Below are 71,807 nucleotides of genomic sequence, written 5' to 3'. Positions count from 1 at the left end.
CTCCTCCCGGGGGCCCCTCGAGGTTCCTCTCCCCCCTGGCCGGGGGATGGGGCATGGCACTGTCATGCGGGGTGGCGGGGGGCAGGGGCTGATGGCTGCAGTGCTGTGAGGGCCATGGCCCTGGTGTCCTTGGGGCTATGGCCATGTGAGCATGTGGGGGGCCCTGGACACATATCTCTTACCCCCGCCCCTCAAGCCCAGGGGTGTCCACCAGAGGGGGGTACCTACCTGTCGGTCCGCTCCCACCATCCGGAGATCCCCGGGGGGCGGAGGCCCTGCTGCTGCTCCGGGATGGCAGGAGGAGGATCTGCAGGCTGGATTCTGTGGAGGAGGAGCCCCCCTCCTCCTCCTCCTGCCGCGATGTCCCGGGGGTGGCCTCCGGGGGGGGCCCCCGGGGTGCGGGACTTGCCTCCGGGGCAGACTCCGGCTGCAGGGCCTGCTGGGGCTCATCAGCCGAGGTGTCAAGGGTGGCCGGAGGGGAAGAGGTGTGCCGGGAGCCCAGGATGTCCCTGAGCTCCCTGTAAAAGGGGCAAGTGACGGGGGCGGCCCCAGATCGGTGGCCGCATCCCAGGCCCGGGAGTAACCCTGCCGCAGCTCCTTCACCTTACTCCTGACATGGTCAGGAGTGCGGGCAGGGTGACCCCGGGCAGCCAGGCTGTCGGCCAGCTGAGCGAACCCATCTGCGTTCCGCCTCTTGCTCCCCATTACCTGGAGCACCTCCTCCTCGCTCCAGAGCCCCAGCAGGTCCCGCAGCTTGGCCTCCGTCCAGGAGGGGCCCCGCTGCCGCTTGCCAGCCTGGCTGCCCTGGCTCCCCTTGGGGGGGGTCCCCTGGGGGCGCTGGGGGGGCTGCCAGGCAGCCATCGCAGCTCTGTGGGGCTGAGGGTGGTGCAGGCTGGCCACGTGTGCAGGCTGCAGCCTGCACGTTCCCTCAGCTTCCTGCAGAGGAAGGGAGGGGGAGGGGACCTTTAACGGGCTGCTTCACGCGGCCGCCAGTGAGCTGAGGGCTGGAGAGAGCGTCTCTCAACCCCCCAGCTGATGGCCGCCATGGAGGACCCTGCAATTTCGACTTTGCGGGACGCGGATCGTCTACACAGTCCCTACTTCGACGTTGAACGTCGAAGTAGGGCGCTATTCCGATCCCCTCATGAGGTTAGGGACTTCGACGTCTTGCCGCCTAACGTTGAAGTTAACTTTGAAATAGCGCCCGACGCGTGTAGCCGCGACGGGCGCTATTTCAAAGTTAGTGCCGCTACTTCGAAGTAGCGTGCACGTGTAGACACAGCTTAGATTTTACAAATCTCCCCATCGCCCTGCCCCTGATCCTCTCCAGCTTAGCGGGAAGTAGAAGACACAAAGTGGGAAGTTTTATTAGATTTCATTTCCTCTCTGGCCAGAGTGGCAAGCAGATGTGACGATCACTTCTCTGCTGCACACCTAGCACACCTTGTAGCCTTCACTTCCCAGGAGTGCAAAAGGGCCCCAGCATGGAGCCACCAGGTAATCTTAAATCTCATTTCAGTGTGGTGCAAAGAAGCCATTGTCATCCAGCCCAAATCCAGCAAAAGGAATGTTCATATTTATGCAAAAATATTGAGAGGCATGATCAAGAAAGGTTATGACAGGGATGCTCAGCTGTGCTGCGGGAAGATCAAGGCGCTGTGTCATAAGTACCAGAAATGCAAGACAGACAAAGGTTGGTCTGGGGCATCTCCCCAGCAATGCCAATACTGTGGTGAGATGCATGCCATTTTGGTGACAAACGTAACCTCTTCTCCCATAAGTGGTATTGACACCTGTGTTTGTGGAAACAATGCTGAGGTGAGCGCTGCTGAGGAAATGGGAGCTGACAGCGGGGTGCAGTCCAGGTTAGAATTAGACCCTGAGAGGCAGGAGCTTTTTACTGAGCTGGAGCCAGTAGATCCATTCCCCATAACCTTAACTCAGGAGGTGGTTTCAGAGTCCAATCAGGATCCTGGAGAGGACACTTCTGGTAAGTAAGCTTTTTTTTTTTTTCTACTGATAGTAGTAGGTTGCAATCGTGTTGTGGAAGGTCTGTGCCCCTTATAACAGCTTGTTAGTGTGCCTGGGGATGGAGTATAGACCCTGATTGGACAAAAAGCTGAAGCTCTTATAAGGCATTTCTGGATGTTCATCACAAGATTTTTGAGGAGACCTGAGATATGCCTGCTTCCATGGCAAGACACCTTACTACACCAAGCCACCAGTAAGTGATGTGGTGTCATGGCACCATAGAGCATTCTCGCAAATTTTCCAGTGTAGCAGCAGGGTAGAATGAGCAATCTTTCCTTTTCCCTTTTCCTTCATGTAATTATGCTGATGTCCCATTTGGCCACCTAGAATGAATGAAACGTTTCATGAGTCACTAATGATTTTTTTGCCTGGCATCCTACCCCCTGCAGAGCAAACTCACGCATCACCTGGTGCATCCTCTTTAAAATCCAGAGTGGGTGTGTGATTGCATGTGCAGCAGCCCCCTCCCCTTTCAGGGCTGGCAGATGATTGGACCCTCACCTGGTTCATGTACGCGCCTCCAGTGATGTTTATGATTTTTTAACTCGTACAGCAGCAGCTTTGGAATTGAAAATCTAGGTGCTTCTTTAAGCAGCATACACTTGCTTCCCCATTGTCCAGCATCCCTGGGATACCTTGAGCCATCCCTACATGCTGTACCACTCCTATTACTCCCCCACTCCACCCCACCCCACCTCAGCAGTGCTTTAAGAGTTGAATTTCTTAGCTGGTCAGGATGCTTGACTTTGACTTTGTAAAATCTGGTGTTAAAAATTGACTGTAACAAAGTAGACTTTATTCCCAAGTGTAGACATAATCTTGGATGGTTATTTCAAAAGAAGAGCTGTTATTTTGAAATAATTTGCTGTGTAGACCAACCCCCACAGAGTGTAACAGTCTGCCTTTTAAGGGTCAGTAACCTGGAGTCAGTCGTCCTGCCCTGGTTAGTTATCAGTTCCAGAGAGAAAGAGAGTAAGTGATTATAAATACCAGCAAATAGCCTGGCTGACTGGACCGGCAACAGAGTATAGAGAAAGACAGAATTTCTTGCAGGGGTTAGGAAAGAAGAAACTGACTGATTCACTCCAGTTGGTAAGTCCTGAAAGTTGTGGCTAATTAGAAAACCCCACATAGAAGATTTGGGTTTCCCTTTGTTAGTGGCTGGACAATAAATTGAGCCCAGAACCAATGTGATGTACTCGATAGTTCCAAAGACTTATGAAGAAGTCAGCCTTATTCCATAAGTGATGTTTGAGAGATCTTAAAGTACTTTAAAAAAATTCTGAAACATCAAGGTATTTACCGGTTCAAAGAAATTTACTTTGTTTATGGTACTGTTTTGCGCAACATATGGTAGAGTTCAGCCAAGCCCATTTCAAATGGCAAAGAGTGAAAATCAAGCATCTGAGTGAAAGAAGTACCTATGATAAAACATTTATTGCTTCAGAACCTAAAGAAAAGCATAGAAGACACTTCAAAGATTGGGTCATGAAAGTTTTGGATTACCACTATCTAGCAGCTTTTCCCTACCTATCAGGCTGAAAGTAACAATGTGTGTGTGTGTAAATGATTTTGACAAGATTTTCAAGGAAAGTCAAAAGAAAATGTAATTGTGCCTACAGTAATTCACCCACAAACAGCTGGTGAAATACAACAATCAGTAGTATGTAAATAAGAGTGTTGAGAAGATCTGTTGCCATACATGAAAAAAATGACTGCTTTCTGGGCAGCTATTTTCAGAAAGACTAGCCCTTCACACACAGGAACAGGCCACATACTTTTCATCCTGGAAGAGATGTAGACTCTCAACGCTGTGTGTGCACTTGTGCATGGGGGGCTGTGGGGGTTCATATCAAAGTTGTCAGTCTCTCAGCAATGCCTATGACAACTCTCTTTGGTTGGACATATGCACTTTGTACAGTAGGTTTGCAGGTCAAGTCATCCATATAATCTAATAAAACTGTGTCTGTTTCCTAGAGTGTCTGGAATCCATTTTCAAAGTAGGTGATACTACAGTTTGGTCTGAAAACTGCTTGATGGACATTCTGGATATCATCAATGGCAAGGACAGTTCTTCGAAAAGTAAAACTTTTAACAAATGTGTACGCACAGCTTAGCAGAGAGATGGGGTGTTAAATTGCTGGACCTTGATAGTCTTTCTCAGGTTGCAGAAAGCCATTATTTTTACTCAGTACCAGATGTTAGACATTTTATTCCCGCGGATGTCTAATCTATCCTGGGAGGCTGTCTTGGTTATGACAATCTTGTGGCCCAGTGAGATGAAGGATGGCCACTCATGAGGACAACTTATTAGTCTAGGTTCCCACTCAGTGTACTAGCCACTTTTAAAAATTCCAGAGTCCTGTGTTTACAGAATTCTAAGAGAAACCTCTCATAGATCTTGTGTAGAATTCCATCATGAAACATAATCTTGTACACACCTACTTCCCCTTCCTTGAGATCTAGAAAAAAGAGGAGTCATACTTGAGTCAAGCATGATAGAATTTTCTCCTGTTGCAGTTAAGATAATCTGTTGGATAATGATTCTTGAAAGCAGAATGGTGCGTACAATTTAGAGCCAGATTGTCAGATGTCATAAACTGTTAAACTGGTTCTACACTTCAGAGTTCTGTCAACAGAAGCGCCTCTGTCGACAAACTCTTTTGACGAAAAACATAGTGTAGATGCTCTAGGGAGGCCTCTGTTGACAAAGAGGGCTTTCGTTTCACTGGGCTGCTCTGCTTTCAGAGTATTCAGTTGGCTGTTCTGTCAACAGAGGGCTAGGCAGTCTGGCCACTCTCTGTCAACAGAGGGCATTGACAGAGGAGCCTGTATTAGGTGTGGATGTGTTCTGTAGACAGAGGTTCTTTTGGGAAATAGCTGTCCACAGTGACTTCCATTGACAGAACTCAGTAGTGTAGACACAGCTTTACAGTTCAGTTTTCCTGATCACGTTGCCATTTTATGTGTGTAGGAAAATAGCGAGCATGTTGCAGGTGCTTCTTTAGTTTAATTGAATAAAAATAATTAATAATTAAATAATAATTAAGCTTGTTTAGCTTTCTCTGGGATAGCCATGAAGTCAATAAGGCTATAAATTGGATCCCATTTGTGTGCAGCTCAAGAAAGTTATTAGCAACTTGTAGATTACGTCTGTAGCAAACACGGTTCTGAAATGGGGGAACTTTAAAATAAGAAATGTTAAAATAACTATTACAATAAGAAACTTTTTCCAGCAAGTTTAGTTTGGGGATTTTTCCTGTGACCCATTTTATTTTTCAGTTTATAATACTGTGTGCTGGTAATGCCACTAACACCACAAATCTCCTTTCACTTATATCCAGGGTTGGAACTTGAGCCGTGTTCTTTGAGGTGAAAGGTCAGAGGAGTTAGTCACTAAGCCACCCAACTCCTTGTTTTAGATGGCTTTGAGTAACAGTGTTTCTTTGTAACAGAGGACAGTCACGAGGAATTATGCTCTGCGTCTGGGGTGGGATAAGTGAAATAAAGAGAGTGATAGTAACTGTACATGTACTGCAGCATGACAGATTTTGTCTTTCACAATGGCATACAGGCAAGGACAAATGTAAAATAGTCAGTCATCCCCCCCAAAAAAAAACAAAAAAACAAAGCCATTGCAAGAAGACAATGAACAACTACAGAAACAGCAACTAAGACAAATGGAGTAAGTGCTAAAATAGTCAGAATCCAAACAAGCTCCTCATTGGTTATAGGCAAGAGGCAGCTGGTCAAATAGGTAGACAGAGTTACAAGGAAGAGGAGAATTTCAAATTCAGATACTCAGATAAGAGATGGCAATAAATTGGGGACTTGAATAGACATAGCTAAAAACTACTGTTTGCTTTCTAAACATAGTTCTGACATCCCAGTTTTATTAACCAGCTTGTTGCCACTTTACTGTTCCCTCTTACTTTTGTAATATTTACACTGGGCAAGAGGGAAAGGGGAAATCAAGGTCCCAACATATCTTTTGCTGTTGATCTCAAAGTTTACATATATAATTGATCTGTAACAGATTTTCACTAATTATAAGGGATCAGAAAGATCAGAAAGATGATAAAATTGAAAAACAAGGAAAGTATCACCTAATGCCACATTAGAACTGAAGGGAACAAAACAGGAAATACGTTTAACCGCCAAACCATATGGTACCGCATCTGAAACAACCATATAAATGTTGTCATTATAGTTTTACGCTGTTTTGTGTGACATGCTGAATCTGACAAAGGATTTTCTTGTATTAGTAGCTGTCTATTTACAGCAGTATAGTTTTTTGTGACATCTGAGACTCACTTCTATCTTTCTTCCTCAACTGGTAGTAAATGACTATAGTAGGATCCAAAAACAGAGGTATTTCACCAGCTGCCTGTATCCATCCTTTTTCTTTTAGTTTGTACTAGACTGTAAATTATGGGTTGGTGTAGGGGGCGATGACATATTTTTGTTCTTTATTCTGGGGCTTTGTACACAGTAGAATATGTTACACTAAATAATAATACATATTAATGGAAGTAGAACAATATACCCTATTTTTCCTGTACTGACACTAGTAATGGGTCAGAATATATAAAAATCACTAATAATATTTAACATTTATAATATTAGTGGGTATTATCTTGTATAGTTGGCCACTCTAGACCCTGGCTAAGTCGTATCTGGTAAAAACCAGTGTCCGTGATATTGTGTTCCACAACCATATTGCAAGCTGTTTGAGGGATCCTTGGAGCAAAAGAATCTATGAAAAGCAGCATGCAAATGAGTTAGCCCTCCCATTTCTGCAGTTGTTGAGGCTGAGTAAACAAATGATTTTTCTTCTGCAGTAGGTTGAACCTTTTCTGATTTGATAAAATGGACCAATCATTTACACCTTTTTGTATGACTACCAATATGTACTTTTTTACATCTTGCCACATCAACCATTATGAAGAATCTCAGAGCATGAGTGGGCTCAGTCTTTGGTTCCCCTCCCCTCTAGGATCATGTAGCAATTTTTTTATAACAGAAGGGGTTATAGTACAATGAAATTTGAGAAGCCATGCTTTATACAATTTATAAAGTCTTGAGCATAGAGTCTTTCCATATCTCACACTCTGTGCTGTTGCTGAATTGAAATTGTCCCATGGTCCTTGGGGAGTAGAACGAACATTCTAAGTTAAACATACCATTTAGGTTATCATACAGCCTTTGTACTTTGTTTTATTGCTAGTGTCCATTTAAAATACTTACGTTCCTCTTTCTTTCTTGTTGCTTATACATATTTATACAGAGTTCCCTTCTTACGTGTGATTTCCTTAGGGGAAAATAAAAATCTCCTGCAAATATGACTTCTGAGGCAAAATTAGTGTTGATACACTACTGGATTGTTAACTTTCTTTGTCTATGCTCTTTTTTTGTTTGGCTTTATAGTATTCCAAAAGCATATTTATTAATATTGCACAAATTGGAGACATAAATACCCTCACACCGCAAGAGATCACTGAATATATGTGACAAAAAAGATTTTGCAACGTCACTGTATTGTGAACTTGGAATTAATTCATTATCCAGTTATCCTAGATCTTTCTTTGACTCCTCTCAAATAATAGCTCCCTTGCTTCTATTAGTTTTATGAGCCACTCTCTGTAAGATAGATTAAGTTGTATCCTGTCTGTATTAAACCCAAAGGTTCCTAGCTTTCAAAGCATTGTAGATCAAAGCACACTAGGAGACTTTTAGTCTACAATACCAGGATTCATATGAGCTGCGTCTACACGTGCACGCTACTTCGAAGTAGCGGCACCAACTTCGACGTTAGGCGGCGAGTCGTCGAAGTCGCTAACCTCATGAGGAGATAGGAATAGCGCCCTACTTCGACGTTCAACGTCGAAGTAGGGACCGTGTAGACGATCCGTGTCCCGCAACATCGAAATTGCTGGGTCCTCCATGGCGGCCATCAGCTGGGGGGTTGAGAGATGCTCTCTCTCCAGCCCCTGCGGGGCTCTATGGTCACCGTGGGCAGCAGCCCTTAGCCCAGGGCTTCTGGCTGCTTCTGTGGCAGCTGGGGATCTATGCTGCAGGCACAGGGTCTGCAACCAGTTGTCAGCTCTGTGTATCTTGTGTTGTTTAGTGCAAGTGTGTCTGGGAGGGGCCCTTTAAGGGAGCAGCTGGCTGTTGAGTCCGCCCTGTGACCCTGTCTGCAGCTGTGCCTGGCATCCCTATTTCGATGTGTGCTACTTTGGCGTGTAGACATTCCCTCGCTGCGCCTATTTCGATGTTGGGCTGAGCAACGTCGAAGTTGAACATCGACGTTGCCGGCCCTGGAGGACGTGTAGACGTTATTCATCGAAATAGACTATTTCGATGTCGCAACATCGAAATAAGCTATTTCGATGTTGGCTGCACGTGTAGACGTAGCCATGGTGAGTTAGTTTGTGGTACACTAATGTGCTGTAGATATACACCTTAGCTGTTGTGCATTAACTACTTATCTAGAGTTGCCTTTTGATTATGAGGGAACATAAGAAAAGGTGTTTTGCTAGAAGGGAGAGATTCAGAATATGTCAGGATCAGTACAACTGGAGTCAGAGAGACCAAGTTCCCTAAAGTGACTGCTATTGATGGGATAGCAAGGAATGAGGAGAGAGTTAGGCTGGAAGAGAGAAGTGTTCAACATCACTTTATACTAATGAAACACTGACCACTGGAAATAGATCCTAAGCCAGGCTGCCCCATATTCAGGGCATAGTACGTATGTCTGTGGCTGACTTCAGTTTCTCCCTCAGGTCAAGAAAAGCAGAAGAAGAAGGAATTTTTCAGCTGATCAGGCTCTAGACATGAGGGGGCCATTTGGGGTCTTGGGGCAAATAGACCAAAAAAAAAGAGATGGTGCTTGGTCCAGCTGAGAGGGCAGGATACTGGACTTGATAATGTCCGAAGGTCCTTCCCAGTTCTATGAGATGTGTATCTCCATATAACCCACTGTGTGAGGCTGTATGACTGCTGGAACAGAACAAACATTAGGGCTGTGTCTACACTTGCAGTCCTCTTTCAAACGAGGTATGCAAATGAGGGAAGTTGAAAATGAAAATGAAGTGCAGATTTGCATATTGGGCATCTCATTTGCATATTTCTATTTCAAAATAGTTTCTTTTGAAAGAAGAAAACCAGTGTAGACACTGCTTTCGAAAGTAAACCCCATCTTCGAAAGAATCCTTCCCTTTTTTATGGGAAGAAGGATTCTTTCGAAGATGGGGTTTACTTTCAAAAGAGCAATGTCTACACTCATTTGCATTTTTGATTTCCCTCATTTGCATACCTCTTTTGAAAGAGGAATGCAAGTGTAGACACAGCCTAGCTGAAGAGAAGGAAGAGGGCACAGCCAAGTGGAGGAAGTATTATCATTTATTAAACGTGAGGAAAAGAAGTTCCAGGTCCCCCATCCCTCATCTTATGACCATCTGAATTGGTACATTCCAGTCTGAAACCTTTCTTTGTTAAACCTCATTGAATTTAGACTAGGAAGTATCATCCCCCACAATTTTTGCTGTCTTCTGCCATTTAAAGCATGCTTTATTTGACTTCTTGAGATGTCTAGTGAATATTCTGGGTAACACTGGATGCAATCCCAGTCTCTGCAGGACCATGAACCTTCTTCTTTCCATTAGGCAATTAAAGATACATGAGCATAAAAAAAAAAACACTCAAGTGCATGTTTGATTTTAAGTACACAAATAATCACAATGATTTTAGCATTTCCTTTCCTTAAGTCAGTGATTTCCACATCCACTTTTAAATATCCACTGCCCAGATAGTACTTCTCTAATCTTTGAGTTTCCTAGGTGGGAATTTTATTTTCTTTTTTCAGGCCTCTTTAGCTGACTGTTAACAGTGCATTTGTTTTCACTATTTGTCTTTTCTTAAACTGTGAACATGAGACATGGGCTGGTGGAATGCTTTCCGTTTTGGGAGTGCTACTACTGATAAATGTTGAACAACTGGTTACATCTATCTAGCAAAATTACCAGGTGTATGAAGTGTTGTTGCAGCCATGTTGGCCCCAGGGTACTGAGAGACAAGGTGTGTGAGGTTATCTCTTTTATTGGATCCCTTTCTGTTGGTGAAAGAGACAGAGCTCTTCTCTGTATAGCCTGAAAGCCTGACTCTTTTACCAACCAAAGTTGTTCTAACAAAAGATATAGCCTCACCCATCTCACTTCTCACATATTAACTGGTAAGAAAAGAAATTTAATTATCCATTTATTGGCTGTAAACTATTTATTATGACTTCTTTGTCCATCATGATTAACTTCAGCTCCCTGTCTCCTGTGGCTTTGTTTTCATGGGCTTTCCATTGAGAAACACTTATTCCCCCTCTTCTAAGTGGTCCATCAACAACACTGACATTCTCAAGTGTCACCAGTAACATCCATGATGCACTTTGTGATAGGTTATTCACATAGTTTAGCATGTACTTGATGGATAAGTGGAGTGGGAGGGAGGAAATCTGCCAGATTTGTGCAGAGCCAAAGACTTTTCTTCCCTGTTTCTGTTTCTTATCACAATGAATACCGTATCAGTGTGTCTTCAGGTAAACTGCTTTTGGAACATGTTAGCAATAATTAATAAATGTAAATTCTGCATGTAACCTTTATGATTGCTCAAGCTGATTGCAGAAATTTCTTGGAACCATATTACATCAACACTGAACTGCTCTGTGACATATTTCTTCATGGAGAATTTCAAAATTTCTTTGTTTTCCCTTTGATGGAGAATGAAGACAAATTTTGAAATCCTTTGTGAAATGAAATTTACAGCCTTAGCTCACCTCTAGAATTTACTGCTTTTTTTTCTAAATTTTCTTTTTCTTAATCCTCAGTCCTACCTGAACCTTAGAGTGGGCTCAGGGTTACTTTCCATCTTCACAACTTGGTGGAAGACTTTGTCTTTTATAACACTTTCAAATGCCACACCAAGAAATCATGTTTGTTCCCCTCCATATCAATCTCTGACAAACTTTGAAGAGGAGGAGAATGATAAAGGGTAAGTAGGCTTTTGTGGTGTTAAATTATATCCCTGTTTTTCTCAGGATGACAACCCACACTGAGATTGCACTGGCTTTTTGTATAAATTACCTATATATTTCTAGCTAATTCAATACAAAGTGCCAGAAGAAACTCTACCATGCCAGAAAAATCACCACCCACTTGTTAGGAGCTAGTATTCTATTTTGAAGGAACCCTTTCAGATAAAGTTTTGGTTTTGGGTTACTAGCAAACTCAATAGCATTTAAGTTTTGCTTTCCATCAAAAACATTTTCTTTTTCCTTGTAATTATTGCTCTGCTTGCAAATGCACAATTAAGAATCTTAATTACTATGCAGGAGAAAGTCAGCCTCTGTGGCTGCTGGCCAAGTGGAGCTCTACATCCCTCCTTGACTGCAAATGCATAAAAACTATTGTAAATTAGTATTTCCCTCTTAACAATAGCTACACAGTAAGAGTGCAATGTGACATTTCCACAAGGTCCATTCTCCCAGGTTCACTGTTTCATTCTAGAACTAGGTCAGGGAAATAAAATATTGGCTGTAAAGTGGAAATATAATACCCCTCTCCCTGACCAGAAAAAGGGAAGGGACAAAACAAAACAAAACAAAACAAATGAGGGACAATTACCCATTCTCGCCAACACGATCCAGACTGAATGGGCTAGAAGACCTGCCCATCACAATGATAGCAGCTAAAAAGACAATCTCTCCCTACAGCAGATATTTTGGTTTTTACTTGACCTAGATTTGTTTGAGATTTGTGGAGCCATTACTTCAAGTCTAGGGTATTAGGAGTTCCTAAACCCTTTGTGTAGGTGGAAGTTGAAGAAACACAATGAGAAGACAATGTGAAGTTCAGGTTTTTCCCCTGTATCTTTTTCTGTTGAGTTCCCTTCTCCCTGAGGGACTCCCCAGAATGCCTGTCTTGCTTGTTTGACCTTGCCAGCATTTTTCTAACATTGGTTATCTCATTGTCAGAGCAATTATCCTCAGCATCCGGTAGGTCATATGACTGGGAAGAGCATGAACACCTTTGGCATAGTGAGGCCTTGTGAACTGATCTCTTTCTCCACATGCCAAAAGTGTGCTTTATTGAGATGCTGCTAAGCAACCTCCTCGCTCCTCAAATGAAACTTTGTCCTCTTAATAAACTCAAAGTGAGAACTTTATAAAAACTGAAATTAGAACTGGCACAAAGATTGAGAAATCCAAACAAAGTGCTTTTTTCTTTATGTGAGGGGAAATTAGATTTTGCAGAAAAAATCCTTATTAACAGGATGTTTCAGTAGAACACATGGCATATGGTAAAACACTCACTGTTAATGATTATGGTAACACAAAAAGGTCAAAACACATACAAAACACTCATTAGTGCAGACGCAAATAAATATGGCTCCTTTTATGACTTGATGGCAGCTATAAGGAATCATAGACCTAAAAAGATGAGAAGCTGATATTCTTTATAAAGAAAACAAAGAGATGTCAGCCTCATAGTTTAGAAAGTGGCTGTTTATGGTTCTGTGATAATCATGGGACTGAAAGGGACCTCAAGAAGACATCATACATAGTCCCCTGCAACCATCGAACAACTAAGCATCAGCTACCCATGAGCTGCGTCTACACGTGCACGCTACTTCGAAGTAGCGGCAGTAACTTCGAAATAGCGCCCGTCACGTCTACACGTGTTGGGCGCTATTTCAAAGTTGAAATCGACGTTAGGCGGCGAGACGTCGAAGTCGCTAACCCCATGAGGGGATGGGAATAGCGCCCTACTTCGACGTTCAACATCGAAGTAGGGACGTGTAGACGATCCGCGTCCCGCAACATCGAAATAGCGGGGTCCTCCATGGCGGCCATCAGCTGGGGGGTTGAGAGATACTCTCTCTCCAGCCCTTGCAGGGCTCTGTGGTCACCGTGGGCAGCAGCCCTTAGCCCAGGGCTTCTGGCTGCTGCTGCTGCAGCTGGGGGTCCGTGCTGCATATACAGGGTCTGCAACTAGTTGTTGGCTCTGTGTATCTTGCACTGTTTAATGAAAGTGTGTCTGGGAGGGGCCCTTTAAGGGAGCGACTTGCTGTTGAGTCCGCCCCGTGACCCTGTCTGCAGCTGTGCCTGGCTCCCTTATTTCGATGTGTGCTACTTTGGCGTGTAGACGTTCCCTCGCTGTGCCTATTTCGATGTTGGGCTGAGCAACGTCGAAGTTGAACATCGACGTTGCCAGCCCTGGAGGACGTGTAGACGTTATTCATCGAAATAGCCTATTTCGATGTCGCAACATCGAAATAAGCTATTTCGAAGTTGGGTGCACGTGTAGACGTAGCCATGGTGTCCTACCAGGTCTGAAACAATACCCTCTACAGTATAGCAAACTAGCCACATTAGTCTGGAAATATATTTATTATGCAAGCTAACTAGCCATGCTCAACAGATCAAAGAACCACGTGTGGCTAGTGGCCACCGTATTGTACAGCACAGACTCAAGACCGCTCCTGACAGGTGTTTGTCTAACTGAAATTAAAAGAAAACTCCAATGATGGAGATTCTCCAGTAGTCTCATATTTATGGAGTGGGTAGGGGAAGATTCCTATTATTTATCCCTTTATAATAATGAGCTGAATGATGTTAATGGGCCAACTCTGGATAATATATCCAAAAGACTATGCAGTGTTGGCAGCAGTGAGAACAGGGACCAATTTGACCTGGCTCATTGCACTACAAACCATTTGGTCCTGCTGCTTTCTGCAGGTTAAATGTGTTAGATTGATGCTCTTTTGTGTTTGCTCTGAATATCTGAATGCCCACTTGCAAAATCAGGGACTTTTTTTTTAATATTTGGTTTGTTTATTTGGTTGATTGATTGATTTTTGTCTATCTGGTGTTTCCATATCCATTTGGTTACTTATGTACTAAATATATTTTAATGTTAGCTAATTAGGATAAAAATTTAAAACATGATTTTTCAGAGATTAGTGCAATCACCATGCTGGTTGTAAAGGATGTGTAGGTGCTTAGTACCTCAGAAAATAGGCTCTTACTGCACCTCTCAAATCTTCATTGATTTGATTTTATTTGAATGGAAATGAGGTGGTAACTTGCTCTTTAGAGAAGATGGATACAGAGCAGAGGTTCCCAAACTGTTGGGCATGCCGATCTAGGGATGTGCGGAGGAACATTCGAGTGGGGGTATGAAAGTGGGACAGGCAGAAAGTGTCACTCAGCCCTGCTTTGTCCCCAGCTCATCTTTAGCATTGCCCCCAGATGTATCTTCAGCTTCTGCTCCTGGACCCAGCCCCACACTGTGGCCTTGGTCTCTGGCCATGGATCCATGTTCAGTCCTAGACCCACATACAACTGTGGCTCCACCCTTGGCGCCCTTTACCCTGGGCTTTGTGATCAAAGATCACTTCATACCAAGGACCATGAAATATTCAGTTCCAATGGACCAGTCATATATCCTAGGTCCATTAGCCCCTTAGATCTCTCATGAAAGAGAACATTTGTAGCCAATCCTGCAACAAACTAAGTGAAGGCTTATTAACCAGGAAAAAAGAAATGAGTTATTCAGAAGGTTAAAGCAGATAACACACACACACACACATGGATTGATCTTAAATACAAATGATAGAAGCATTTATAATAAGTAAATGTTATATGTCTTTTAAGGCTAACCCATGCTGAATAGTTGGGTACCCCTGCCTTCCTCAAAATCTTTCTCCCTCAGAGTTTAAGCCTCAGGGAGACATCTCCTTTACAAGCAACTAACATTCAAGCTGTGATGAGATAAGGGCTTGGGTGCACACTTTCTTCAGAGCTGGTGGGAGGGGTATGCAATCAATTTGTTCCAGAATGATTCACTGCTATGTCAGTGGCTCTTCCTGACATACAGCAGATAATCCCTTTTGTAGGTCTCCACTATTTTGTATGAAGTGATTCCCCCCTCCCCCAGTTTGGTGAGTCACATAGGTTAAGAACAAACACTTTACAGTCATAGAACACACATTTAAGTATTATCTCATAGCACAGAATATAGAGAGCATAAGTGAGCTGAATGCATGCAGCAACTTACAAGCATTTCAGAAAGTCTACACACTAGAAACTGGGTATTAGTCTGAGACCTATTTTAACAATCCTAATACAGGTGAGCCAGACTGGATTCCAGCTATGCATTTGTCAGTCTTCAGTGAGGCCCCGAGCCTTGGCATGAAGAGTCTGCCAGCTTCAAAATTACTCTGAATTCATGACTAAGTAAGTTAATGTGAGTTGCTTTAGACACTTATCTTCTCAGCAACCATCTTCCTGAAGTGCTCTTTCTCTCTCTCTCTGAATATTCGTAGCCTATATGTAGTGACATTAAATGTCTCCTTAGCATGCCAAGGTAATGTCAGAGCTGAATAATTGCATCTATACTTTAGGTATGTTTCACAAAGAGGTTTTTCTATTAATGCAAATTTAGAATAATAATACTGATGGATTCTGATGCGTTCAGAATACATTGTAGAAAATCAGACATCCACCACTTGTCTCCTCTTTTTTTTTTTTTAAACGAAACACATTCAGTGCAGGCACCCCTCTCTCACCCTTTGCAAAACTCAGCTGGAAATGCACTTATATTATATTTCCACCTCCCTACACAAGTTTTACAGATAAAATTCTTCTGAATTATTTCTGTTCATGGTATAATTGGTTTCAACTGCTGTTGCATTTGGCTCAGTGCAAGTGAACAGGTAGTAAGGACATCGGAAAGAAAGACTACCTGCCCATTACACATGAGATATAGAATAATGTTTTGCATCATGCTGTTTAGGGTGCAGTAACTGGGCAGCCTATTATATTGTTTTTAGATACTGGAATGCCATTTCAGGACATTCATCACATGGTGTTGAACAAACACAGAGAAACAGGCAGAAATACGGAGTCATATGTGATATAGGAATCACTAGAAAACAGGAACCTTCCCAACCAAGGAAAATACATTTTCAAAGCAATATTGATTTTTCTGTCATTATTCCTCAACAGCTGTTTGAAAGTCCAGCTATGCTGGGCCTTAAAATTCTATTTGTCCCATGGGAAAGCAGTGTGCTTCCTTTTTAAAAAATCTTTCCTTATTCATTGGAGATGATGCATCAGTATTATGACGCTGGTCTCCATACACAGAACAACAGCTATCCTTGTCTCTTTGGGGCAGATGGCATCTCAAGCAACTGTAATTGTGCAATAAGGGAAGCCTAGAGAGAGAGAAAACATGTCTTAATGTAATTCTAAACCACTTAATGGCTGTGTCTACACCTGCATTCCACTTTTGAAAGAGGCAAGCAAATGAGGGAAATTGCAATTGCAAATGAGATGCAATTTTACATATCTGGCTCCTCATTTGTATATTCATTCAAAAAAGATTCTTTCGAAAGAAGAAATGCCGTGTGGACTTGGTTTTTTCAAAAATAAACCCCATCCACATAAAAAGGGAAGAAGGGCTCTTTCAAAGATAGGGTTTACTTTTAAAAGAACCACGTCTACACTGCTTTTCTTCTTTTGAAAGAAACTCTTTCAAAAGAATATGCAAATGAGGCACCAGACATGTAAATATGTACCTCATTTGCATTTTTGATTTCCCTCATTTACATACTTCTTTCGAAAGAGAAATCAACTGTAGACACAGCCAATCAGACTCAGTTGTAATAACCAAAATTATGCCTGGAAAAAGAAAAAGAATTAATTTGATGTATATGGACAGTGATGTCCCCCGTCCATATTTCAGTAAAACTAACGAAAATTACTGCCAGCTGGTGATTCCAAAGTTAAATATCAATGCAATCGAATTTTGAAGTAAAGAAAACTTAATTTACGTAAAGCGGTCTCCCTCCCCAATGTAAATGAAACTCATGCAGTATACTGAGAATTAGCCCATTATGAGATGTGTTCCTGTTTCTGTAGAATTCAGTGCAAGTTTCTAAGTCACACCCTGAGTTGGTTTATGCAGAAACAGATTAAGCCCCTAGGTCTGCCCTACCTATACATAGTCCATCTGAAAATGCATATTTGATGTTATTCTGACTCATAAAGTATGTTCCAAACTAACTGTAAATATTTGCCAACTTAAATGATGCAAATAAAATAGGATTGAGCAATTAATGTGAGACCCGTGATTTTTATCCTTGGCAATATCTTCCTCTGTCTCCTCTCGTTCCACCTTTCTTCCCCACATAATCAGTGGATGATCAGCTTAAGTGCTCCCAAATATGAAGAGTTTATTGTTTTTCTCTCAATATACACACATATTCCAATATTGCCATGGGATTTACACAGCTTTATAAAGATGAGAATATAAATCAAAGTAATAGGGACACAGATTTGTGCTCAATTTAATCTGGTTATTTTGATGAAAAAAGTTGTTTTACCTTTGAATATCTGCATGAAATGTGCTCAGGGACCTTTTTGGTGTTCTTGGCATGTTCAGCCACATAACCGTGTTAAATTTTTCTGCTTATTGTTGCGTAAGAAGTTTCTTTTAGCATATGTCTACCCTGCAGTTAGACACCCATGACTGTCATGTGCCAGCTAACCCGACCTCAGGCTGAGGGTCAGCATGGATGTTTGGGCTAGAGCTTCAGCCTGAGGTCTGGGAACTGGCCCCTTGCCCTTGGGCACCAGGGCAAGCCCATGTTTACTTCACAATGAAACAACCTCTGAGCCTCTGCCCCTTATCAGTGGACGTGGCCCAGATGAAGATTTTTACTGAAGCATAGACGTACCTGTAGCTGTAGAAAAGGGAGTATATTTTGTAATAAATGTCACTTCCATATACAGTGAATAAGAACACCTCTAACAGGGGCACCAAGGGTATAAATAAATAGAACAGCTCTAATAACTTTATAGGGGTATTTGCATATAATGGTATAATTTACAACTTATGCTCGATCACAGTCCTTAATCTGTTTAATTAGAAAAATTGCATCTGTTTAATGTTGCTAGTGTTTTGGTGCAAAAGATTTTCTGTATCAATTAATCTAGTAATATCCCTCAGCAAGCTAGAATTGTTGAAGAAGATGGAAATTGGCTGATGAATGTATTGGTCACTTTAGAGGCATGTTCAAATCTATCTTTTTGCTGTCCTAATGAATATGGAAGCCTGCCCAGTGTGTGATTGGATTTTAATGACTACAAGGTCAGGGACTTTGCAAGGTACGAATCTGCTTGCAAGGTCACTAGCAGCAAACAGTGCATGGATCTGAAAATAAACAAGGAGCTGTCAGGGATATTAGCTTTTTGTAGAAAAACCCACGGGATGAAAAGGTTAACAGGTGATTGCATTGTAACTTGTTTTGAAACTCAAAATGAGCCCTGAAGTTACATGTATTATCCTTCATTATACCTTGCATGAGAAAGAGCAGTCATTTAAAATGCAGCCAATGTTTGATTATAATAGTACCCTAGCTTATCAAAGCTTGCATTTTCCACCATGAAATGGGTCCACTGAATCAACATACGCTCCAAAGACCTCTTTGCAGAAACAGGTGAAATTACCTGGCCTAAACTGCTTCTGTCTCCCTTCTTCAGATAACGCAAACTAGGAATTACTAACAAAAATTCAGGTCATGTGCTCAGCAGTGCTACCCTAAATTACTTTGCATTTCAACAGAGATTGTTCTGTTTGTGGGAGAAATTATATGAAATGAGCTTGCAAAATATTAAACTTTACAAATGGTTTGTCAGAGAATTGATATTTGATTTACTATGGAATAGTGCACAAACTGCTTATACATGAGGAAAACATGAGAAGGAGAATTGGCGAGGGGACTAGATGAGGGAGATAGTAAGAAGTAAGAAATGACTCAGAATGGTAACAAAACCTAAAGCAGCCTTTTGTTAGGTTTTTGAGTCCGGGGCAGGTTCAGGCAATGCTATCAAATTTGGCGTTTCAGGGAGGTTGTTTAGCTAAGGGGACTTTGCTCAATCAGGTAAAAGTTGGAATAGCAGTAGAGCATCTACTGCAGAGTTGAATAGTAACAGAGACGAAGCTGTGCTAGTCTATACACTATCAAAACAAAAAGCAGTCAAATAGCAGTTTAAAGACTAGCAAAATAGTTTATTAGGTGAGTTTTTGGTTCTCTGTGCCTTAAATATTGAGTCTGTTCTGGTCTGGCTATGGTCTGAAGAAGTGGGTCTGTCCCACAAAAGCTCACCTAATAAACTATTTTGCTAGTCTTTAAAGTGCTACTTGACTGCTTTTTGTTTTGATACTGCAGAGTTGTGTGGTATAAGAGCAGCTAACTGAGAGTTCTGTAAGGAAAACTTGAGCTGCTTGATAAATTAGGATATGACTCTACTAGGGCTGAAGGGGCAGGGAAAATTTTCCAGTTTGTTGATCAAATTCTGGCCTTGTTGAAATCAGGAAGAGTTTTCCTGGTGGGTCCCAATGGGACAGATTTTAACCTTTTTCTTTTGAACAGGAAACCTGCACCTACTGTTCCCTTTGCTCCAGAAAGGTTCTTATCTCTGGACCCATTTCTCACTGCTGGTCGTATCAGGGTGATTAGGGATGCATATTGGGAAGAAAATTGCAGTCTTAATATTTTGGTCTTACCACTGTGGAACCAATTAAATAATTAATTGGAGTGCTGCAGCTTTGCATGAAACATCCAGGTTTGAGTGCTGGGGTGGGGTGGGGAGACCTGTTCTACTCATAAAGAGAACAAGATATATTAAAGTAGATAGTAGTGGATTTGATATCACTTTCTAGCAGCAGTAAATGGATGCAATGATCTAACTTCAGCACACTGTTCGTTTAATCATCAAAACAGTTGAGTTTTGCATTTCAAACAGGGATTCAGTTTCTTTTATATGTATGAAAAAACATTGTATCTTCTCCAAAACTAAGATGTTCATTTCATCTTTGACTTCTAGAAGATACTAAATAATCCTTCCACTATTATAGGAATGGTTTAGTGGTGATATATTGGTCCAGCTAAATTTAATGGCAAAAATACACTGATTTGAAATAAGCCAGGATTTTACCTTGGGTTTGTACAGATGACATTGTTTTACAGATTATATTCCCATGTGACAGATTTTGGTTGCTGCTTTGTCCCTATTGCATTGATTCCTCTCTTGCTGTTATGTTAATTTGGGGGTGAAGGTGAGTTCCCATTAAATAGCTCAGATACTGAGTTTCTACTTCATATTAATTAAGCATTAGAAAAAAAGAGTGGATCAAATATACTGGACATCAAGTGGCATTTGCAAGAATCTTTTTTTTTCTTGGTGATTGGTACTTGAAACCTAAAGAATTGTACTTCAAATTTTCTCTTCTTTAGGAACACTAAGACATATTGCCACTGGTGCCACTACCTTTTCAGCTTCTCACAGTATTTTGAAGTGAATTAGTGAATTGGAAATAATGGCATGCTGAAGCCATAGTAAAAGGCAATAAAGTCTGCTAATAGCACAAATGTTACCTTGGACTATGTGACTTCTAATGTAGTCATCATTGCAACTGACTGCTTATGCTTAGAATTTTGTATTGACAAACATGTAATAGCAAATATCTGCATAATCTGTAACATCTTAGCAGTATTACGAACTGAACGACCTACTCTTTTGTAACCAGATGCTGCAGACCGAGTAAAGGCCTGTCTGTACCATGATGGTGTCAAAAGGTTTTTATTATGAAATAATTATCACTTTCTACAAAAAGATACAGGTCAAAACCGCAAATGTTTTTAAACCCACCAAAGACTCCCTAAGAGCTCTTGTTGAGATTAAATGGATACCACATCTGAACAACTTTTTACTCTTTCTTTAAAAAAAAATATGACAGACATTTGGCACAATCACATCATTACCTCCTTGGCCAATCTTCAATTTTAACTAGCCTGGTGCTGGAATTATACCACTGCTAGTGATTATACTTTGATTACTATTTTGATAAATCTGTTGTAAATGCATAAAGTAGGACTGAGTTTAATACACCAAGGCTGCATCTACACTAGCAAGTACATTTGAAATTAGGATCGGAAAACTGAGCCCTTTTGAAAGAACCGTGGAGCGTCCACACATGCACCGCGCTCTTTTGAGAGTAACTTCAAAAGAACTCCCGCGTTCTTTTGAAGTCGGTCCTCTGTTCCCAGGATGGGAAAAGCACCCTCCTTCGACAGATAATTTTGAAAGAGAGCAAGTGTAGACGCTCCGTGGCCCACTCTTTCGAAAGAGGGAGTCCTCCATGGCAGCGATCAGCTGGCAGGCAGCGGTGCCGCTCACAACAGAGATGGAGCTCTATGTTTCCAATGTCCGGCCGTGCTTAAGGAGGAAGGCTCCCAGAAACCCTCAGGCAGGAAGCTGAGAGCATGCAGCCAGCAGTGAGGTCACGCTGCTCTCCAGCTCACTAGCCACCGCGACAGCCAACAAGTCCCCCACACCACCCGGACCCATGGCCAGCCACCCAGACATCCACCCACCCCAGGGACCTCCAAAGAAAGGGGAGTCATCCCAGTAGGCAGCCCAGGCCCTGAAGCGTTGAGCCCCCTCCTGGACAGAGGCCGAGATCCAGGACCTCCTTTCCCTCTGAGAGGATGAGGAGGTCCTGCAACAAATGGGGGTCCATCACCGCAATGCACTTAGCTTCGAACGGCTGGCAAAGGTGTTGCTCGGCCACGGCCACTCCACCCACACACCAGACCAGGTCCGGTAAAAGGTGAAAGAACTGCAGCAGGGGTATTGCAGGACCTGGGATGCAGCTGGGAGGTTGTGGGCAGCCCCCACAAACCTCCCCTACTACAAGTAGCTCCACCGCCTCCTGGGGCTGAAGGAAGCTGGAACCCCCCACCATCCTCCTTGTCATATCCGTGGGTGACACCGAGCCAGAGACGGTAACTGCCGGCAAGGAGCACCCGGGACCTTCAGCCAGCTCCAGGCAACCATGGACAGCACGGTGACTCAACCCCATCAGCGATGACGAGGGCTCAAGTGAGGGGGCCCTCATCATTGACCTCCCATCCGAGCCGTCCAGCCAGGCCCCATGCAACCATGCCCCTCCTGTCTTCCTGGAGGGACTCATAGGTAGGTGGCGTGCACACCAGCCTTCATAGTGCCCTGGGAGGGAGTGTCAGGTCCCACCCGGGATGGCCACAGGCTTCCCACATGGCCACCAGCCCAGGTGCATGTGAACCCTGGGCAGCTATGTTCCATGGGTTCTCAGGGGGATGATGAGTGGCACTCAGAACCACACAGATGGGACAGCACCAGGGGCTGGCCAGACTTGGAGGGACAGGGGAACAGCTGGGGGGGGCAGCCTCAGTACCCCTGTGGGGCACCCAGGGACATGGACCCTGGGAGGGGGGAGTGTGAGCAGGACACGGGGACCTGCACTTGGGACTAATGGCCCATTCCCCCCATCCCCTTTTGTCTCCACAGCTCCTGCAGCCAACGTCTGGACCAGCCGCACTGCAGAGGGCAAGAGGGAGCAGGCCAGATACTGAGCAGGAACTGTGCGGGGCCACCGCTGGGCCATCCACCGGCACCACCAGGGAGGCAACGAGGAAGCTGTGGATGCCGCCCGTACTGCAACCCTGCAGGACCTTACTGGCATGCTGTGGGAGTGGCTTGCTGTGGAGTGGCAGGCCTGGGACTGGGTCATGGCGAACATGGACTCCCTGACATGGGCTGTGGTGGGCCACCAAGACCCAGCTGCCACCCCATTGCAAGCCACTCCCACTCCCCCCGCCCGCACCCCATCATCCCTCATCCCCCTGTCACTCAGCTGTGCCCCCACCTCCCCATCTCCTGGTCAGCCTCCCCACCCCCCGACCTCCCCCACCTCCCCAGTCCCCCCGTCAGCCTCCCCACCCCCAACCTCCTTCACCTCTCTAGTTCCCTGGTCAGCGTCCCCACCCCTTGCAGCGAACCCCCCGCACCATGATCCCAACCTCTCTGCCTTTGTGCCAACCTACCTGCCCCCAGATGCCCTGATGCAGCTGGCCCATATGTTGATGGTCAGGGCTGGCCAGTGGGAGGCCATCTCCCCTGCTCCCTAGTCCTCCCATGCCAACTCCAGGGAGCCCACAGGGCCTCCACCCCAGCAGCACCTCTACCTCCCTCTGCCACCCACCCCAGCCCAGCCACAATGGACCACCCAGATCCGGGGTGGGGGGGGAAGGGGCAGACATGGGTGATGGGGATCCCATCCCTCAAACCCCGTAAATGAATAGGGCCTTCCGCCCTTACCCTCGGCCCTCCCAGGGCCCAGAGGGTGACCACCTGAGGCCACAACGCCCCTGTATATAGTTCCCCTCAGTACCTCTTTTTGTGATACCCTCTGTATATAGTTTCCCCCAGCCCCCTTTTCTATGATACCCCTCCCTGTACATAGGCAAACTAGTAATAGAAATTAAGTAAAGTGTTTATTTTGTGGTTCCATCTCGGTCCCCTGTGCATGTGTGGGAGTGGTGGGGTGTATGTTCATGGGGCTGGGGTGGTTACTGCGGTCCCCGCTCACAGGCCTGCTGCAGGGTATCCCGTACCTGCACCCAGTCCCGCTGGTCCTTGTGGCATGGGGCGGCAGGGGGCTGCTCATACCTGTGCCCTGCTTCAACAGCCCACCCTTGCACAAATGGTTTGTGCTTTGACTCCATGAGGTTGTGCAGGGCATTGCAGGCCCCAACCACTGCTGGAGCACTGTCGAGGCCCACCTCCAGCCTCGTGAGGAGGCATCTGAAGCGCCTGCTCAAGCAGCCAAATGCCTGTTCCATCGTGTTTTGGGCTCAGTTCAGCTGCTCATTAAAAATGTCCTGGCTGGGTTGTGTGTGTCCTGTGTATGGCCTCATGAGCCAGGCCTGCAGGGGGGAGGCTGCTTCCACCATGATCTAGGGTGGCATTGTGGCATCCCCAATGGGGAGCTCCTGCTGGGGAATGAAGGTCCCCTCAGCCATGTGGTGGCCCAGCCCTGAGTTCCGGAACAGCCTGGCATCATGGACATAGCTGGACCAGCCCACACAGATGTCCTGGGACCGACAGTTGGCATCAATGAGTGCCTGTAGGATCATGGAGTGGTAGCCCTTATGAGCCATGTCTACACATGCACGCTACTTCAAAGTAGCGGCACTAACTTCAAAATAGTGCCCGTCATGGCTACACGCGTCGGGCGCTATTTCGAAGTTAACTTCGACGTAAGGCGGCGAGACGTCGAAGTCGCTAACCCCATGAGGGGATAGGAATAGCGCCCTACTTCGACGTTCAACGTCGAAGTAGGGACCGTGTAGTCGTTGCGCGTACCGCAACGTCGAAATTGCAGGGTCCTCCATGGCGGCCATCAGCTGAGGGGTTGAGAGACGCTCTCTGCAGCCCCTCAGCTCAATGGTGGCCGCGTGGAGTGGCCCCTTAAAGGTCCCCTCCCTCTTCCTTCCTCTGCAGGAAGCTGAGAGAACGTGCAGGCGGCAGCCCAGACACACAGCCAGCCTGCATGTTCCTCAGCCAGCACAGACAGCCATCCCAGATGCGATGGCTGCCTGGCAGCCCCCCCAGCACCCCCAAGGGACCTCCCCAAGGGGAGCCAGGGCAGCCAGGCTGGCAAGTGGCAGCGGGGCCCCTCATGGACGGAGGCCGAGCTGTGGGACCTGCTGGGGCTCTGGAGCGAGGAGGAGGTGCTCCAGGTAATGGGGAGCAAGGGGCAGAACGCGGATGGGTTCGCTCGGCTGGCTGACGGCCTGGCTGCCCGGTGTCACCCTGCCCACACTCCTGATCACGTCAGGAGTAAGGTGAAGGAGCTGCGGCAGGGTTACTCCTGGGCCCGGGATGCAGCCGGCCGATCTGGGGCCGCCCCCGTCACTTGCCCCTTTTACAGGGAGCTCAGGGACATCCTGGGCCCCCGGCACACCTCCTCCCCTCCGGCCACCCTTGATACTTCGGCCGACGAGCCCCAGCAGGCCATTCAGCCGGAGTCCGCCCCGGAGGTAAGCCCCGCACCCCAGGGGCCCCCCACGGAGCCCACACCCGGGACATCGCAGCGGGGGGGGCGGCACTCCTCCTCCGCAGAATCCGGGCTGCAGATCCTCCTCCTGCCATCCCGGAGCAGCAGCCAGGCCTCTGCCCCCCAGGGATCTCTGGACCGTGGGAGTGGACCGACAGGTATGTACCTCCCTCTGGTGTACACCCCTGGGCTTGATGGGTGGGGGTAATAGATATGTGCCCAGGGCCCCCCACATGCTCACATGGCCATGGCCCCAAGGACAGCAGGGCCATGTCCCTCACAGCAGTGCATCAGCCCCTGCCCCCCCCCACCCCGCACGACAGTGCCATGCCCCATCCCCGGGGCAGGGGGGAGCGGAACCTCGAGGGGCCCCCAGGAGGAGGGGGTGGGACACCCCGCAGCAGTAGCAACAGCAGCAGCAGCAGCATGTGATGGAATGGGGAGAGTGCAAAAGGGAGACTCAGGCTAGATATGAGCAACAAGAGCTGAATAGCTCCCAGGGGCAAAGGATGAGTGTGGGGCTACAGCTGGCAGGTGACACCTCTGCCCTGAACAAAGAGGAGGGAGAAGCCGAGCTGGTTTGGAATTGGGGGGGAGGGCGGGGGCCACAGGTAGAGGCTAGGGGAAGGGAGAGCTGGAAGGCAGCCAGCCTGAGGAGGGGGAAAGCTGCATCCCAGAGGGGCACCCCTTGGGGTCTTCTCCCCACGACGGGTTGGAAGGACTGTCTCTTCCGACAGCTGGTGCTGTCACTCCTGGGAGAAACTGGGCATCTGTAGCCTAAGAAACCCCTGCGGAGTGAAGTGACAGTCACTCCCACCAGGGGACGGAGTGCAGTGCAGGGGGACACCTGAACCCCATCCATCACAGCAGCATCTCCCGGGGACGGGGATGGGGAACCTGCAGCACAGGGCTGGGGGGACAAAGGCCACGGCTCGGGGCCGACTAACTCCTGCCTCCATTCTTCTTCTCCCCCTCCTCTCCTGTGTCCCACACCTGCACCATCGGAAGGACCGGAAGAGAGCGCCGGCGAGGCATCAGTGGTCCCGGAGACCCCTCCGGGGCCATCGCTCCAGGCAAGCCCCTCGGCCAAGGACCGACTGGCCCCATGGCCGGCTAGACGGCGGACCCCACGCCACCACCAGCCGACGGCGACGGACCCCCAGCTGCTGGCCATCCACCGTCAGCAGCTGGAGGTTGTGGAGCAGCACCTGCAGGTGGAGCAACGCCACCTGCACCTGCAGGAGCGGGCGCTGGCCTGGCGCCAAGAGGCATGGGGGGCCTACATGGAGACTTTCAACCGCCTGGTGGACTACCTGGCCCCCCCCGCCGGGCCGGCCGCCACAGCGCCCGATGTGCCTGCTCCACCCGCCGCACCACCAGCTGCTCCGCACGTCGCCGTCCTGTTCGCCGTCGCCCCGCCACCCACCGCCGAGGGCCGGAGCGCCGAGGGACCCCTGGAGCCAGCTGAGACTCGCCGGGCATATCTTCCGGTCCGCCCCGCCCCCAGCCAGCCCCGGACAGGGCTGCAGCTGCGGCGGGGCTCCCGGCCGCCCATTCCCAGTGCCGGACTTTAGGGGCGAGGGGCCTGGGACGTGGCCCCCCCGCTTGTATATAGTTGGGACTTATTATTTTGTGCCCCCCGTTTGCCCCGTCTCCCCCATGTAAATAGTTCTCCCCTTTATCATCCCTGGTTTTCTTTTTATTACTGAACACACTTTGTTATTACTATTGTTTTATTTGTACATATTACTTTGGTTCCACACATGTTGTATATAGTTTGTTCTTGTTTTATTTATAGTTAAAAAAAAAAGTTCTAAAAGAAAAAGCATTTTAAGTTCAGCCACAAGTGCGTGCTGTCATTTGTCCAGGAAAAGTGGGAGGGGGGTGCGGTTGGGTGCTCCATGGTGTGGGCGTTGGGGCAGGAGTGTGGTGGAGGAAGGGGCGGGCAGTGGGGGGCCTGGCAGAGTTCACCCCGCGGCCTCATCATCGAAGTGGGCCCGCAGGGCCTCCTGGACCTGGGTCCCTTCGGGGTCCACCTGCTGACTGGGGGCAGCGGGTGGCTGCACGTCGGCCCTGCCGGCCTCCACAGCCCAGCCCTGGAAAAAGGCTTCCCCCTTGCTCTCCACCAAATTGTGCAGGGCGCAGCACGCGCCCACAATCAGAGGGATGTTGTTGGGGCCCACATCCAGGCGGGTCAGGAGACATCTCCAGCGTCCCCTCAGGCGGCAAAATGAGCTCTCCACCACCTGCCGCGCGTGGTTCAGGCGCTGGTTGAAGCGCTCCTGGCTAGCGGAGAGATGGCCCGTGTACGGGTGCATGAGCCAGGGCCGGAGGGGGTATGCCGCATCTGCGATGACGCAGAGCGGCATGGTGGTGTCCCCCCCGAGGGATCTCGCGCTGGGGGATGTAGGTCCCCGCCTCCAGCCGGCGGCACAGGCCCGAGTTCCGGAAAACCCGGGTGTCGTGGGTGCTGCCAGGCCAGCCCACATAAATGTCCTGGAAATGGCCCCGGCTGTCCACCAAGGCCTGGAGGACCACAGAATGGTAGCCCTTGCGATTCATGTAGCGTCCTCCACTGTGATGCGGGGCGCAGATGGGGATGTGAGTCCCATCCAGAGCCCCGAAGCAATTGGGGAAGCCCAGGGTGGCAAAGGCCGCGATGGTGGCATCTGGGTCCCCCATCCTCACGAGCCTGTGCAGGAGCATGGCATTGATGGCACGCACAGCCTGCAGGGAAAGCACATGGGACAGCCCCAATGAGGGGTGAGCAGGGTGTGCGTGGCCCTGCCCTGCCCTCCCCTCCCGTCCCCTGCCCTGCCCTCCTCTGCCCTCCTCTGCACTGCCCTGCCCTCCCCCGCCCTCCCCTCCCCTCCCCTCCCCTGTTCTGGCCTCCCCTCCCCTCCCCTGCCCTCCTCTGCCCGGGCCCCCCTCCCCTGCCCTGCTCTTCCCCCGTGGGTTCTCTTACCTCCATGAGGACAGCCCCGACGGTGGCCTTGCTGACACCAAACTGCTGCCCCACGGATCGGTAGCTGTCGGGAGCGGCCAGCTTCCATACAGCGATGCCGACCCGTTTCTCCACTGTGAGAGCACGCCGCATGGCGGTGTCCTGGTGCCTGAGTGCGGGGGTGAGCCACTGGCACAGCTCCATCAATGTCTGCCGGCTCATCCTGAAGTTCCTGAGCCAGCGGTCGTCGTCCCACTCCCCAAGCACCAGCCGCTCCCACCAGTCGGTGCTGGTGGGGTAGCTCCACAGCCGCCGGCGTGTGAGGCGGGGGGGCGGGGCGGGGTGCTGCAGGGTTGGGGGTTGAGCCCTGCGGGGAGCTCCTTCTCCGGTGTAGCAAGGAGGTGCTCAGCTGCCTCCCGCATGGCATGGGTCAGGGCAAGCCCTGCTCCTGCCAGGAGGGCTGGGTGGACCTCTGGCTGCTGCTGCTGCTGCTGCTGCTGCTGCTGCTGCTGCTGCTGGGGGTCCATGCCTGCGTCGCCCGGGGTCTGTGTGCCTATGGCTCCTCAGACCGCGTGCTGTGCAGGCTGAGTGTGTCTGGGAGGGGCCCTTTAAGGGAGCAGCTAGCTGTTGCCCTGGAAGAGCTAGTCCGCCCTGTGACCCTGTCTGCAGCTGTGCCTGGCATTCCTATTTTGATGTGTGCTACTTTGGCGTGTAGATGTTCCCTCGCTGCGCCTATTTCGATGTTGTGCTGCGCACCATCGAAGTTGAACATCGACGTTGCCAGCCCTGGAGGACGTGTAGACGTTATTCATCGAAACAGCCTATTTCGATGTTGCTACATTGAAATAAGCTATTTCGATGTAGGCTTCACGTGTAGACGTAGCCATGGTCTGTGAAAGCCCTGCCACTGTGCTTTGTAGATGCGTCCCAAAAGTTTTGTATCTATACTCGTAGTGCTTTTTTAGCTATGATTCTGGGGATACCAAACTCAAGTTGAGTGTTAGCATGTGATAGCTTGATAGAAAGAGAGAGAAAGAGACTTAGAGTTATATATATTACAAACTTTAAGGCTGTGTATATAATACTTTTTTCCTAACCTGGTGACCTGAAGAAAACAGGTTCAGACGTCCAGGAAGGGATCATTTGTGATTAATAAGTGGTGCCCATGTTTGTTATTGAAACTGTCTTCCATAAGCAATGAGATAATGATCTATTAATTTTGTTAGCTCACTAGGAATTATTTGTTGACACAGGTGTTTTCTGTGGTAAGGAATTAGTGACAGATATATTTATTGATTAAAAGGAATTCCATGTATTGATCAGTGATCCTAGATACAATATTTTTAAAGGCAATGTTTCTGGTAGTTCATTAGTGGTGAATCAAGAGTCAAAATCTATGTGTAGCCTATACATACTAAACATATCCTATGTTCTCCATAGAAGTCATACATGCTAGCACAGATATTTTATACATATTCTGTATTGTGATGTGTATTAATCTTCACTACAATCTTTGATTAATAAATTCCAATTTCTATTTGTAACGGCAACGAAGGGTCCTGTGGCACCTTATAGACTAACAGAAAAGTTCTGAGCATGAGCTTTCATGAGCACAGACTCACTTCAACTGATGAAGTGAGTCTGTACTCACGAAAGCTCATGCTCAAAACTTTTCTGTTAGTCTATAAGGTGCCACAGGACCCTTCATTGCTGTTACAGATCCAGACTAACACGGCTACCCCTCCGATGCTTGATTTCTATTTGATCTCTTTTTAAGAACAGAACATCCAAAACCCTATATAAGTACCCGTATTTTCTTAGGTAAGTGTGTTGGATAGAAAGATTAGTATAAAAATAAAAGAGCAATGGAATAATAACTCTAAAAGTATGTCTACACTAAACATAGAAGTTGACCACAGATACTCAATTTTAGCTACTGAAATTATGTAGCTAAACATGATGTAGCTATGCTCAGCTAACTTGTCTGTCTTAACAGGGGGAGATTGATGAGAGTGTGTCTCCCTTTCACCTTCCTTATTCCTTGCATCTTGCAAGGAGTATAGGGATCAACTGCGACTCCTGAGAATTCAATTTTGCAAACGTGCAAAATCAAACCCTGGAAGATTGACCTTGAGTAGGTCAATCTTTTTTGGTAGTGTGGATATAGCCTAAGTAACAATTTAAAGATGTCCAACTTTCTTCACTGTTTTAGAGAAATATGGTACACGTGACTTGAAACAGATATTTAATTTATTCTGTTTACAGCTTCATTGCTATTTTAAAAAGGCAACAGGTGTTGGAAATCTACCCTACCACTTTTTTACAGAAGTGGTCAATATTTATCATGGACTCTTGAATGGTAGCTAACTTTACTGTGGAAGTCATTATATATACATGACATGAAACTGCTGTCTCTAGCAGTAACAATCCTAATTAGAACATGTCTTCTCTTCTGGCTATAGCTACGTCTACACGGGGATGCTACCTCGAAATAGCTTATTTCGAAGTAGCGAAATCGAAATAAGCTATTTCAGTGAATAGCGTCTACACGTCCTCCAGGGCTGGTGCTGTCGACGTTCAACGTTGACGTTGGGCAGCACTACATCGAAGTAGGCGCTGCAGGGGAGCGTCTACACGCCAAAGCGGCCCAAATCGAAATAGGGGTGCCAGGAACAGCTGCAGACAGGGTCACAGGGCGGACTAGCACTTCCGGGGCAACAGCTAGCTGCTCCCTTAAAGGGCCCCTCCCAGACACACTCAGCCTGCAGAGCACGCGGTCTGCAGAGCCATAGGCATGCACACCTTGGCGAAGCAGTTATGGACCCCCAGCAGCAGCAGCAGCAGCAGCAGCCAGAGGTCCACCCAGCCGCCCCTGCAGGAGTAGTGCTCGCCCTGCTCAATGCCATGCAGGAGGCAGCTGACCACCTTTTATTCGTGGAAGAGGAGCTGCCCCCAGGGGAGGAGGAAGCAGCCCCAGACCTTGCTGCCCTCCGCATCCCCCCCCCCGCCGCACACGCCGCCGGCTGTGGAGCTACCCCACGAGCACAGACTGGTGGGAGCGGCTGGTGCTTGGTGAGTGGGACAATGAGCGCTGGCTCCAAAATTTCCGTTAGAGCCAGCAGACATTCCTGGAGCTCTGCCAGTGGCTCACCCCTGCCTTACAGCATCAGGACACCTCCATGCGACGTGCCCTCACAGTCGAGAAACGGGTTGGCATTGCTGTCTGGAAGCTGGCCACTCCAGATAGCTACTGATCCATAGGGCAGCAGTTTGGCATGGGCAAGGCCACCGTCAGGGCTGTCCTAATGGAGGTAAGAGGACCCCAAGGGGGAGCCCTGCAGGGGGAACCCTGGGGTGGAGGGCCAGACGCACCCTGCACAGCCCTCACTGGTGCTCTGTCATGTCCATCCCCTGCAGGTTGTCCGCACAATCAATGCCCTGCTCCTCCACAGGCTCGTGCGACTTGGGGACCTGGATGCTGCCATCGCGGGGTTTGACAGCCTGGGCTTCCCAAATTGCTTTGGGGCTCTGGATGGGACCCATATCCCCATCCATGCCCTGGAGCACAGTGGAGGATGCTTCCTCAACAGGAAGGGCTACCATTCGGTAGTCCTCCAGGCCTTGGTCGACAGCCCGGGCCGCTTCCTGGACATTTATGTTGCTGGCCTGGCAGCACCCACGACGCCCGGGTGTTTAGAAATTCGGGCCTGTGCCGCCGGCAGGAGGCGGGGACCTCCATCCCCCAGTGGGAGATCCCTGTGGGGGACACCACCATGCCCCTCTGTGTTGTCGCAGACACGGCATACCCCCTCAGGCCCTGGCTCATGAACCCTTACATGGGCCATCTCACTGCCAGACAGGAGCGGTTCAATACACGGTTGAACCATGCACGCCAAGTGGTCGAGTGCACTTTCGGCTGCCTCAAAGGGCACTGGAAGTGTCTCCTCACCTGCCTGGATGCAGGCCCCACCAACATCCCCCAGGTTGTGGGTGCATGCAGCGCACTCCACAACCTGGTGGAGAGCTAGGGGGAGACCTTCTTCCGGGGCTGGGCTGTGGAGGCTGGCAGGGCCGACATGCAGCCCCCCGCTGCCCCCAGTTGCCAGGTGGACCCCGAGAGGATCCGGGTCTGGGAGGCCCTGCGGGCCCATTTTGACCAGGCCATGGGGTAAATGCTGGCAGGCCACCCACTGCACCCCCCCATCCTCCACAACACTCCCTGCCCCCATGCCCACACCACAGAGCACCCAAGAGCACACCCCCCCCAACTTTTCTTGCAAATAAATGGACTTGTTGTTTGAAACCAAACAGTGAAATCTCTTATTAATACTATATATATATATATATATATATATATATATATATATATATATATATAATATATATATATATATATAAATAAAAAAAGGAGGGGGAACTATTTTCATGTGGGGGCAGGTTCCAGAACAGAACAGGGGTCCAACACAAACTATATACAAATAATGGGGGATATATACAAAGGAGGAGGGGGTGCCCACATCCTCGGCCCCACACCCCTACTGTCCAGTGCCCGGGGTTGGAGGGCACTACCCTCGCCTCGGCCGGAGCCCTGGCCGAGGCTGGGTGGGGGCTGGGCGAACTGGCAGATACGGACGGCGGGTGTCTGCAGGCCCCAGGTCCCCCTTGGTGGCAGGCCCCAGGGTGGCAGATGGTGGAGGGACAGAGGTCGGAGCAGCGGTCAGAGTGGCAGTCAGAGCGGCGGGAGACGTGGCATGGGGGGGCCGGTGATCTGCGATGCGCTCGAAGGTGCACATGAAGGCCCCCTAAGCCTCCTGGTGCCAGGCCAGTGCTCACTCTTGTAGCTCCAGCCGCCACTCCTCCACCTACAGGCGCTGCTCCGACACCTCCAGCTGACGCCGGAGGGTCGCGAGCAGCTGGGGGTCCATGGCCATCCTGTGGTGGTGGCTCCACCTTCGGCCTCGTCCTGAGGCTGGTCGATGATCCACCGAGGGGCTGGCCTGCTGGGATGGCCCCGGTGGGCTCTCCGGGACCACTGACACCTTGCCAGCACTCTCTGGGCCCTCCAATGGTGCAGCTGCGGAACACAGGGGGGAAGAAGAGTGGCCCTTGTCCCCCCACCCCTCTGCTGCTGGTTCACCATCCCCATCCCCGGGAGATGCTGATGATGATGATGGGTGTCCCACCCCCGCCGGGGGACCCTAGGTTCCACTCCCCCCATCCCCAGGGATGGGGCATGATGCTGTCCTGCTGGGGGGCAGGGGGTGATGAACTCTTCTGAGGGATATGCCACTGCTGTCCTTGGGGCCATGGTCACCTGGGCATGTGGAGGGCCCTGGTCATGTCTGTTACCCCTGCCCCTCAACCCCGGGGGTGTGCACTGGGGGGGGGGGTACATACCTGATGGTCCACTCCCATGGTCGGGGGACACCTGGTGGGCAGACGCCCTGCTGGAGCTCCGGGACGGGATGTGGATCCGGAGCCCTGCGTTGCTGAAGGAGGACTCCCCCTCTTCCTGCTCCTCCGGTGCCCCTGCTGGAGTTCTGGGATGGAGTCCCCCTCCTCCTCCTCTGGCATACCAGGGGTGGGCTCCTGGGGGGTGCCCTGGGGTGCAGGGCTTGCCTCCAGGGTGGACACTGTCTCCAGGGCCTGCTGGGGCTCGTCAGCCTATGTGTCAAGAGTGGCCGGGGTGGAAGGAGGTGTACCAGGGGCCCAGGATGGCCCTGAGGTCCCTGTAAAAGGGGCAAGTGGCGGGGGCGGCCCCAGATCGGCTGGCCACATCCTGGGCCCGGGCGTAACCCTGCCACAGCTCCTTCACCTTACTCCTGACTTGGTCAGGCGTGCAGGCAGGGTGACCGAGGGCAGCCAGGCCCTTGGCCAGCCAAACGAATGCATCCGCATTCTGCCTCTTGCTCCCCATTATCTGTAGCACCTCCTCCTCCCCCCAGAGCCCCAGCAGGTCCCGGATCTCAGCCTCCATCCAGGAGGGGCCCCGCTGCCTCTTCCCAGGCTGGCTGCCAGGCTGGGAGCCCTTGCTCCCCTTGGGGGGGGTCCCCTGGGGGCGCTTGGGGGACTGCCTGGTGGCCATCAGTACAGGGTGGTGGGTTGGGGCTGCTGCGAGGCGTGCAGGCTGGCCGCGTGGCAATGATGCTGCCTGCACGCGCTCTCAGCTTCCTGCACAGGAACACAGGGGCCGGGGAGCTTTAAGGGGCTGCTACACGTGGTGACCATAGAGCTCAGGGGCTGGAGAGAGCGGCTCTCCACCCCTCAGCTGATGGCCGCCATGGCGGACCCCGTTATTTCGACGTTGCGGGACGCGCATCGTCTACACGCTCCCTAATTCAATGTTGAAAGTCGAAGTAGGGCGCTATTCCCATCTCCTGATGGGGATAGCGACTTCGAAGTCTCGCCATCTTACATTGATTTCAACTTCGAAATAACACTCGCCACATGTAGACGTGGCAGGCGCTATTTCGAAGCTGGCGTGGCTACTTCGAAGTAGCCAGCTCTTGTAGACGTGGCTTACATCTGCTTTTTTTCCCTAAATTGCACAAAGTTATGACTGTTATGTATCAGTAGGTAGTGGAGTTATCCTTGGAGATGGTGAAAGATCCTGATTTAAGTGTAACTCAGCAGAGACTGCAAAAGGTGCATGTGAAGGCTTGGGCCCTACTTAGAATTAGAGGCAAGAGTGATGGTTGGGAAAACACAAAAGAGCAGCAACAAAATACTGCCTGCTTTTTATAACATTTCTTTCCTTTTTAGTGGAGACTTTATTGTCAAAATTGTATTGTTTCACTTTCTACAAAAATGACAATTTTTGTGAAAAACACAATCAATCAGGAGAACAAAATAAAACGATCATATGCCATACACCATTTTATGATAGATAATTACAAGGGGATACTATCAAAATGTGAGAATTCAGCTTAATAGATTATTAAATATTTTTAGGAATGGCAGTAAATTAACTCTTGAAGACAGGAGACCACCAAGTTTCCTCCATCAGGCATGGCCAGTTAATCATCTATTCTCCTGGGAAACATAGGCAGCTTCTACACGAGTGATCCTCTAGAAGAGTGGCAACTTCTTCCGGAAGATCACTGAAGTGTCTACACATGCAAGGCGCTCTTCTGGATTCCTTCTGGAAGAAGGCACCACATCTTCCAGAGCCTGTGCTCCACTGCGAAACCAGGAAGAGTGCCTTCTTCTGGAAGATTCTTTTGAAAGAAAGGATGTGTAGATGCTCACGGAGAAGCTCCAGATGGTCCCAGCAGGGCTCTATGGTCCCTGGGTCCTAGCGCCTTTAAATCTGCAAGGACCCAGAGACCCCATGTCAGGAAACTGAGTGCAGAAGCAGGCAGTATATGCAACCACACTCCAGTGAGACCCTGTGGCACAGACTGAGCCCTGAGCCTGAGAGATGGCCAGCACCCCACCCCACAGGCCAGCACCGGCACCTCCTGTCTCCCAAGGCAACCCCAGGAACCCAGACAAGGGCAGCCAAGACCCAGACCAGGCTCCCAAACCAAGGATCCTCTCCTGGATGAAGCCAGAGCTCCAGGACCTTGTGGGGCTCTGGCACGATGAGGAGGTCCTCTGGGACACCAGCAGGCACCACAGAAATGTCCCATTTGTGGGACTTGCCCAGGGCCTGTCTGCCCGAGACCACCCCTCCCGGACCCCTGAGTGGGTGTGATGCAAAGTTAAGGAGCCGTGCCATGGTTACATGTGAGCCTGGGACAGCACCCGCCAGTCCAGCTGGGCCTTAGCCAGCTCTCCCTTCTTCAGAAGCTGCAGAAGCTCCTGGCAGGGTTCAATACCTCACCACCCCAGTTCACCATGGAGATGGCCACACCAGAGTTCCACACTGGTGGGGGAGGAGGGCCCTGCCAGAATGGATATTCCATATGGTGAGGAGTCATCTGATGAGACCCTGGTCATAGAGCTGCCCTCCGCCACCAGCAGCCAGGTCACCTCCAGCTGGGCATCACCTAACATATTGGAGGCCACCTCAGGTAAGTGCGCACCATGGCACATCCCTGGGGTAGTTGGGACACACCCCAGACCCAATGCGATGCCCCTACCCCAGACAGTCCATTCCAGAATGGGGCATGGGAGCATGAACATGCCTGCAGGTGAAGTCTGGCACCCTCCCACCATGGACAGCCCCATGAGTGTGCCTGGGACCCTCACGCAGCACAGCTGCACCCAGCCTATCTGCTCCCCAAGCAGGGACCCCACCCCATGGCTGAGACCCCCATGGCCTGCTAGCCCATTCCTGGGGGGGCACTATGGACAGCACCACTGTCATGTCAGTGTGCCCCAGGGGCCAGCATGTTGGGAGCATAGGAGCCTGCATGGTGGCATCCCTTTGGATACGTCTGTCCCATGGGTCTGCGGTTGAGAGAGCCACCAGGGGGGCAGGGTCATGGCACCCAGGGTCCAGGTTCAGCACTGAGCCCACCTCTTTTTCCCATCCTCTGTCTTACATCAGTGCCATCCAAGGGGCAGGAGAGCAGGATGAGGAGCCCAGAGCCTGCCAGCCCTGTCCAGGTTGAAGGGCCTGGCAGCCAGGCCTGGACCAGCCCCAGGTCCCACAGCACAGTGGCCAGAGGTCCAAAGGGCTCAACATCAGGGCTGTAAGGACAAGGCTGCTGCCTACACAGCTACCATCTGCCACCTGAACGCCCTGATGGAGATGCAGTTGGCCCTCAATGAGGCTGAACTGAACTGGCAGTGGGACATATGGGTGGAGGTGGTGGGGATGGTTCGGCCCTCCACCCGCCCACTGGCCCCCTTCCTCCCTCCCTGGCCAGGGCAGGGCTTACCATTAGTACAGCAGCCTTGACAGTGGACGTGCTGCCCCATGAACTGGTAGTTGTGCATAGTGGAGAGTTTCCATATGGCAATGGGGATGCACTTCTCCATGGAGACAGCCAGCCTCATACAAGATGTCCTGGCAATGGAGCATGGGGACAAGCCAGCCACAGATCTCCAGAAAGGTCTCCTCCTTCATCCAGAGATTCCGCAGCTAGTGGTCATTTTCCCACTCCCCTGTGATAACCCTGTCTCACCAGTCAGTGCTGATGTCACAAGTCCAGACCTGCTGGGCAGTCTGTGGACATGGAGGTGGCAGGGGTGGTGTAGGGTCATGACCCATGTCACCACAGAAGGCCAAGGAGAGCGGCCAGGAGGACAGCCAGCCTGAGTGTCAGGGCAACCCCGCTTGCCTGCAGATGCTGGGGGTCCATTCCTGCTGGTTGGGGCAGTCAGAGCAGGGACCTGGGTCTGCCTTGCTGCTGTTTGGGTGGGGTCCCTTAATGTTCCGCTTCTAAGTTCAATGGAAAGCAATGGAAACTGCAGATGCTTATCTCAGCTGAAAATTCAAGCCTCTGGCACCTCACCTTGACACCCAAAATTGGTAGATGCTCTGGTAAATGTTGTTCTTAATCACTCTCCACTTTCCCTACTGGAAAATGAGGTTAACTATATTTCCTTAATTTGTATGGATAGTTTGTGAGGCACTCAGTATAGTGAATACACTAAAAATGCCGATAGGAGGACTTTTGTGCAAGGTTGGGTGATGCAAAGAACATAAGGAGTGGGACCACACAATGCATGAGCAAATTAAGTGTGTGAAACAGCTCCCTTGTTTCCTGGTCATCATCCATCTTTTCAATGAACAAGACATGGCTACAGCAGAAAATACAGGATCTTGTAGTAAATAAATATATGTATGGAGAACCTAAATTCTGACATTTCTTAATTTTTCACTGTTTGAATTTGGAAACATAATAGCTGGGACTACACGTGAGCACCCTTTCAATAGGGTGTAAATCGACCTTCGGCGGTGTAACACGTCCCGTGACGCCCAGCCCCTTGGTCTAGGGCGGGTGGCAACAAAAGAGGGGGGTTAGGGCACCAGCCCGCACTCAGTTCGGGCAGTCAGCGCCTCACCGCTACCCCCGTACAGGCCCCAGCCCTCAGTCCAGGGCGGGGCAGCAGTTCACAAGAGTTATATAGTTCTGGGCCCAGCCCTCAGTCCAGGGCAGGGCAGCAGTTCACAAGAGTTAAGCACCAGCCCAGCCCTCAGTTTGGGGCGGGGCAGCAACACAAGCATAAACACCGGCCCAGCCCTCAGTTTGGGGCAGGGCAGCACCACAAGGGTAACCACCGGCCCAGCCCTCAGTTTGGGGCAGGGCAGCACCACAAGGGTAACCACCGGCCCAGCCCTCAGTTTGGGGCGGGGCAGCAACACAAGCATAAACACCGGCCCAGCCCTCAGTTTGGGGCAGGGCAGCAACACAAGCATAAACACCGGCCCAGCCCTCAGTTTGGGGCGGGGCAGCAACACAAGGGAAAACACCAGCCCAGCCCTCAGTTTGGGGTGGGGCAGCAACACAAGGGGCTACAGACAGGCTCAGCAGGGGGCTGGCCCTGTCAGGGAGGGGGGTAGGGGGGGTCGCAGGCCCTCCCACTCCACTGCGACCCAGCCCGGGGCCCTGGGGGTCGCTCACATGCAACCCCGGCAGTGGGGATCCAGACCGCAACACACTGCCATTGGTTCGTGAGCGACGTTCCCCGGGCCACTTCCTACCTCACCCTCTGTTGGCGGCAGGTCCCAGTCCATCTGGTCGAGGGGTCCTCCTAGGTCGGTCTCCTCTGGGTCATCCACCTGTGGGGGCTCCGGCGAATCGTCCATGACCACATCGTTAGGGTAGTCAGGCGGTGGCAATACAGGAGATGCAGGGCAGTCCTGGGTCTGAGTGTTGTAGGGGTCCGCCGGGGCTCTGGGGCAGCCTGCTCCCGGGGCCTTTTCCACGGCAGGGGGTCTCCACCGGGGGGAAGGTCCTGGTAGGTCCGGGAAGTCCGGGTAGTCTCCTTGGGGCATACGGACCCGGGGTTGCGTGGAGCCTCTGAGGGCCTGCTCCTCCGGCCTGGCCGGGCAGCCGCAGGCCCTCACCCTTTGGCCCTGGGGAGCTCGTGCAGGCACATCCTGCCTGCCCGGAGGCCCAGCACTGAATGGCTCCCGAGCCCCGCCTTTGGCTCTTCTAGCCCTTGGCCCCGCCCTCTGAGGGGCGGGCCTCTGGTCTCCTGACTCCGGCCCCGCCCACCAGGGCCTCTGCATAGCTTCCCCGGCCTCCGGGTCTGTAGGAGGCCATACTGACCCACTACAGGTGGTCAAAATAGTGGCCATCGAAAGGGAGCGTCTACACAGCTCCAAGCCCTCTTTCAAAAGAAGAGAGGCAGGTAATGCTGATGATGGGGTCCATGGCTGGCAAGCCCTTCTGGGGCTGTAGCAGGCTATTCCCTTAAAGGGCCCACTCCCTCCACCCTCCACTCCCCATAAGCTGAGTGCTGCCCAGCTGTTTCCAGCTCAGCAGAGCTCACTCATGCTCCAAGATGGAGGCACAGCAGCAGCTCCTGCAGGAGGACACCCTCATCATGGACACCCTGCTGGCAGTGCTCTGCACTGTTGCCACAGCAGCAGCTGATCTCACTGGGTGTCTGGGCAGTCCCTCTTGGGGCCATGGGACACCCCCTGCCCAGGGCATTGCTGGGTGCTCCCCTGGGTGCCCTGGTGTCTCTGGACCCACCCCAGAAGCACCAGTGAGAGCAGTGGGGGACTGGGGAGAGGAAAAGTGGCCGAAGAACTTCCATATTTCAAGACAGACCTTGGAGAAGATCTGCCACTGGCTCACCCCTGCACTCTGGCAGCAGGACACCTGCATGCGACCTTCTGTCACCCTGGAGAAAAAGTTTGCTATCGTCATCTGGAAAATGGCCAACCTGGACTCCTACCATTCTGTGGGACAACAGTTTGGGGTTGACAACATCGGGGCTGTACTTACGGAGGTAAGGCAGGGTTGGGTCACCTGTTCCCCCCAGGTGGGGGTGTATGGGGTGAGGTGAACCCACTGCTACAGGGGGCAGGATGGGAGGGGGCAGAGGGTGGGGGGAAGAACAGGGCTGAGGTGGGGGGAAGATGGCCCACCACACCCACACTCGAGCACTTGTCCCCCTCTCCTCCATGCAGGTTGTCAGAGCCATCAACACAATGCTGCTCCACAGGATAGTCCACCTGGGGGATCTGGATGCCACCATTGAGGGCTTCCAGGACCTAGGATTCCAAAACTGCTTTGGTCCTTTGGATGGCACACACATTCATAAGAACATAAGAACGGCCATACTGGGTCAGACCAAAGGTCCATCTAGCTCAGAATCCTCTCTGCCGACAGTAGCCAATGCCAGGTGCCCCAGAGGAGGTGAACTGAGAACAATGATCAAGCAATTTGTCTCCTGCCATCCATCTCCCGCCTTCTACAAAAGGCTAGGCACCATACCTTACCCCTTGCTAATAATGATCTATGGACCTAACCTCCAAACATTTATTGAGCTCTTTTTTAAACTCTGTCAGGCTACGTCTACACGTGCACCCAACTTCGAAATAGGTTATTTCGATGTTGCGAAATCGAAATAGTCTATTTCGATGAATAACGTCTACACGTCCTCCAGGGCTGGCAACGTCGATGTTCAACTTCGACGTTGCTCAGCCCAACATCGAAATAGGCACAGCGAGGGAACGTCTACACGCCAAAGTAGCACACATCGAAATAAGGGAGCCAGGCACAGCTGCAGACAGGGTCACGGGGCGGACTCAACAGCAAGTCGCTCCCTTAAAGGGCCCCTCCCAGACACACTTTCATTAAACAGTGCAAGATACACAGAGCCAACAACTAGTTGCAGACCCTGTATATGCAGCACGGACCCCCAGCTGCAGCAGCAGCAGCCAGAAGCCCTGGGCTAAGGGCTGCTGCCCACGGTGACCACAGAGCCCCGCAAGGGCTGGAGAGAGAGTATCTCTCAACCCCCCAGCTGATGGCCGCCATGGAGGACCCCACTATTTCGATGTTGCGGGACGCGGATCGTCTACACATCCCTATTTCGATGTTGAACGTCGAAGTAGGGCGCTATTCCCATCCGCTCATGGGGTTAGCGACTTCGACGTCTCGCCGCCTAACGTCGATTTCAACTTCGAAATAGCGCCCAACACGTGTAGACGTGACGGGCGCTATTTTGAAGTTACTGCCGCTACTTCGAAGTAGCGTGCACGTGTAGACGCAGCCTCAGAGTCCTGGCCTTAACAGTGTCCTCTGGCAAGGAGTTCCACAGGTTGACTGTGCGGTGTGTGAAGAAAAACTTTCTTTTCTTAGTTTTGAACCTGATACCCACTAATTTCATTTGGTGTCCTCTAGTTCTATGGAACACGTAAATAACTTTTCTGTATTCACTTTCTCCACACCATTCATGATTTTATATACCTCTATCATATCACCCCTCAGTCTCTTCTTTTCTAGACTGAAAAGTCCCAGTCTCTCTAGCCTCTCCTTGCTGCTGTTTGGGTGGGGGTCCCATTCCAAACCCTTAATCATTTTAGTTGCCCTTTTCTGAACCTTTTCTAATGCCAATATATCTTTTTTGAGGTGAGGAGACCACATCTACACACAGTACTCAAGATGTGGGTGTACCATGGTTTTATGTAGAGGAAGTAAGATATTCTTCTTTTTATTTTCTATCCCTTTTTTAATTATTCCTAACATCCTATTTGCTTTACTGACTGCTGCTGCACACTGCGTGGATGTTTTCAGAGAACTATCCACTATAATTCTAAGATCCCTTTCCTGATCTGTTGTAGCTAAATTTGCCCCCAGCATATTGTGTGTATAATTGGGGTTATTTTTCCCAATGTGCATTACCTTACACTTACCCACATGAAATTTAATTTGCCATTTTGCTGCCCAGTCACTCAGTTTGCTGAGATCTTTTTGAAGTCCTTCACAGTCTGCTTTGGTTTTGACTATCCTGAACAGTTTGGTGTCATCTGCAAACTTTGCCACCTCACTGTTTACCCCTTTCTCTAGATCATTGACAAATAAGTTGAACAAGATTGGTCCCAGGACTGACCCTTGGGGAACACCACTACTTTCCCCTTCCATTGTGAAAATTTACCATTTATTCCTACCCTTTGTTTCCTGTCTTTTAACCAGTTCCCAATCCATGAAAGGATCTTTCCTCCTATCCCATGACCACCTAATTTCCATAAGAGCCTTTGGTGAGGGACCATGTCAAAGGCTTTCTGGAAATCTAAGTATACTATGTCTGCTGGATCTCCCCGTCCACATGCTTGTTAACCGCTTCAAAGAACTCTAACAGATTAGTGAGACACGACTTCCTTTACAGAAACCATGTTGACTTTTGCTCAACAAATCCTGTTCTTCTACGTGTCTGACAATTTTATTCTTTACTATTGTTTCTACTAATTTGCCTGGTACTGACGTTAGATTTACCAGTCTGTAATTGCTAGGGTCTCCTTTAGAGCCCTTTTTAAATATTGGTGTTATATTAGCTGTCTTCCAATCATTGGGTACCGAAGCTGATTTAAAGGATAGGTTACAAACCACCGTTAATAGTTCCGCAATTTCACATTTGGGTTCTTTCAGAACCCTTCGGTGAACACCATGTGGTCCTGGAGACTTGTGACTGTTTAGCTTATCAATTAGTTCCAAAACATCCTCTAATGACACTTCATTCTGGGACACTTCCTCAGATTTGTCACGTATAAAGGACGGCTCAGATTTGAGAATCTCTCTAACATCCTCAGCCGTGAGGACAAGCGAAGAAATCATTTAGTTTTTCCACAATGGCATTTTCTTCCTTGATTGCTTCTTTTATGTCTCTATCGTCCAGAGGCCCCACTGCTCTTTTAACAGGCTTTCTGCTTCTAATGTACTTAAAAAACATTTTATGGTTGTTTTTTGAATTTATCTGTGCACTGCCACCCAGCACCGGCCAGTACGTCAACAGGAAGAGCTGCCATTTGGGGGTGCTCCAGGCCCTGGTGGATGTGAGGGGCCAGTTCACAGACATCTATGTGGGCTGAGCCAGCCACACCCATGATGCCCAGGTCTTCTGGAACTCCAGGCTCTGCTGACTCATGGGGGATGGCATGTTCACCCCCCCAGTGGGAGATCCCGGTGGTGGAGGACGTCACCATGCCACTCTGCATGGCGGTAGATGCAGCATACCCCCTGCAGCCATGGCTCATGCAGCCATACACGGGACACCTAGACCCCAACCAGGAAGCATTCAATCAGCCAGGCTCTCCCAGCCCACAGATGGTGTGGCTTTATTTAGAATGGGACAGCATATCAGTAATGTGCCAAAGCTGGAGGCGGGGTTCCAGCCACAGCCCACCCCCCCAAGAGTACCTGATTGGTTCCCCACCCTCCAAGGGGCACCAACCCGCCCCCCACGGGCTGGGCATCCCGTCCAATGGAGGTGAGTCCAGAGGCCTCTCATGTGGGTGGCCCTTCCCGGCCTGTGGTGTGAGGTCCATGAGTGCTGTCCAGCACACAGCACCCACCGCCCCGTGTGCGACTTGTGGTGCTCTCCACTGGGGATGGGTACTGGGCATCGCAGGTGGGCCACCACGGGGTGTCTCATACTATGGTGGGCTGATATGTGTGCGGCCTTAGACCACCAGTCCTGTGTGCAGCTGACTAGATGTTGCATCACCCCCACCCTGAGGCATGGGTGCACGCCTCTCAATGTACGTTCCAGAGGGTCCCTCAATGACGTCTGGGGATGCCCAGCTCCTGGGTGCCCTGCTGGACGAGCAGGAGGGGATGTAGATGGTGAGGTCCCCCTCCTTGCTTGACCACTAAGTGGTGCCCTTACCCTCCTGTGTCCCCAGTCCAGGCTGCTCCTTTGCCTCCGGCTGCAGCTCGTCGGCAGATGTGTCCAGGAGCGCTAGGGGTAGGGAGCTGTCCTGGGTCCCCAGGATGACCTGGAGCTCCCGGAAATAGGGGCAGGTGGCTGGAGCTGGTCTGGAGTGGCCAGACTGGTCCATGGCCCGGGCATAGCCCTGTCACAGGTCCTTCACCTTCGAGCATACTGGTTCAGCGGTGGTCCCTGGTGAGAAGGCCCTGAGCTAGGTGGCTGAAGGCTGCAGCATTGTGCCCCCTCCTCCTTCCACAGACCCATGAGGTACTGCAGCTCCCATTCCATCCAGGAGGGGGCCCTTTTTTCTTCTCACTCCCTAGAACCCTGGGAACCCTGCAGGGCTCAGAGAGGGGGCTGGCTGCTGGCAATGGTTGCGGCACTGGGAGCGTGGGGCTGGAGCATATGTGGGGGACTGCTCCTAGCATGTTCTCAGCTTCTTGCCATGGATTTCCTGTGTGCATACTTCTTTAAAAGCAGCCGGCTGCAAGGATCATAGAGCTCTGCTGCTGCCAGATAGAGCAGCCCTGTGCTCCAGCTGACTGGTGCCATGGCGGACCTGTCTTTTGAAAAAGTGGAATGTGGAGCATCTACACGTGCACTCTTTCGATTTAGATTTTCGAAAAGGGACAATCTTCTTGATATGGGATCAGGGTTCAGATTTTGACATCTGTGCCCCGTTCTTCCATTTTCTTTCAAAAGATGGTGTTACACATGTGGACACTCCTCCTGTTCTTTTGAAAGGGCAGCACTTATTCCGACGTTTTGTTCATATGTAGACACAGCTAATGGGTTTCATATGACCTATGAAGCAAATACATTTGTGACCATAATTTCAGAATCCTGTTGTTGATTTGTACCTTACATATTCATCCCTCTGTTAATTTTTGTAGGCACATAAAGTGTCTGTCCTGCATTAACATTTATAGATGAGCTATGACACACACAAAATCCATACTCACAGGCAAGCAAGGGTAATCATTTTTCCTACTCATCAGACATTATTTGGTATGTGTTGCAAATAATTGCCTTATTCAAATGTTTTATTTATCCAGTCAGAGTTCAGAAATAACAACATATGACACTAACCAAAATTTCCAAACTTTATATTTCAGGGACTTTTATGGTTTTCATAATATGAGTACATAACAATCTTTAACATATTTGTCCTTATAACACCTTGCTGTTACCCTCATTTTACAGGCAGAGAAAGGAAGGCACAGGCAGACTAAGTAACTTTCCCAAAGTTGCTTAAAAAGTTGTGACAGTTTAGGGCACTGAAGGATGGTCTCTGGTTTCTGAGGCAAGCTCTTTCCCCCCCGCCCCCATTGGGCCAGTCATGGTGTCTAAAGGAAAGATAATTTGTAGACGTTCTGAATACCCATAATTAACATAATCAATGGAAGCAGCAGGCACTCTTCACCTTTTTTAAAATCAGGACATATATATGGCAGCTGAAGTAAAGGTACCCATGTTATAAGGCTAGGTAACGCAAAGATTTGCAGTGATCTACTTTTTTCAATTTCTTCAGAAAAAGGTTTTGCAGAACAATAGGAATAATAAGTATGTTTGGGAACAATTTTAATGGTTTGTGGGTAGCATAAATGCACTGAATACCTTTTTCCTTAATGAATATTTTGTTTGGTACTAATATACCTTTTCTTTGAAAACAGTGGTTGGTGAAAATGTGTTTCTGTCCGAATTCAAATGAAGTTTTCAGCATGCAGTGGAACTTGCAATTAGATTTATTAAGCCTGTATTAATCAGTGTGAAATTGTGTTTGGTGTTTTCGATCTCCTTGATGCTTGTCCTTTATCTTGTTTGTGTCAGGCCTCATTGCTTCTGTCTTGTGTGGTTTTAAAATGACGTGGCTGCTCATGAATCCAAATGTTGTGAACCTGTTACAGATGAAACAGTGAAGTATGCTCCTCAGTGTGACAACTAGGAAAAAATAGAATAAATCTTACCCTGTGCTACAAGAGTTTGAGAAGGGGTGGAGAGGAAAGAGAACTTCTCTCCCTTTTCCCCACTTTCTTATCCTGCATATTTCATGTTCTGGGAATATCAAGCAGACAGGTTGAGAACATAGCAAAATATGTTCAACATCGTCTGTCAGACATCTTAGTTAGGCCTTCTGCACTGTCCCTCCCCACACATTATATATTATAGTATAGAGGCATCTGTGTTTGTCCTTGATCTTTGAGGAAATACAGGGCCTGCTGCTTTGATCTGGAGAAAGTAGAAGCAAAGAACTTCCTTCTCCCTTGTAGTGTGCATGGCTGGGACAAAATATGGACTGGTTTGTTAATCATCACAGCACTGCTTTGCAAACACTGTGTCCAGTTAAAATTTCCATGAGTGACCTGAGTAAATTATAATAGTCATAGTTGTCTCACTCCATGGAGCTGCAACAATTTATGCCTACACAAAACTTCATCATTCATATATATATATATATATATATATATATATATATATATATATATATATATATATATATATATATATATATAAAAAAATGACATGAATTGTATATTTCCCTAATCTTATCCATGCTTTTCCTTATAGCTCCTATTCTAACCAATATGTAAACCATAAAGAATTCCTTAATACTGCTTTTAGAAAGGAGAATAGTTTAAAATATATACTAGGTATTTGTATTTTTCTCTCTGAAAAGAGAGTTATCTATCCTGCATTATTGAATACATGCAAAGTATATTTTAAACTAGGTACTTGACATACTCTCCATAAAAATGAATCAATTTCTATTAAAGCTTCCTGGGTATTTCATATCTCACTGCTGATAATAAAAGTTCATTTCAATATTCAGGTATATTACGACTGAAAGTTCATACAGCCTTTTCCGTTGCTCCTACCTAAAGTTTATTCTTTGTCATTTCTTTTCCTGCCTTATTTTAGAAACACAGTTCCAAATAAACCTGTGTTACAAATAAAATGTTTAACTTTTAGTAATTTGAAAACAAATTTCCCAATTTTAGATCTGGCATGTTGAATTCTTTCTGAGGAATTTTTTGTAGTGTTTATCAGCTGGAAGACTACTGGAGGAAGCAATATGAATTCCTGGCTAATTTTTTTAAAATTGTCTTTGACCTTTCTTAAAATGTTATTTCTATTTACAATTCTGGACACAGTAGTCTCAGAGTCCAATTCTGAGCATAACAATGTATTTTGGTGGTCAAAACTGTGATTTTTTTTTCCTTAAAAAAGCATTTGAATATGCAAATAACATGAGAACAAATATAAATTTTAGTCACTCAGGTTGGTACCCCACAATTAACAGGTTCCAAGTTTGAAGCAGCTTATGAAAATTTAGCTGTTTTAAGTGGCAATTATTTTTTCACCTTTTCAGACCATATTCATTTCTGAAACAGTGGCACTTAATATTTGAACAATTCATTTTAATTAAAATCTGATATGAGTACTAACTAAGAATGTGGGGGTTGGTTATTGACAACATACGCTGACCACATTACAGAAAATACCAGTTGATGTTCTCTCTTTAAAACTTGCTAGTTTTAGAAATTATTTTTTATAAAAATGAGGGACAGATCATTAAGTCTATACAGAACTTTGTGGAAATCTGTTACTTCTGTAGCAGAAATACAGCAGAGTTATTGTGTTTGGAAACAACAATGTAGAATGTTGTTTTATCTAAAATGCACCATAATGGCCAAGAAATGCCATCTGGACACATTAGTTCTTGTCTGGTGATACCTGCTAGTCTTCAATATGTTGTGAACTGAGACTTTTATGGTCAGATGGTCCTGGAAAATAAAAAGAAAAGTAGTGAACAACTTCACTTTTCAGTTGGTATTTAGTTCCCAGGTTTGACTTGGTGTGGATGAGGCGGACCCTTTGAGTCCTGTGCTGCATGGAGCAAATTGAACCCATTACCAACTCTTCAATGAATTAGATTCAATGCCCATTATACTTTCCATCTCATGAAGATGTACATACTACTTAGATATCACTCAGGAAAAACTTAGAATCACCAGCAGGATATTGAAAACAGCATCTCTATTTTTATCCTTGTCTGGTGGAGAGTGTTGAGTGCAAATGAAGAAACATTTTAAAAATGAAGCCTAGTTGCTTTAGATCTACATTTTACTAACAAACTCATAAGGATGGCCAGAGTTTTGGGACTATAAGAGCAGAACCTTCTTGGTAAGGGTGACCAGAACCATCCAGATAGCATTCCTATCTCAGTTACATTCCCTGTTTTATTTATGAGAAGGTCCTGTGACACACTTTCAAATGCCTTACTAAAGACTAGATATACCACTTCTACTGATCCCTCCCCCACCCCCAGCCTTATTTGCAAGGCTTGTTATCCCATCAAAGAAAGCTATAAGGTTGCTTTGACTTAATTTGTTCTTTACAAATCCATGTTGACCCTATTGTCTTCTAGATGTTTGCAAATGGATAGTTTATTTGCTCCATTATCCTTCCTAGTGCTGAAGTTAAACTGACTGATCTCTAATTCTCTGGGTTGTATTTATTCACATTTTTATATATAGGCACTATATTTTTCCCTTTTCTAGTCTTCTGGAATCTCTCCCAGCTTCCATGAGTTTTCAAAGACAACAGCTAACAGATCAGATATCTCCTGTCAGCTCCTTGAGTATTCTAGGAAATATTTCATTGTACCTTGATGACTTGAAAATATTTGACTTTTCTAAGTAATATTTAAATTAATTATTTTCGTATTTTAGCTTCTGACCCTATCTGATTTTTACTGGCATTTACCATCTTTGGCATCCAGTCATCAACAGCGTTCTAGTTTTAAACCAAAACAAAGAAGTCATTGAGCACCCCTGCCATTTCTACATTTTCTGTTATTGTTTTTCCCTCTTCATTGAGTAATGGACCCTGGTCCCCTGTTGCTTCTAATGTACGTGTATCATGTTTTCTCGTTATCTTTTAAGTCTCTGGCTAGTTTGAGCTCATTTTATGCCTTGGCCTTTCCAATTTTGTCCCCACACACTTGTGTTATTTGTTTCTGTTCATCCTTTGTTATTTGACCTAGTTTCCACTTTTATGTAGTACTTTTTTTTTGTGTTTTTAGACCATTCTCATGCATCCTATCAACTGTACACTGTGAAATAGTTTGCTCTTCTGCCCTGAATAATGTTTCCTTTAAAAACTGCCAACTGTCTTCAATTGTTTTCCTCTTAGATTTGCTTCCCATGGGATCTCACCTAACAATTTCCTGCATTTGCTAAAGTCTCTCTTCTTGAAATCCATTGTCTTTATTTTACCTTTCTCTGCTATCATTCTCTAGAATCATGAACTCTATCATATCATGATCAGTTTCAACCAAGCTTCCTGCCACTTTTGAACTCTCACGAGTTCCTCCCCATTTGTTAAAATCAAATTGAGAACAGCATGCCCCTCAGGAGCTTTCTCCACCTTGTGAAATAAAAAAAAAACAACAATGTCTCCAACATAATTGTACAGAGCACCTCCTCCTCCTCCTTAGGGGGTAAGTCCTCATGGCACATTGGCAGGGTAGCATTACAGTTCTTGATTACTTTAGTGGGTGGGTTGGAAATGGGGATGAAGCACTGCCTGTTGTCAGAAGTAACCTTTGTGTGACAGCACTATCTACTTCTCTCCCTGTGGTGTGACAGCATTTCTCTGTCATTGTATAGCTTCTTTACTCTTGGATTTCTCCACTAGTATTCTCCAGGAATTCCTTATGGGAATGGATGCTCCTCAGCTTAGCAACCTCCTCCTGTTCCTCCTCTGCCTGCTTCCTGAGAGATTCCACGAACATGGAAACTTTCACACTGGGTGCTTGCCCCAGCCAGATTTTCTGTAAGTGGAAAATATAGGTCAGAGTCTGTGCAAAATCACATCAAAATCTGGATAGATGCATCCATGATCATCATGTTGTCTGTCTGGCTAGAGGTGCAGGTGGAAGAGACGGGCAATGTTAGTAATGGTGATGTGGCCCTTCCTAACCAAATATAGGAAGCAGCTGTATTAAGACTGCCTCTCCAACTCCCATGTTTGTGGTCTCTTGGTCACTTAGACTATGGTATTTAAGGCCTTTTCTCACAGGCCATCACTACCTCCTAATTAACCACCCAGGTGGAGGGTGATCACAAGGCTGAGGCTGATCTAGGATGATAAAGGGTGATCAAGAGAATAAAGGCTCAAATAGTCCACAGACACACCATTCCAGGTGACTTGGTTTTTGAAATAACTGAAATAACCTTAATGAGAAACAAAAATTCAAACAAAAACTCAAACAAACTTGCCAATCCCCAGGTTAGTATTCACATTTAACAATGGAATGCATCCCCAGAAGGGAGAAAAACAGATGGTAACCCTTAAGGAGGGACAAATCATGAAGAGGATGCCGAGACTTCTGGAGTGACATGGATCAGTAGGCAAGAAGACTACTGGAGAGCTTCCACTAGAAGAGGGCACACTCCCAGGGGAACTAATTCTCAGGGCAGCCAGCAGGTTGCACCACTATGGTGATTGAACCGTATTACGGCTTTCTGTTGAAACTTCTTTGTTTCATTGGGAAACTATTTTTGACTACCCTTTCTTGTGGGTAAGTGCATGAACATCGCAATTGGTCTAACCCAGGCTTCAGACTTTGACTGGACTCTGGGCACTGTACCCAGCTTGGAGCTAACTGGCCTTCATGACAACCTGTTCAGCCAGGATGATGTTCTGTTGGCCCTTAAGTCCAGCATGGGGACTGATGGGAGACAGTAGCAAATTTCCACTGAGGAGCATCGAGTGACTCTTTTAATGAAATCAGTCCCAAAGCAAGCTGTGTATCAGGATCAACAGCAGATTCTCAGTCCATAATAGAAGAGGTATTTGATTTCTCCCCTACCCACCAGGAACAGCCTGCTGCCAAACCTACATCAAACCCCTTGGAAAGAAAGTCTTCCCAGAGCCTGGTAAGCACATAACTCTAATATACTTTCTATTACAATAGTAATGGGACGGATTTCTGCTCTAAGAAGTAATGCAAAAATAAATTCCAGCTACCAGTGCTTGGCCACTAATGGTGTTGTAACTTGATGTCCCTCCTCACCTGCCCATCCCACCATCTGGCATTCCAAATGGTGATGCAGAATTTCATGTATTCATAAGCAGCTGTAAATGCTATTTTAACTGTTAAAACACAGAAGTTTGCTAGAGTCACTTTTTTTTTCCCCTTTCGGTAATGAGAAATTTGACACTTCAGTTGCTCTCCATGGGTTTATGGAGCTGCTTGTAAACAGTGAACTGAGTGCTGGGAAACAATATTCTAATTCCAAACCAAGTCCACGTCAGTTAGAAGATATTCATGCAGCCTGTGGTCACAAAACCATGTCTCCAAATGGGACATGGCGGGGGACAAGGGTTTTTTTTTTTGTGTGTGTGTTTGTTTTTTCCCTAGAATTGTGCTGGATAGAGGAAAACTGCAGATTTCAGAGCTTTCAGGGAACAATAACAAGGTAAAAGCCAGGTGTGCCATAACACAACATCATACTAATTCCCTCATGGAATCTCACCCAATCCTGGCTATCTGTAGCTGCAAACATTTCCTAAAACAGGAACTCCAAATAGTCACATTGCAGGAGAGAGCATATTTTCCAGGCACCACTGTACATGTGACCAGTCTACTCCACTCACAGATGTGCTGTGCTTTTTGGTTAGTAGATATCTGAATACTTCAGCAGCATATGCTGCAGGTATTCTTATAGCAGCTTGGAATAACATATCCTTCTGCCAACAGGGCACCATGAGAACAATTATATCTTCCAAATATGAAAGGCCTGAAAGGACAAAAAAATCTTTTTGCCAAAACAGCACTATACACACCTGCCATGGCAATTAGTTATTAATTTTTTCTGAAACAAAAAAGTTATAATTTTCAATTTGCCAATACCTCTGCACTGCTGTAGGTGCGACTAACAAGGCTGAATCCAGAGACAAAGTGAGGACTGAAGCTTCCCTTCACCACATGTGCTATTTCACTTCAGAAATATTATGTGTTATGCCCTTGAAATTGAAAAATAATTCTGTGCACCTCCTCTGAGTGAATTTAGACAATAAACTTCTGTTTCTTGTCCTATTTCTACACCACTTGCTGGTCGTCTGCAACTCATTCCTTGGTCCAATGGACCTGTACAGATTGTTCCAAAAAGAAGCATTTTAGTGCCAATGTTATAGCTATCTTCTTAAGAGGGCAGAAGATAGAAAAGGCTGGAAAAGCAGCAGGCTGCCAGTAAAGAGGATAGACTGAGGCTCTCCACTCACATGGAGGACAGGGTTTCAGGAAGGTAGCCTGCACTTGCAAAGTCATTACTCTAGCAGGAACAGGGAGTGAATAAGGGAGTAGAACTGACCTCAGCAACACTGTTCAGCAACTCTTGGCCACAATGGCTGCAAAAGTAACATCTCCTGCTCCCTCTTCAACATCATGATGTGATTGCTGTGCTATGTGCCCTCAGTCCAGCAGTAGCTTGGACAACTCCGTGTTAGGGCAGCCCATGCTTTCAAGGCTCACGAGCAGCTGGGCAGGGCAATTATGCCTCCAGCGACCTTCCATCTCCAACCCAACTCTGGTGGAAACTTCCATGTATCTTACCTACTTCCAAGTGAAAGGAAAATGTGTAAAGAAGGAAAAGGAAAATGTGGGGCCAAATGTCACGTAGTGGTAGGGGAATTATGTTGGGTATTAACTATTTTCTGTCCTTGTGGGTGTGGTTTTGTAATGGCCTGCCCAAGACTGTGTGAGTGCTAGAGTTTTTCAGACATGCTTGACATTTGTCAAAATGCGACTTCTCCATGTTGCTGTCTCTGGTGGCTGAGAGTACAGAGACCAAAATGACTACTGAGTATGCCATGTCAGTGGGCAGTTCAAACTTCCTATAATGTACATGCTGGGCAGTAAAATTTTCCACAGTACCCCACCTGAGGAGAGGCACTAAGGAGTCTGGGATATGTTTACTTTGACTTGAATCTGGGTTCTATAGTGTGGACAGCAGAGCTACTGGTTTGAGCAAGGCTTAGAAATGTCTTAATATAGGGGTTAAATACCCATATAGGTGCTCGAGCTTAGACTTGCCTAATGTGGATCTGCTTACTTGCGTGCCACTAACCCTGGGGTTAAATGTAGGCCACATGTGCCCTGAAGGAGTTATACAAATTGTTGCCAAAGTCACACTTCTTAGGGTGGAGATAGATATGGCCTAGCAGCGTCTCAGTTTGACCGCAAATCCGAGAATGTTTGGAAAGCTGGAGCCCTTATGGCAGAAACCTTACTCTTTGATCAAGAAAAAAATATAAAAAAAGAGAGAGTGAGAGAGAGAGAGAGAGAAATGAAGTGGCTGAATGAAAGCAATTCTGTGTAGACAAGTTTAGGAAACAGTACTTAAGAGTTCACCTTTCAGGTAACAACCATAGAACTCCCAACAAACTACCATATAGTTCCTGGAGAAAGTAACAATGAAATATGAGGGGTTCAATATTAATACTAAAAATACTCTCAGTATTTTGTCTACATTTGTGGAGTACACGTTGTGTGTTGGTACGTTTCATTAATGATCATGTCAGGATATATATATATATTTTCTTTGTTGCTTTAATGAATAGCTCTATTTAAAAACTGCCATCATGTCTATAGCAGGATGAGGCAACAGATCTCACTGCTCCTCACAAAGGTAGTGAGAGCTTTTCTTGTTGCTAGACAATGGCCAGTAGGGAACTGAGGCAGCAAAACATTAATTGACAAAACCTGAAACAAACAAATATATTTGCGGATAAAGAAGAGCGAGTCAGTTTTTACATGTTGCAGGATTCTTTACAACTATGAGCTTTTTCTTTAAGCTTCTTAAATTCTCAGCTTCTCTGTACTGTTAAATGGCATCCTTGAACTGATAAAAATGATTATGTAACTGAATTTGCTTATACAATGTATTTTTTTATAACTAATGTTTTCACTGAGACAGACAGGATTATAATCGGGGAGCTTCATTCCTAACATACCTATAGTAATTATTCAGATTTCATTGTTATTTATTGAGTGTTTAATTAAAATGTACACAGGGGATATAATGCCCGTTAGGATAAAATACCATATTAAACACCAAAAGCTGCAGTGCAGTTTAAAAATAAAACGTCCATTGCTGGCTTCTGTTTATTTATGATTACCAGCTTCTGAAGTTGGGGGTGTTTCGGAAGTAATCCTCTCACTGCAACTTGGATGGCTCTGTGCATTAATTATTAACTCAGAAAAATCAACCCAAACAATCAAAACCAATGAGAAATCCTGTGGCTCCTTATAGACTATTTGCCCATGAAAGCTTATGCTCCAAGAATTCTATTTACCTATAAGGTGCCATAGGACTTCTCATTGTTTTTATGGCTACAGACTGACACAGCTTCCCCTCCAATGCTGGCAACCAGGACAAAGTATATTTACAGCCTGATATTTTGCAATGTTAAGTGTGCCGTGTTTTGTTAAGACTGACTGTGGCTGAGGAGAGAGTGCAGGCAGAAAGAAATAGAGCTATATGTTATAATATAATAATATAATAATAATCAGATAGATGACTAATCCGTTAGCAGGGATATGTTTGCAAAAGAGCCTATACATGTGCTGTATTCAAAGGCACGTAGTTAGTTTTGAAGAAGCTTAAATTGTCTCTTCTGTGTGAATTTCTTACACTTGTATGGTATGGTTCCAAATGCATAGTCTGATACCACCTTTTAAGTGAGGAGAATAATTTACTGGTGATTACGAGGTGGGGTCTCATTTCAATTCATGTAACTTTGCACTCACAAACATAAATGCTAATGAGTTAAATGTTGTGGCAGAACACAGACTGCAGCTGATAAGGGACTGGTAGAGGGGGAACATTTTGGGTGCTGGAGGAACTCTATTTTGTTCCCCTCTCAAGTTCATGGAAGTTGTAGTCCTTCAGGCTGGACAGGCGGATGGGGCTCAGCAGGACTCAGCCAGCAACAGGCTGTAATTAAAGCACCTGTGACCAGTTAAGGCATCCAGGGTTCCTTTAAAAAGCTGTCCTCACACAGCAGGAAAAGTGGGTAGTGGTGCCTGGAGTGGAGAAGGCTAGACGAACCGAACCGAACCGAACCGAACCGAACCGAACCGAACCGAACCGAGAGAGTAGTGATAGCTGAAGAGGCCTAGGGAAAGTCACTGCTTGGGGCAGGGGCAAAAAGCCCCACCAGCTACCTCCTTCCCTAGGGTCTCTGGACTGGAGTCCAGGGCAATGGGTGGGTCTGGACTCCCACCACCACATTTCCCCTGGTGGGCTGACCAACTGGGGCGGAGCTGAGCAGCTTAAGACTGGCAGATGGGGACTGTTTCACCCCAAATTTAGACTGGCCCGGGATGAAAATGGCTTGGTAAATGGTGACCCTTGCCTTTAGGAAGTCCCATGGCAATGAAAGGGGCCTCCATAAGCCTCTGAGAAATTCAAGGAGTCAGCCAGAAGCACAGAGCCTTTGAGAGATGGTCGAGGGGTTTGTCACAATGCAAATTCTTGTGCACTGTGATGAGTGAATGACAACTTTTTTTTTTTCTTAAACGTTTCTGGATGTGATTCAACTTGGATCTATTAAATCATGGTGACTATTTTTTTCCCATAACTTCTGGAAATGGCTGTGCTGTTTTTCCTGCATAACTGACTTGTTTTCAGTGTGAGGAGTTCTGGGAAGATCTGGGCCCAAAGTTCTGTCAAATGGAAAGCTACTTGCTATTACTGATTCATAATTCTGATTCAATTTCACACTTAAATACTATGAGTATAATTTTCCACTCCAGCTGGGCCATGCTTGGTGTATGAGTTGAAGTAGTACAGGAAGGGAGAATTTAAATCAAATTTACACCTCTGGTATTGCAGCCGAAGCTGCCAAAAAAAGTTAGAGAGAGAAAACACGGGTGAGGTAATATATTGTACTGGACCAGCTTTCCTGATGACAGAGACAAGCTTCTGAACTTGTAGGCTGGGTCTACATGTGCCCCTTCCTTTCGAAAGGGGCATGTTACTGAGTAGGTTCGAAATATGCTAATGAGGTGCTGCAATGAATATGCAGCACCTCATTAGCATAATGGCGGCTGTGGCGATTTGAAAGTGCGGCTTTTCGAATCGCGCGCTGACCGTGGAGACGGGACCTTCCGAAAGGACCCCCCTCCAGTTTTCGAAAGCCCTTCTTCCTATCTGGAAGCAGTTTGCAAGATGACCGAATAAAAGGTCTTAACTCACCTGCATTGTGAGTGAGATAGTACCTCATACCTTTGGGAACTGCATATGCCACAAATACTACATACAAAAATAAGGTAAAGCAACTGGAGTGCTTCTGTAAACTATGCTTAATTGCAATTGATGCCTCTGGCCATTGCACAGACAAAAATCACTCAATTCAGTGTGCTCTAGTCATGTCCTTCCATCCTCAATATAGTTTGTACTCTGAGTTATAATGTCTGTGAATGGGCATTCCATCAACTCTGTGCTATCCAGACAAACTTTATATGCTGGAGATTATTCCTGGTACATTCCATTGGTTATCTAACCCCTTTACACTGTCAGATTCTCATAAAACACATTGTTAGTGATGAAGAATTTGACCAGCACCTTTTTTGCGAGACTCCATGTTTTGGGGATTGGTTTGATTTCCTAAGTACCTTATTTTAGCATAGTATGCATTTAATATTGCTAAACAAAATAGTACATCACATAATACTCTCACTTACTACAACTTGGATGGGGTCCATGCATTAGTAATTAACTCAGAAAAACAACCAGAATAAGCTATATTTACAGCCTGATATTCTGTGACGTTACATGTACCATGTTAACATTTACTGTGGCTGGGGAGGGAGATGAAGATGTGGAATTAGTGCAGGAAGCTAGTAAGAACAGGCATCATTTCAGGAAAAAGTCTAATATATTAGCATTTACAGAGGGGGCAGAGCTGGACTTGGGCACATAGTTTCCATATGCTTTGAATGTTGTGTGTTTAGTTGAAATAAGCCATAAGTCCATTTGAAATGAGCCATAAATGTCAAATCCTGATTTTACAGGACCAAAACATAACTTGCAACCTGAATCATGAAAAAAATGAACCCACTCTCTCGCCAGCTCATCTCATGCAGCATTAAAATTGTTACTCTAGTAATGTGGCTAAATACAATAGTTACACAGTAATTGCATACAGTTATTGTGGGGACTTTAGTGATCTTTCTTTGAGGCATCATGCAATACATGTGTAGTACCCAGAGGCACAGAGACCTCATACTAGGGTGAGTGAAGTCTCTGCTCTACAACCATGGCTGGGAGCCAGATCGCATTTAGCTGATGTGTAGAGCACAGGGCTTTAACCCCCATGATTGCAGATTCAATTCCTGGTGCTGGTAACCCACAGGAGTCTGGCAAATCCATTTTTTTCCCCTCTTTTGAAGAAAATATAGTTACTATGCGGGGTTTTTACATTTCACTGTGGTATTCACAAATAACTGACATGTGAACCCAATATGTTGATCTTAATGTAATATTTTAAGGCAGAAGGCACAAAAAGTAAAATTAAAAGCCGAGTGTCTACTTTCACAAAGAAAACTGCTTTTTTTTTTTCAGTACAAAAGGTTGGGTTGTCATATTCTCTGTGCAGAATCTTTGACATGACTGTTTGTAAAGGAGGAAATTTGCAGGAGAATTAATTAAAAAAATGGCTGAAGGCATCTGCTCAATTTGAATTAGTATTCTCCCACACTAGATAATGTTAAAAACAAAGACGATGATTTTTTTCCCCTGATTTGCCATCAGATAGAAAGAACTACTGTTACTTTATAATTTCCTGTTTATTTATTTGCAAACAAGAGAAAACGTTTAAATCAAGAGGTTCAACGTTCCCATCTTGATGCACAAAATTTTACAAAGCCCAAGTTTTGCTGAGATGTGATTTTGGAAAAAGGCCTTAGGCATGCCTTCTTTTTCTCCTCCTTATGGAATAAAGTAAATCTTTTACTGTGACCCTGCTGCTGGAGTTATAAGTGTTTAGCAGCTGATTTAATTAAAAAATTGAAATAAATAGTTTAGCGCATTTTATACCAATTTCCAAGCAACTGTAGGTATAGCATAGTTGCTCTCAAAGAGGGTCCACAGACCACTCATGGTCTGCAAGTGCCTTGCAAGTCTGTCATGGGTTCAGGGCTTGGCCATGCCCCTGCAGTGGAGTGTCCATGCTGGCACTCCAGACCCAATTCCTTGTCCTGCCCTGCCCTGCCCTGCCCCCAGTGGCATTGGAGCTCCCGCCCCGGATTCCCACTGCCAAGGGCTCTGAATCTTGTATTTTGGATCTGGCTTGTGTGGGCAGGAAGCAGCTCTGTCCACTGCTGTTCCCACACCCCCAGCTGGGGGAATGACAGTGCAGGAAACTGCTCATCTGGAAGCTTTTCCCTAATGCGCCCATTGGCAGGAATAGAGGCCAAGGCGGGGGGGCATGCCTGAGTGTATCAGTGAGTGCAGAGCCAAGTAAGGCGCCCTCATCCCCCTCATTCCCAGACCATCACTACATGCCCCTCATGCACATCCCCGCTGCTTACGCACCCACCCTCAGCCCACTCCTGTATCCGATCTCCCAGCCAGAATCTCACTGGCTGAATCTCTCTGAGCCCTCCCTTCTGCCCATATTTCACTCCCTCACCCCCTTCTGTAGCACCTTAAAGACTAAAATATAATTTAAGTGTTGAGCTTTTGTGGGACAGACCTATTTCTTCAGATCTGGAGAACACTAGTAAGTGATAACTGAGATAAAGAGAATTAAAAAAGAAATATAGGGGAAAAACTAAATAGAAGTGATAAATCAACTAGATAGGACAAAAGAAGAGAGGGAGGGGAAGAAAAAAAAATGTAAGTGTTAAGTGGTCTGCCTGGGGTTACTGTGACTATCAAAGTTAGGGAAATCATCCTTGTAATGTGTAAGGTAATTGATCTCTTTGTTGAGTCCAAGGTGATAGGTATCAAACATGAGAATAAATTCCAATTCAGATGTCTCCCTTTGTAATCTGGTGTTGAAGTCTCATTGTTTCAGAATGCACACCTTGAAGTCTTGGATACTATCACCTGCTAAATTGAAATGCTTACTTATACCTTTATGGCTACGTCTACACGTGAAGCCTACATCGAAGTAGCCTATTTCGATGTGGCGACATCGAAATAGGCTATTTCGATTAATAACGTCTACACGTCCTCCAGGGCTGCCAACGTCGATGTTCAACATCGACGTTGTGCAGCACCACATTGAAATAGGTGCAGCGAGGGAACGTCTACACGCCACAGTAGCACACTTCGAAATAAGGGTGCCAGGCACAGCTGCAGACAGGGTCACAGGGAGGACTCAACAGCCAGCCGCTCCCTTAAAGGGCCCCTCCCAGACACACTTGCACTAAACAGCACAAGATACACAGAGCCGACAACGAGTTGCAGACCCTGTGCATGCAGCATGAATCCCCCGCTGCAGCAGCAGCAGCCAGAAGCCCTGGGCTAAGGGCTGCTGCACACGGTGACCATAGAGCCCCACACGGGCTGGAGAGACAGCGTCTCTCAACCCCCCAGCTGATGGCTGCCATGGAGGACCCCACAATTTCGACGTTGCGGGACGCGGATCGTCTACACGGTCCCTACTTCGACGTTGAACGTCGAAGTAGGGCGCTATTCCGATCCCCTCATGAGGTTAGCGACTTCGACGTCTCGCCGCCTAACGTCGAAGTTAACTTCAAAATAACGCCTGACGCGTGTAGCCGCGACGGGCGCTATTTCGAAGTTAGTGCCGCTACTTCGAAGTAGCGTGCACGTGTAGACACAGCTTATGTGTCCTAATGATTCCTAATGTCTGATTTGTGTCCATTCATTCGTTGGCGGAGTGATTGTCCAGTTTCTCAAATATACATGTCAGAGGGACATTGCTGGCACATGATGATGTATATTAGTGGAAGTGCAGGAATATGAGCCCCTGCTCATGTACCTGACATGGTCAGGTCCAGTGATGGTGTCTCCAGTGTAAATATGTGGACAGAGTTGGCAACAGGGTTTGTTGCAAGCAAATGTTCCAGGACAAGTATTTCTGTGGTGTTGTGTGTGGTTGCTAGTGAGAATTTTCCTGAGGTTGGGCAGTTGTCTGTAGCAAAGTACAGGTCTGTGACCCAGGGCACATGAGAGTGCAACATCATGTTCCACTACAGGTTGTAGAACTTCAATAATGCACTGGAGGGGTTTGAGTCGGGGGGATATAAGGGCGATTAATCTTCTTGCGCCTAGCTAGAAGTAGCTGCTTTCTGGGTATTCATTTGTCAGTGTCAATCTGGTTTTGTTTTGTTTTGTTTTTTTTAAACTTCCCCAGTGCATAATAAAGTTTCACAAATGCCTGGTAGAGATCTTGAAGGTTTTGGTCTCTGTCAGTAGAATTGGAGCAGATATGGCTGTATCTTAGGGCTTGACTATAAACGATGGATCATGGGATGTGTCCTGGGTGGAAGCTGGAGGCATATAGGTAAGAGTAGAGGTTAGTGTGTTTCCAGCATAGAGCAATATTGAACTGACCATTGGTGATTTGTACTGCAGTGTCCAGAAAATGCATCTGTCATGTGGAATGGTCAAGGCTGGGGTTGATGGTGGGGTGCAAGTTGTTGAAATCCCTGTGGAAGTCTTCAAGGGTCTCTTTACCATGGGTCCAAATGATAAAGATATTATTGATGTAGCATAAATAAGGGGTAATGGAGGACAGGAGCTGAAGAAATGTTCTAAGACAGCCATAAAAAATGTTAACATACTGTGAGGTTATGCAGGTACCCACAGCAGTACCACTTAACTGGAGGTATAAATTGTCTCCCTATTGGAAAAAGTTGCAGGTAAGGATAAAATTGCATAGCTCAGCCACTAGATTACCCATAGTAACATCTGGAATAGCGTTCTTGATGCCTTGTAATCCGTCGTCATGTGCAATATTGGTGTAAATGTTGTTAGTCTTTGAATGTGCTACAGGACTTCTTTTTTGTTTTTGGACTGTTGTGATTGTCCTAATCATATTATCAATTCGAGAAATAAATTCCTAGTTAAGATTGAAATTAAAAGAAATACACACATTGTAATGGAAATGCCAGGTATGGGCACCTGAACAACCTTAACTCAGCCCTGTTGTAATGACACTGTCAATTAGAAAAATTTGAATATGGCTTTTGAAGTTGGTTTAATGTAATCTGACATCATATACCCTCAAAAAAAAGGCTTAATTTTAATCCTATCAGTATAGTAGAGCGCAAAGGAGAAAAGAGAGGGTGTGGGGGAAAAAATCAGAAAAAGAGATTAAGAAAAACTGCCAGCTATTACCTCTTACATTTTCCCAGGTAAAAGCCTTAATATTGATTGATTAAACAGGTAACGGAGTGTCTCATTTAACTTAGCTGTCAGAGGCCTGTGGTTTTTGAACCAAAATTTACTGAGTTATGGCACATTCACCATGCTAAATGCAATAGGTTAAATTAATGCATGTCGTGTTCAAACTGCTTCCATAAATTCCTATAGCTATGAATATTTTTCTTAATTAAACTCATACTAATAGACTCTTTCCTCAGTTGGAAGTCCACACAGCTTATTCACTATTTAATTTGTAAAACTCATACTTCCTTATTTTTTTTCCAAAGTAGTGGCCCCCTTTAATTTAACCTGTGTCCTCTAGTAGTGTTTTTTCAGGGTACCAAAGAAACACTCAGGACTTCAAATAGGTTATCAAACATATAAGGTAATAGTAACAGAGAGGAAGCCATGCTAGTCTATACACTATCAAAACAAAAAGCAGACAAGTAGCACTTTAAAGACTAGCAAAATAGTTTATTAGGTGAGCTTTCGTGGGACAGACCCACTTCTTCAGACCACAGATTATCTTTTTCTGATTTGTCCTCCTTGCTTACTGGTTTTGGTTCTCTGTTCCTTAAATATTGAGTCTGTTCTGGTCTGGCTATGGTCTGAAGACGTGGGTCTGTCCCACGAAAACTCACCTAATAAACTATTTTGCTAGTCTTTAAAGTGCTACTTGGCTGCTTTTTGTTTTGATAAGGTAATAGGTTTTAGCTGCAGTAATTTGAATCAGATACAGGAAACTTTAAAAACAGAAAACTCAAACACAAAGACCTTTGAATATAAAGATGTACAGATTTAAACTTCCTGTCTAGGGCCGTGTCTACACTAGCCCTAAACTTCAAAATGGCCATGCAAATGGCCATTTCGAAGTTTACTAATGAAGCGCTGAAATGCATATTCAGTGCTTCGTTAGCTTGCGGGCAGCCGCGGCACTTTGAAATTGACGCGCCTCGCCCCGACGGGGCTGCTTTTCGAAAGGACCCTGCCTACTTCAAAGTCCCCTTATTCCCATCAGCTAATGGGAATAAGGGGACTTCGGAGTAGGCAGGGTCCTTTCGAAAAGGAGCCCCGTCGGGGCGAGCCGCGTCAATTTCGAAGTGCCGCGGCTGCCCGCATGCTAACGAAGCACTGAATATGCATTTCAGCGCTTCATTAGTAAACTTCGAAATGGCCATTTGCATGGCCATTTCGAAGTTTGGGGCTAGTGTAGACATAGCCTAGGTCACATTTAGATCCTAAACTACATCCATTCTTCAGTTTCACATCAGATGTGAATGAAGTGATATGAAAACAGTTGTTGTTGGAGTTCTTCCATCTGTGATGGCATAGAACCATATCAGGCTACTTGCAGAGAGATTTCCAACTGTGGTAGGATCAGAGAAAGGCAGCCCAAAAAGGGGAGAAGACATGCTAAATAGAAGCAGAGGGCAGCAGGGCAATGAGAGGGAGATGGCTCAGGTAAATTGGGGCCAGCTGATTCCACTGCTGGCTTGATGAAGGCCTTTAAAAACCTCCACAGTTAGACAGTGGAGGAGAGAGTGGGAGAGTGGGAAGAGAGGTGTGGGAGAGACAGAGTTAGAGAAATCAAATGTTTGCACATGAATCAGACAGGCTTCAGTTGAGAGACACAGGGGAGGGAGTCCCAGGAGAGACCTGCTTCAAGCCCCAGCCCTGCGGGACAGGGGTAAGAGATTGACTCAAACAGCAACCTGGGTAGGAGGGACCTTTGCCACACAACACTGAGCTTATGAGGATTTGCCATTTTTGAATCTGAACTCAAACTCTGATTTCACTTTAGAGTCAAAGGTTGGCTCGAGTTGTACTATAGTGTGATCTTTTCCATTTTAAAATAAAATAGTTGAGGAAAGAGGTCCAAACTGTTGCACCAATCCTGGAATTTGAAGGTAGGAGCATAGGTTGCGCAAGGGATTTAGGAGAAGGTACTGGGAACTTGGTTTGTACACTCTTGGCTGCAATGTTAGCTGCAGTGTAACATTGTATCTGTAAAGACCATTAGTTCATATTAAAGCTTCCCTTTTGTTTTAGAAGCATGGAGTCCTAGCATGTTATAACCAATATGTAGTATGTGAAACCAAACTATATCCTTCACTCTAGATGTTACCTGATTGATACAAGTTAAAATAATGACTCAGTGTTCTTCAGCTTCTATCATATACTCTTCATGAAAGTTCTCATCCCTTCTTTATTGCTACTACATAATGGAGTGGAAATATATGTATGTATTCTTGCTCTTGACAGTCACTCAGTAATAAGTGGAATGTCCTCATGTCACCCTCAGATCAGTGAGTCCATTGATGGCTGATCAGTCCAATTCTGGAGCCACAGATCTTGTCAGAGGAGAGGCAGGTGTTAGTACCTGTTGGAGGAGCATGGAGCAGTTTTTAACACACTTTTCTTCTTCTCCACTTACCCTAGTCAGCACTGCAGTGGGAACTCTCAAATTGTGCCATCCCCTTATGGATTACCATTCTCCACTGGGGACATCTTGGGCTAGGTTCTCCCAAGCATTGACACTGATGCTGCACCTTTTTCATGTGTGCCTTCAGCATGTCCTTATATCGCTTCTGCTGGCCCCCAGCACTCCTCTCTCCTTCCTTTGATTTGGAAAACAGAATCTGTTTTGGGAGGCACTGATCAGACATCCAAACCACATGACCAGTGCAACAAAGTTATTGATGAATGATAATAGCTTCAATACTGGCCATGTTTGACTCTTCCAGGATGCTAGTGTTCATGCACCTATCCTCCCAAGAGATATTTAGGATTCTCCTGAGGCAGCACTGATGATATTGCTCAAGTGCTTTCAAATTAAGCTTGTATGTATATAGATAGGGACCTCATATTTTGGTGGACATGAGAAGCATCATGTTGCTTTATGAGGTTGAGAGAGTTTTTTTTTATAATAAAACAAGATACTGCTTTACATGACAATGTGTTGACATGCACCTTTGAAGGGAAAACATACTTAAAATACCCTGTGACCAGCTACTCAATTGGAGACAAAAAAAAAAAAGGCTCATTTTTTCAGCAGATAATTGGCAAGCTTAGATACAGAAAGCCTATTTATAGTCTATATATCATTGAATAGCTCGTGGGACTGCCTAACAATTCTTTATTAAAATTCTAATTCAAGAACACATTTAGCATCTTTATGAGTGTTAGAGGCAAATATTTCTCTAGGACACAGCCCTAGGAACCCAGAAAGCTGATAACCTTCAAAGGGAGTTCCTTTTTCAACAGGTGACCCCTCCCTGCATTCTCTGTCTAATTAACTGAAAACTGGCAACATACTTTCAAAGCCAATGTTTGCTGGAAATGGCCATTAGGCACACAAATCAGAGTTATGATGATCAGGATGTCAAGGCAGGTCATCCACTTGCACTAGAGCTGAAATGCCTTTCCTTCAAGTGCACTCCACATGCAGCGGAATTCCCAAATGGTCCCTTGTCCTCTACAAACTCAGCTCATTAACGTGAGATTTCATGACTTCTGTACCTCATTATAGATGCTACAATCTCCCAGCAATGGTGTTTTTTTTAAAGTTTCTTGAATTAGTATCTTTTGCCCTTTCTTGTCCCTATAGCAAAATCCCCGTTGGACTATTATCAGTAAGAATGAAACAGGCTCAGCTCTATCAGTCTTATAGAGAGAGAAGGCTGTGACAGTTTCTATTTCAAGTTGCATAAGCATTTTGAGTTACAACAGTTGTATCCACTGTTTTGTATGTACAGGATAATCTCACTTAATACTTGTCAGACTCTCTTAACCTTGCTGTAATATTTCAGATGCAGATTAAGGATATTAGAAGAAGGAGAATTATAGCTCACTACCGTGCACAGGTTTTAAGATTCTCAGAAAGACACAGGCTATGAAGCTGAGAAATATTTTATTCTCTCAAGTAGGCAAGTCGTACAGGTTTTAATCTTTATTTTACATCAATTGAAAACATTAATTCTTTCTAAATATTAGCCCCTCTGCTAAAATGGTTTAATATTTGAAAGAGATTTTTGTTTCAGCCCCACAATTCCTCATGTGTTAAACTTAGTCTACATATATATTTTAAGGTTTGTGGATGAAATTTAATTATACAGCCCCTGTCCCTCTCCATCAAATATATCAGTTCAGGATATGGTGTAATGATTATGTACTGTTGCCTTTTGTTACTCATTATCAGATGTATTGGGAAATGGCCATACTTTTCTTATTGGTGTTCATTACACATTCTTGAAGTACACTGCCAAAATTTAATAATGACTGTTAATTCCAGCTCGCTTATATGCATCCCCCTGTAGAACTTAAAAATGTATTTTTGTCCGGGTTGTAGCTGTGTCCTTTGTTTGTTTGTTAACCCCTTCTTCCCCTGCAGCCCTTCCCCAATACCATTAGTTATCTTTGTTTCCGTATATTTGGCTCCCTGTTACTTTTTTCTTAAGCTGCATTATTGTAGCTTATCTAATACATCCTCCAACCCCCCTCCCCACAGAAAACAAGCTATTAATCTTTTTTTTTCTGTTTGGGACTGATCCAGAGTCCACTGAGTTCAATGGACCACTGTCAGGAATAATAGAAAGTGCTGCTAAGGTAGCATAACCAGCCCACAGAGGTTTGCTTTGAGGCATTCAAAAAGAGCTCTCATATTGACTGAAAAGGGATGATAAAAACATCCAGACTCAGGTTTGTCCATTCTGCCCCTCAGCTTAGGCCTCCCAGTTATACAGGTGTTAGAGGGCCTGTTCCAATGTCCATTAAAGTCAGTGGGAGTCTTTCCATGGACATTGATGGGAACAAAATCAAGTCTAAAATAAAGGTGTAACGAAGAGATAGACGTTCTAAAGCTTCAGTTAATGCAGGAAAAAGACCTAGGGAGGAAGAAGATTTATAGCTGTTACCCAAACTTCAAAACAAAATAAAACTAAAAAAACCACCACACATATTTGGAGCAGATTTTCCACACGTGCAAAAGTTCACTGCAAATGTGACCATTTCTGAGGTTCATGAGTGTTTGAATAGCGAGAGTTAAAATGGAAACTATTATGCAGCCTTCATGCTAGCAAACACTTCCATACGTGCTCTGAGGCAGGGCTGTAGATATTTCCCAGGCTTATCTTTTAAAAGACAAAGCAGTCAAGTAGCACTTTAAAGACTAGCAAAATAATTTATTAGGTGAGCTTTCGTGGGACAGACCCACTTCTTCAGACTATAGCCATACCAGAACAGACTCAATATTTAAGGCACAGAGAACCAAAAACAGTAAGCAAGGAGGACAAATCAGAAAAAAATGATCAAGGTGAGCAAATCAGAGAGTGGAGGGGTGGTGGGGGAAGGTCAAAAATTAGATTAAGCCAAGTATGCAGACGAGCCTGTATGGTGACTCAGATTTCTGATTTTTTCTGATTTGTCTTCCGTGATTACTGTTTTTGGTTCTCTGTGCCTTAAATATTGAGTCTGTTCTGGTCTGGCTATGGTCTGAAGAAATGGGTGTGTCCCACGAAAGCTCACCTAATAAATTATTTTGCTAATCTTTAAAGTGCTACTTGACTGCTTTTTGTTTTGATAGTATATAGACTAGCATGGCTCCCTCTCTGTTACTTTTAAAAGAGAGTTAATAAGAGGTAAGTGGGTGTGAAAATGCCCAATACTTCCAGATACCGTAAATATCAACTGAATAATCATGCCTCTAATAAACTATAGGCTAGATGACTAAGTCATTTGAAGTGACTGTCTAAAATGTTTTATTTCATGGGGAGAACATGCTATTATTTTAGTTGTAGAAATGAAACACAAACTATGGCTACGTCTACACGTGAAGCCTACATCGAAGTAACCTATTTCGATGTGGCGACATCGAAATAGGCTATTTCGATGAATAACGTCTACACGTCCTCCAGGGCTGGCAAAGTTCAACATCGACGTTGCGCAGCACCACATCGAAATAGGCGCAGCGAGGGAACGTCTACACGCCACAGTAGCACACATGGAAATAAGGGTGCCAGGCACAGCTGCAGACAGGGTCACAGGGCGGACTCAACAGCCAGCCGCTCCCTTAAAGGGCCCCTCCCAGACACACGTGCACTAAACAGCACAAGATACACAGAGCCGACAATGAGTTGCAGACCCTGTGCATGCAGCATGAATCCCCCGCTGCAGCAGCAGCAGCCAGAAGCCCTGGGCTAAGGGCTGCTGCACACGGTGACCACAGAGCCCCGCACAGGCTGGAGAGGCAGCGTCTCTCAACCCCCCAGCTGATGGCTGCCATGGAGGACCCCACAATTTCGACGTTGCGGGACGCGGATCGTCTACACGGTCCCTACTTCGACGTTGAACGTCGAAGTAGGGCACTATTCCGATCCCCTCATGGGGTTAGCGACTTCGACGTCTCGCTGCCTAACGTCGAAGTTAACTTCGAAATAGCGCCCGACGCGTGTAGCCGCGACGGGCGCTATTTCGAAGTTAGTGCCGCTACTTCGAAGTAGCGTGCACGTGTAGACACAGCTTATATGAGCAGGCACCCTTAAAATAGGATTTTTTGCCTCTGCCTCTATTTGTCTCTCTTCTCACTTTGAATAAAGTGACTGGCATGCTTTATAGAGATATTACCACCAATGCTGAACATGGCAGTGGTAGCATGCTTATATTTTTAGGAAACAAGCCGCTTTGCCTTGGCTATGAGCATCAAAGACATTCTGCCTTATGTAATTTATCTACCCTGGGAAAAGACACAGAGGAGGAAGAAAAGGTGGATGACAGGTGCCAGCACTTTCAGAAAAGCATCCTTCAAGCAAGTGGATCAAGCAAAGCTGCCAGCACATAATTATCCCTTTCATAGGTTCCGCTGATTTTAGGGTTTGAGAGCAATTTAGCTGGTTAAGGCTTGATTTTGATTTACTATAACCATAACTGCAGCAACATTGCTTCTTGATTTTGCTACTGCAGTGAAGCAGATATCCATCACATTCAAAAACATTATATGCTTGTTTCCCTAAAGTTTCCCTTTTTCTCGCTAAATAGTCTCAGATTGTGCCTCTTGGCCACTCTGGTTCTTTGCTTTTATGGCACCTAAGCTTGGTGTTTTCCCTTTGTAAAGAGAATTTTAACACTGACATACCCAGGTGTTCACTATCCTTTTGTTAAATGACACGTGTGCAGCAGATGGTGAGAATGACTACGTATGCATTTGCTCCAACAATAAAAGAAACAAATCAAAAATCCTTACCAGCTGTTTTTGATTCATCACCATTACACTGACTCAGTTGTGGGTTAAAGAAGGCAAGGAACAATTTTGTTTAAATGCTTTCCTGAGGGTTCTTTAGAATCTAGATGAGCAGTGGGGTCTTTTGGGCTCTGTGCCTTGCTAATATACAATTTGAGAAAATTTCTCAACAGTAGCATTGCCTTTAAATTTTTTTCATCTTAATGTTGATCTTTCTGTCATTTTCTCCTCAATTGAACTAAGTCTTTTGTTCTGCTTTCTTTTCTTGACAGCAGCATAGGTAGAGGGATGATATTTTTTTTTTAAATATTTGATTGAACCTGACTGGGAACTGGCCCTATAATGCTCAAAGCTTCCAAGATTAACAGGTGCAAGTTCCTGAACAAACGTTATTCCAGAAGCAGAACTGGTAATTCAATCTTCTGTATTCTCCCCTATCACAAAATATACTGGGAAAACATCTCATGGTGCTATTTAATTAGAACAACATCTGTTTGCTCACAGCTTTGCACCCAGCACTTGCACTAGAGCATTCTTTTTTAAAGCTCTTCACCTAGCGACAATTGACAGAGTAACCATGTTTGCAAATGTGAGCAAGAATGTTTCTCTACATCAGATATTTCCATGAGAACGGGTAAGCCTTGCAGCTTTAGCTGATGGTCTCCAATTCCAAATGGTGTTGGAGGAATGAACAATTGAGGGACTCTCAGCTCTGTAACTTGCAGTAAACAACCTACTATTACGGTTAAATAGAGTGCTGTCACAGATTACAATTGCTGCACAGTCTAATGTATCTGATATTCATCACCATGGTGCCGTAAGTGCCTGGTGAGAAACAGTGTTCACACTACTCAGAACACAACCCACTTAGGGGTCTATATGTCAAAACCCATATGCTTTAAATTTTACTTGGAAATCAGCTGGTAATCCACACAGCCCATTGGGGGAATATATTTTCTGCATGATGGCAAGATCCTCCTGGGTTAGTTTCAGTTTCTGAGTAGTGTCATGGTGTAACTTCAGGTAGAGCACATTACAGAAATCCAGGAACCATGAAATAATTCAGCAGCTTGGTCATAGAACAAAAATGCTATGTCCTTTCTTCAAAAAAACACTGGCAACAACCAAAGAAGCTGCCAATCTTTGTATGGAACTAAGACCAATCTGAGTAAGACCAAAGAGACCTAATAATTCAGTCACTGCAGGTGGTATTTTGCTACAAATGTAACACCTGTATAGTCTGATCATTGTGATATGTCAATAATTGGAAAACTCAGAATGAATAAATGATTTCTTGGGAAGTATCTCAAGGGAAGCTGAAATCTTGCCCTAACATATTGACCATCAACATCAGTGATGGTTCAACAACTTGCCTTTCCTTGCCTGCATCAGCAAAGCAGGTGTTACCATTTGAGAACTTCAGCAAGTGATCAGTTAAAACACAAGCAAAAAAGACTCTGCCTTTATCCCATAAAGGACATTGCAATGCTTCTAAAGAGAATTACTCAGGCCAAATGTGAAGTGTCTTATCTGCAAAAGTTTAGTCATTCCTGTCAACCAAGGTAGAATTGCTTAGATTAACTGCAGTTGTTATATGAAATGGTTTCACTATCTGGAACTTTGTGAATGCAGTGTTGTTTGTAAAGAAACCAACCACAGCATCAGTGCTCTAGCAGTCCTTCCTTCCATTTTATCTCCTTCAGGTCAACAGAAGAGTATGGTGATGTTCAAGAACCAAGCTGACAAAGATTACATTTACTGCAATTTCAGTCTGTCTAGTCTGGCACCCTTGGGACCTGAGTGGTGCTGAATGAGAGAATTTACTGAACTCCTGGAGGTCAATATTGTCAAGCAGCATTACCAGAACTTCCACTACTTACTGGGCTCCTAGAAGGCATTTAGGGAAAAACTGCAGCTAAATAACAGCCCAGAACACTGACAGCCAGGACTGATGACTGGAAAGAAACTTTATGACAGTACGGGGAACTTGACCACTCCTATGATAAACGGTTATGAAAGTTGTGGCACACCTGGCATGCCCTTGGGAGTGTGATGCACTTTAACAGTGTTAACTGCACTATTAGGGAGAAATTATTCTAATTCGAGAAACCTATTGGGCAACCCCTGCAGTACAGGGAGCAACATAAACTGGGATGATGAGGTTATGGAACTATTTTTCAGATGTTGGACAGCACTATATTTTATATCATGGGTAGGCTGAAGTACTCCTGCCTGATGGAGTAAGCATATTTTATCTCTTATATGTACTCTACAGATGTGGAACTCATGTAATTTATCCACTAGTGTCTCCTCAAGTTTCCTTTTCATTTCTGTAGGAAATTGATACTAAAGTGTAAAGCAGCACATTTCTGAGGGCAAGAAAACAGAATATTTCTTTCTAGGATTATACAATGCTGACCAATGTGACACGATACAGAGCAGTACAATAGGAATGACATATAACCTCCCCTCCCCAAGTCATAGTTCCACACGGTTCAGAGAAGTTTGTGTTCTCCTTAAATAATATATGTGATCATGTAAGGAAATATCTTGTTATAATGCATACAGACAAGGGTACAGAGTTAAAGCTACTGTAGGAACCATCATTCTAACTACCCTGATTCTGAAATACGGTACATGCCAAACTTCAGTCCTTTACCTCCTTATGTCATTAAAAATAATAATTAAAAATTGATGTTCTCTGGGTTCTCATTTAAGAAAATTGTTCATTTTATTTTTAATATAGAAACTACAGTTTTTCAAGCTGATAGGGCTTGAAGTTTAGTAGCTGAATTACATAAACTATATAAATTGAAAGATTCTACATGACACAGGCCCACAGTGTTAGAGAAGAGGTGTGTGATTGGAGCAGGGAGATCCGAAGATGTGTTTTAGATATTTTTGTTCTCCCATAATCCTCTGTTTGCCTTGGTTTCTCAGGTGCCACTCATGGAACCAGGAATCGCTGGGGTGTAAGGAAGGCCCAATAGATCCTCCTTCCATAAGATAGCAATCAGGATGTGGAAAAGACAGTACAGCAAGTTTCATGCCAACAAAATTATATAAAGCTGCCCTACTATATGGTAGAAATGAGCCCAGGATCTTTCAGAGCTTATTATTAATGTGTGATGTACAAGCTGCAGCACATATATGGTCCTAATTCAGCTCCAAATCCTATTTTTGAAGTTTTCAGAATATTTTTATATCACCCAACAACCAGTGGGAATTTTTATTGGGAAAGGAAAATGGAAAGGAGTGCATCACACTAGTTCTACACACCATGTGTTAAATAGAAGCAAATGTTTTGTGATGTGGCTTTTGAATCCTTTTTTTTTTTTTGTGCAGAAACATTTATTACCAATGATTTTACTTCACTGTGTGTGTCTCAGAGACTAGTGTTTAAAGAA

The 71,807-nt window shown here is 46.3% G+C and overlaps 2 protein-coding genes across 3 annotated transcripts; both read right to left on the bottom strand.

The window, feature by feature from the left end:
- Positions 1 to 26,792: 26,792 nt before the first annotated feature.
- Positions 26,793 to 39,011, bottom strand: LOC142014711 (uncharacterized). Of its 2 annotated transcripts, none has more exons than XR_012646022.1 (2): positions 38,575 to 39,011; positions 26,793 to 27,755 (listed from the first exon to the last, which is right to left on the bottom strand). XR_012646022.1 is itself a non-coding variant. In XM_074997717.1 (2 exons), exons 1-2 carry the CDS (start codon positions 38,861 to 38,863, stop codon positions 27,315 to 27,317), a joined length of 735 nt encoding a protein of 244 aa, XP_074853818.1. In that variant the 5' UTR covers positions 38,864 to 39,011; the 3' UTR covers positions 26,793 to 27,314. The 2 variants fall into 2 exon arrangements, 1 of the variants encoding a protein (XP_074853818.1); XM_074997717.1 differs by having other exon boundaries at positions 38,570 to 39,011.
- LOC142002560 (uncharacterized) lies at positions 30,060 to 36,900 on the bottom strand. Its single transcript, XM_074978751.1, has 4 exons — positions 36,801 to 36,900; positions 33,370 to 33,769; positions 32,425 to 33,046; positions 30,060 to 30,140 (listed from the first exon to the last, which is right to left on the bottom strand). The coding sequence occupies exons 1-4, from the start codon at positions 36,898 to 36,900 to the stop codon at positions 30,060 to 30,062; spliced, it is 1,203 nt and encodes a 400-aa protein (XP_074834852.1).
- Positions 39,012 to 71,807: the final 32,796 nt, after the last annotated feature.

The sequence above is a fragment of the Carettochelys insculpta genome, chromosome 1, assembly GCF_033958435.1.
Source record: "Carettochelys insculpta isolate YL-2023 chromosome 1, ASM3395843v1, whole genome shotgun sequence".
NCBI lineage: Eukaryota > Metazoa > Chordata > Testudines > Carettochelyidae > Carettochelys > Carettochelys insculpta.
The sequence above is the reverse complement of the archived record's forward strand: the minus strand, read 5'-3'. Positions and strand labels throughout refer to the sequence as shown.

What these genes read in the sequence shown, in the direction of transcription:
- LOC142002560 (XM_074978751.1), bottom strand. Translation starts at nt 36,900, where the DNA reads ATGGAGAAGTGCATCCCCATTGCCATATGGAAACTCTCCACTATGCAC. An exon ending in TCAAGGCTGCTGTACTAATG is followed by an intron (nt 33,770 to 36,800) that starts GTAAGCCCTGCC and finishes GAGCTGTGGCAG; the next exon opens with GGTTACGCCCGGGCCCAGGA. An exon ending in ATAGTTTGTGTTGGACCCCT is followed by an intron (nt 30,141 to 32,424) that starts GTTCTGTTCTGG and finishes ATTGTTACTTAG; the next exon opens with GCTATATCCACACTACCAAA.
- LOC142014711 (XM_074997717.1), bottom strand. Translation starts at nt 38,863, where the DNA reads ATGCCCCAAGGAGACTACCCGGACTTCCCGGACCTACCAGGACCTTCC. An exon ending in TGCCGCCAACAGAGGGTGAG is followed by an intron (nt 27,756 to 38,569) that starts GTAGGAAGTGGC and finishes CTTTCCCTGCAG; the next exon opens with GCTGTGCGTGCCATCAATGC.